Below are 68,939 nucleotides of genomic sequence, written 5' to 3' on the forward strand. Positions count from 1 at the left end.
TTAATATATACACTGTCATTTCAAATGGCCCAGGTGCTTGTCCATTCTCTGTGTATCTACCATAATATTCTCCACCTCTATCTGATCTCACGATCTTAATTTTCTTACCACATTGTGTCACTATTTCGGCATTAAAGATCTTAAAGGCATCTAATGTTTCATACTTGTTAGAAATCATGTAGAGATACATATATCATGAGTAATCATCTATAAAAGAGATAAAGTATTTCTGACCATGTGAGTCCATGTCTGGACTGGACTACATATATCAGTATGTATGATCTCTAATATGGTTGAACTCCTATGGGCACCTTTTTTTGACTTGTTAGTCTGCTTTCCCTTAATGCAGTCTACACAAGTCTCAAAATCAGTAAAATCCAGAGTATTAAGTACCCCTTGTTCCATCACCAGTCTTCCTTCTTCTTGAACACACATGGTCAAAAGTTCATTAATTGACCATTTATCCTTATGTGTGTTGTAGGATATTTTGAAGGGTCCATATTGGTGCAGAAGGGTATTAAGGATGTAGTGCACTAGGAAATATTCTAACATATCAACCTCAAGTTTCTTCAATTGTGCTGCAATATCCCTCATTTGCATGATGTGTTCGCGCATACCTCGTATACTGGTGAGCTGGAGGGATGAGAGTTTCATAATTATGGTACTTGCTAGAGCCTTGTCTGAAGTGACAAATTGTTCATCAATGGCTTTTAGCAAGTCTTTGACTTTTTTCATGTTGGTCGACGGAACCACGAATACCAGCAGAAATTCTCGTCTTAATGAACATCATGCTGAGGCGATTAGATCGCTCCCATCGTTCATAAAACATGATTTCAGTTGCAGTGCTGGTATTAGTTATTGCTGGTGGTTCGTCTTTCCTAATAACATAGTCAATATCCATCCACCCTAAATGAAGAAAATTCTCTCCCTTAAGATCAGGGATTTTACAACGAATATCAAAGAAATTGACAGGTTGTAGAACTGCATAAAATTACAAATGACATGTTTATGTTAAAATTGAGGCTTGAATCATTATCATGCTTTACCAATGTAAATCATGCTTAAAAATGGAATCTATTGACATAAAAACATGCCTGTGGGCTAACTTTTTTAATTCAAACAAATTCATTATTCTTTATGATTAAACTATATGATAAAACTAACAAATTATTTATGAAGTCATAATTCATGTGGATAAATTATGAATAATTTGATATTTTATCCTAACTAATAAACTCAAATATAATAAAAAATCAAGTAGGATAAAATTTATTATATTAAGTCAAATTAGTTACAATTAATGTCTAAAATATACTAGATGTGATCCTAATCATAATATATAATTTTTATAGGCAATTAAAGATGTTGTGGCTACTCTCTAATTAATAAAAAATTATATAGATCACTAGACATTAAATCGCATAATGCGAAATTTTTATGAGAATAATATGAATTGCATAATTTTAACTAACACTAACAAGTGATCATTATGCACAAAAATTCTCATAATATATGCATAATTTGAAAACAATAATATTATGCATAACTTTAATTTCATGCATTTAACTATATGTCAAAAATGCATAAAAACATATTACTGAAAAATACATATCTAAATGTCAAGAATTAAGACATACGCGCCAAATTCAGTGTTTGCACAAGGGTTCGAATCCCGCTCTCTGATCACTTTCTTTGAAGGTTTTGTATGAGTGAACGAGATTGGGGACCAAACCTCTATTTATAAGCCAAACTCCCATCAAGCTTATCGGCTTCTGTAGCTGCCGATGGGAGGACGTGGGTCTTAAACCTCCATGGACGTGGGAACGTGGTCTTCTGAAACGGTACCACGTTTTCTATGAAAGACGTTAACCCATTATTTTCGAAACGGAAAGAACATTGGACCAACCTCTAGTTAACATGGGGTCGATGAAAGTGTATGAAACAAACTGGTTAATGAATCACACAATAGGGTTTACCAAAGTCCACTGCCACAATCATACAGAAAAGAAAGGGATAGAAGGAATAGAGATTTATTGCCCTCATATATAACCAGATAAATTCGATTTTTGAGTATATAACAACCTATACTTATTTTTCTAGAATTGCTTTAATACCTTATCCAGTAAAAAGTTTATTATTTTTAACTTTTTATCCAATTTAATAAACTGTAAAATAATTGACACCTTGACTCAATGTCTGAAAAAGTTTAATAAGAGTAGATTTTTCTGTAGATCTCCGTTCGAGGGAGGGAGGAAAACTGCTCCGTTCTTCCAGGCTGGTCCCATGGAGGAAGCCCCCTCTCTCTCCGAGAACCATGCCGAGAAACCAACCCAAATAAACCACCCCGGAATCGAACCTGCAGCCGGAACCCCACCTTCAGAAACCTCAGAGACTGCGGCAGTGCCTCCGTCCTCCGGCCCCAAACCACCAGGAAGAGAAAGGTCAATAATGGGGATTATCGTAACTTCACCTTCTTCAAGATCCGGAAAATCTTCAAGGACCTCCGACCGTATTTCATCGAGGTAACACTGTTGGCGGAGAAAAACTGGAGGTGGAAGTCCATTTCTTTATCTTCCTCGAGGTGTTTACGAATTCCCTTCTGGGTTCCTCTCTTTCTTGCATATTTTTCAAGTTCACTGTGATTTGTTTTCTGGGTGTTTGTAACTTTCGGTAATGCTCCTGCTTTTGGTCGAAGAAAAGCTCTTCTTTCCATGTGGAAGTTGCAAGTTTCATGTAATTCCTTTATGGGCTATTGTAATTTTAATTAAATCTTTTTCTTATACAAGGAAACCATTCAATTGCTTCGTGAATTTTTCTCCTTTTTTCATGGGCAACTGCGGATACTACCTAGCATTTCTGGTGATTAATGGGTTTTTACTTCTTCCGTTTATTTACCTGGGGTGTCTGATCCCAACTGTTCCATGCTTCTTTGATTTGATTTTTCTATTTATTCTTCATTTTGACACTTGATTGAGTATGCTCCATCAACTATAGAAATTCACTTTACATAGACGTTTATGAGGTGCTTGATGAGGCAGATAGTAGTTTGTGTGGAGATTGGGTGGGCTATATTCTCATCTTTTTTAGCACCATTGGTTGTTTAGGTGGTTAAGTTTCATTTTATTGTAAATCTTGATATTACCTAAACTTCTGTTGGGCAATTTCTACTTTTCCTAGATGAGAATTAGGATTGTCTAAATGTGGATTTAGGGGCATCAACTGACTCTCTGATAGCTTTAGGTGGATACTTTCTTTCAGGAAGCTATCTGGGAATGTTTGCTTTTGTCTCATCAAGGAATTCGTTTGACAGAAAATAACCAGGTTGGAAGAATTTGCTGAAAAGATCATCTATATCCCATTTTGGTGATCTGATGACTAGGTCTAAAAAAATTAACCAGAAGGAAATTTCAGTATGCTTTCTTCCTCAAGAGTCTAAGGTTGTAATTTACTGAAACTTCCTGTGTTCATGGATTTTAGATTCCACAAATTGGAATCATTACGAAGTCGATGTCACTGATGTGCGTTACGCAAATGCTGGTGGTCGTGAGGATGACAATGCTTTTGCACTGAAAGAAAGTTTTGGACCTGATGAAATATTTCCCAGAGTTTATCTTTACCTGTGATCCAGTCTTGCCCTACTTTAGGTATTGTTATCTCTCTGCAGTAATAAATTGTTCACAGCTGGAATGAAAGAAAGTACCTCAGTTGAACACATGAAGACATTAATCATTTAAGAATGAATTTTTGATAATTTATTTGGAGACAACATATTTGTAGAAATGTATAAGATTTGTTAGAAACATAAACAGAAAAAAATTCCTTTGCTTTGGAGTTTGCGTAGCATATTTTGACCATAATCAAACATTGGGAGATGTCATCTTTTCAGATATTGAATTTGCTCGTGTTATGACTAATAGCGAAAACTTTGTTCTCTTGATGGTTATGTGCGCCCCAAATTTTCGAGAGAGCAAAGCTGGTGATGAAATTCGAAAACGTAAGCTTCCTAACAGGGTAACATTTGTTTCTATCACCCATCATGCTCCTGTTCCTGCATCTCTTCCACTCTCTCTTTTTCCGTTCTGGTGATTAAAGTGCCTGAATAAGATAGTTTATCTGTTCATTGTATATGATTTGAATTGCTTGATGTTGAAATCTGACTTGAGCCTGTAAATGGATGGACCTAGTAGTTGGTCCACATGACTCGGACCTAGTTCTTTGCAAATGATTCATATAACGAACTAGACTAGATAACAAGCGACAAATGCTAATCAAGCTGCTACAAGGTTTTCCTTTTGTTGCTGCACATCCCGAGAAACAAAATCTGATGGAAATGACAAAGCAACTGCAGATGGAGTTGAAGGAGATAGAAATTCTCAGAAACCAACCGAGGCTCAGCAGCACCTTCCTGGTGAAAGCAATCCAGAATCCATGGAGAGGACACAAGAAGATAAACAAACACATCCACCATTACATACAGAAAGCAGACAAGGAGTTGATGGATCAGGAAGCAGGACTTCATGGAACTTACGTCATTGGTGGTTCTCGACTTGGATGGAACTTATGTCATTGGTGGTTCTCGACTTGGATGGAACTTCACCATGTTTCCTGGAACTTTTCCTGTCTATTATGGTGAATCAAAAGCGAGGTTTAGATCTTGCCAAGCAGCGAAACATAATCAGCAGGAAGGGAAAGCAGGAAGGAGTTGATAAGTCTGGGAGAGGTTCCTTCTGTGCTCATGCTTTACATATATCCATATTTGCATTTTTTATCTGAGACTGACTGGTGACAAATGCAGTCTTTAGCAGCTGCTGTGTTGAACCAGTAATTGGAGCTCTTTCCCAGCCAAAGCAGACATTGAACATGGATCAGTTTCTATGGCACTCTGGTCAGATTTCTTTTGAAGCGGACGATGGGAAAGCATTATCTTGTTTGAGCGAATTAAGACAAGCAAGTGGAAAGGAGACTGGTAATGATACTACTCAACTGTACTTTCACTCTTGATTAGTAGTTGAATTATCTCATGGTTAGCCAATAGCATGCATATAATGAAATCATGGTTTGGGGACTTGGTGGGTTGCTTCCCAACTTGGGCGAGTTGACCCGGATTTTGCCGGTAGCAGGTCGATTCATGGGGGCGAATCGACCCGAATACCTGACCCACCCTAGGTAACGAAGTTGACCAGGTCGGGAATGGAGTCAAGGCGAGTCATAGTTCATCCAGTAAAAATTTACTAGGCGACTCAGTATGAGGATTGGGTGAGTCGACCCAACTTACCCGATCCGACTTGGGATCAGAAGTCGTCGAGTCGAATCCCTGTAAATGAAATGCATAGGCTAATGATAAAAAAAAAAGTTTTATTTCATGTTTATGTTATTTACTTTGAAGGATGGAACTTGTATTTGTAACATTAATTAATTATTTTAATTAATTTGTTTAATTTGTTTAATTACTTTTCATTTACTTTAATGTGATTAAATTAATATTTATCATTAATAACTTAAACACCCTTGATTTGTTGTTTACATTCCAACAACATATTATGGGTCCAATTGATTCATTATCATTAATTATAGAAATTAAACACTAAGGCATATACATAATTTTGATCATATTATTAGGGCAAATAAGTACTAATTTTACTATAAAGTGTACAAATCATTTTTTTAGAGGTATAAAGTAATTAATTCTTTATTATAATTTAATAAAAATATTTATACAACTTTTGTTTCATTTCTTAGGCTTTGTTGGTGTCTCTGGTTGGAAATTTATATCCCAATAAACATTCAGTAAAGATTTCTTATTATTTTCCATGTCGATGTTATCGTAATAACATTGGTCAAAGAGAATTTTTATAATAAAATATTGGTCAAAGAGAAAATAATTCTTTTTGTCGTTTTTTATCCAAATGGTCTATTTTCTTGAATTATTATAATAAATTGCAACTATTCTCTTCTCTTCACAATTTTAGAGCCACATATTAGATTGAGATAGATACATGGCTTTCATTTCATGGGGTCTACATGAATGGACGACCTTGATTCAATATTATAATAATACGTGACTTAAAATATCAAAAATCTCTTTCTTTGGCTTGTTATGTAAAAACTCAAGAAGAACGACAAAATAGAGATATTTGGATCGATGATCCCCTCATTGTTTAAAAAAATAAAATTTTAAATTAAATAAAATTACCTTTATTAAATTTATATAATTAGACCCCTTTGAACCCATAAATAAATAGTTATGATAGTTTCAATGAACATATGAAATAGGCAATACTTATATACAATATTGAAATAAATGTATTCTCTTCTAAGATTGAGATATGCCTCAATCAAGTTTAATTAAATCTAATTTCTTTTCCAAGTCCTAAATATATAAAAAAATAAAAATCCTAAAAAATAAAAGACCTAGCTAATTTTTCCTGTTCAACCATTAATCGAACTAGATTTGTTTACCTCCTCCATCGTCTTCTTAGTCGGGAGAGTAGGGGTCGAGCGACTCGACTTAAATTTTTTATTTTTTAAAATTTATTATTGGTATTAATTGATTCGACTAAATTGAACTATTGTTACTTAAGTGGATTATTGATCTAAGTTTAACAATATTGACACTTAGTTTGAGCAAAGCATAAAAAGGATTTTAAGCAAATATTGCATGGAAATATTTTAATAAAAATTAAGAAAAAATTAATTGATAAGCCTTTATGACTAACATTCACAAGTTTGTACCATGTACATTGTACATAAGCAAGGGTAAATCCGTATTTTCATAGTCTCCTTCACAAACTTTGACACGTCTCCTGAGAGTCGCTTGTGTCCAGAAAAATGGCCGCGGGACGACCTCAAAAACGCAAACTCGTACGAAAGATCCTTCCGAAGAATCTGGCGTTTGCGTCCTCGGTTGGCTTCTGTGCCTGTTACGTGCTCGACGTATCTTCTCTCTTGGCCGCCCGATCCCTTTCGGCGGGCCGATCTTTCCGGGTTCCTTCCTTCTCTCCGTCCAATAGTTTATGTAGATGTATCTTCTCACGCTTATCTGTTTGCCTGCGTAATCCGACACACAGTTTTTTCACATCTGATCGTGGAAACAGTTTCTGGGTCTGCTGATTTTTTGTGCGGAAGGAATTTGGGGAGGGATTGGAGCAGTATAAGGTAATTTTCGTTGAGCTTTTTCGTGCTTTTTTTGGTTGGGTGCGGTTGCTGAATACTTTGGAAAGGTGTGTGAGAGTTTTCGTCTTGGAATTGGAGATAAGCAGGGGAGCTTTAGAGCTTCTGTTTCTGTTTTGGGAAATTTGAAGACTTGAAGTTGAAATTGTTTTCCTTTTCCTTTGTGTTGTTTTCTACTCGGAGGGATTGTCTAGGAATATGAAACAGGTATTGCTCTCTCTTGAAATCTAGGTTTAAGAGAAGAGTATTTCAAGTTGTGGATTAGGGGGGAGAGTGGAGCCAATCCAACTGCTTGTTTAGATTTGTACGTAACTGGGTCAAACTCAAAAAAATTCTGTTAAGAAGAAAGGGTGTGCAAATTTTGTAATTGACAATTGGATTCTGCAAAATGGTAGATTCAGTTGCCACGTCTCTTCTCAGCTATGGGCCGTCATACCAGTTGTCCTGTTACAGAGACAGGATTCAAAGGCCAAAACTCGGATCTTGTCGGTTCCTGGCAAATGAATTCATGGGCCGTCAAGTTTACTTGGCTCCATCAAGAATCAGGAGTCGATTTCATCAATTTATGCTTTCTGTAACCCGAGCTCTAGCCATGGAGATCACAAAAGAAACCCCTTCTTCTAGTGAAGAAGATAAAATACCCAGGGGCCTAAATTACTTGGTCGATACTGGTTTCAATAGATTCAGTTCTTGGCCGCCGGCAAACAAGGCTGATAATCCCAAGCTGCACAACCCTTTGCTCAGACAAGAACGAATGGGTTGTGGGTGGTTGGGTGCAATTTTTGAATGGGAAGGAGTAATTGTTGAAGATAATCCTGATCTTGAAAAACAAGCTTGGTTGGTCTTATCCCAAGAGGAAGGGAAATCCCCACCCCCCACCTTCATCTTGAGAAGGATCGAAGGAATGAAGAACGAACAAGCAATCTCTGAAGTGCTTTGCTGGTCAAGGGATCCGACACAGCTGCGAAGAATGGCTGACCGAAAAGAGGAGATTTACCAATCTTTGTTAGGGGGATTCTATAGAGTAAGATCTGGTTCACAAGAATTTTTAACCACTTTGATAAACTACAAAATTCCAATGGCTTTGGTCTCCACCAGGCCCAGGAAAAACCTTGAAACAGCCATATCCATGATTGGATTTGAAGGATTCTTTAACATAATTGTGGCAGCAGAAGATGTTTATAGGGGCAAACCTGACCCAGAGATGTTTATTTATGCATCACAACAACTGAATTTTATACCTGAAAGGTGTATTGTGTTCGGGAACTCAAATTCCACGGTAGAGGCAGCTCATGATGCACGAATGAAGTGTATAGCTGTTGCAAGCAAGCATCCGATATACGAGCTAGGGGCAGCAGACTTGGTGGTCCGGATGTTAAATGAGCTTTCAGTGGTTGATTTAAAGAACCTTGCAGACATCGATTCAGCAGAGTTCGAGTCTCCGGAACCTGAGCTGGAGATGGAAGAAGAGGAGGAAAGGGGCTCATTTCCACCTAGCTCAGTAGGATTAGATGATAATTTCTGGTGAACTGCTACCCTACCAATTATATGTAGTATATGTGTACAGTGATACAGTTGATTATTTAGCTCATGCCATGTAGTTAGGGTTCAATGGGTCCTCATTTAATCATTTTAAACTGTGTATATGTTTTCATCCCTACCAAAAAGCCTTTATTTGCTGTAATCTGTGTACAAAAAGACATTGGGTAGTCTGTATTGGATTCCCCATTTCATGATACAATGTATTACTGCTTTGTGTCAATGCATCTTCTTTCAATGTTTGTCTATTCCCCAATCTGTTGAATATATGTGCACCTTAACCAGCTCCATGGAAGAAGATAGCTTTCCAGGGTGCTAGTTCTGGAACAAAATCTGTAGTGTGGGCATGGATTCAGTTGACAGTGGTAGTACATAACTGCAGCTTCTGAAAGGCTTCTGTGCTTTTGAACAATAGCTGCTGAACCTAATGGCCTTCATGAATCGGTTTTGAAACAATTCTAAGCTTGGTATCTGAAACTTAAGCTTTATAGAAGTATTTCATAGGTTTTAAGTTCAGCAGCAGTTGTATTAACCAGCCCCATGGAAGAGATGAGCTTTTCAGGGTTCTAGTTCTGGAACAAAATCTGTAGTGTGGCAATGGATTCAGTTGACAGTGGTAGTACACAACTGCTGCTTCTGAAAGGCTTCTGTGCTTCTGAACAATGGCGGCTGAACCTAATGGCCTTCATGAATCAGTTTTGAAACAATTCTAATCTTGATATCTGAAACTTAATCCTTACGGAAGTACTTCATAGGTTTTAAGTAATATCGTTTTTATTGCTATCCAGGAAAAAAAAGAGTGGAAGAAGTCAAACGCTTGATTGATTTCATGGCGACTAGTTATAGGATTGATCAGTAAGAAAAAAAATTGAATGACTAAATTCGTTAAAATGCTGTTGTTCTCAGTTATTATTCACACGTCAACAAAAAAATTCATTAGTGGAAAGAATTTCGATCGAAAATGAATGAATTGAAGTCACGATCCACCGGTTACACTTCCGTTGAATATCTCGATCGTATCCCCTTGCCGCACCTCATGCCAACGGAAGGTCTGATCCTCCTCCATGACGTTCTGTTTGTAGATGAAGAAGTACCCATCCTGGGGAAGATGAAAGTGAAGATGGTGGTGCAGTCTCTGCAACTCCTTCCTCAGCTCCCTCACCTTATCGTTCGGACTCACCTCCACCGGAATCTTCTTTGTCCCGCATTTCGGCTGCACCATTATCTTCACCTTCTTCGAAACCGCACCGTTCGTTGTCCCCGGCCCCAACGGCCTCCCCGCGACCGTGATCTCTGACTGCTCCGATACTCCACATTCGCCCAAAGAGAGTTTCTGATCCTGCAACTCGACGTTTCCGAGAAAAACAGAAAACCTGTTCGTGGGTATTCCCTCGGCTTCTTGAATTCGATCCTTCAACCGGCCTACGGTGTCCCCGGGCTCCATTATCAGCGTGAACTGCCGCTTCGACGACTGTATCTTCACTTGAACCTGCAGGGTGGGGGATGATTGCTCGGAGCTCTGGAATGGTTTGGAGGACTCGGGTTTGAGGATGAGTTGGATTTCGGAGCCCTGGAGGACTTCATAGAACTCGGTGTCGCGCTTGTCGGACATGACTTGGCCGTTGAAGACGAGAGTCTGGCAGGCGACGGGGAGACCTTTGTACCTCTGGATCTTCTCTTTAATGGCGAGGACTGTATCGAAGTACCCCACTTCGATGGAGAATCGCTCGTCGTTGGAGATGATGAAGAAGACGTCCATGGTTAATTCTCTTCGTTCTTCGTTTCAGGGTGGAAGACGAATCTCGGATTTGCAGGTAAGTGGAAACTATGGTGGGAGAAGAAGACGGTGGAGATGTTATTTTAGTTATAACAGCGACCGAAGAATTTGCACAGTGAAGAAGGGCAGTGAAGAAATTCCCTAAATTTCCGAAAGGACTGCTAAAAATTATAGGGAATTTTGGTAATATTATCCAAAATTTTAAAAATAATAATACAAGTAACAGACTTTTGAATTTAATTGTACAAATAACTAACTCTTGAACTTAATTGTACGGTTAAAAGTGACACTTAAGCGCTTACATGGTGCCATGTCATCACGCAACGTAATCACCCGAAGAGTCCTACACCATAGGAAGTTAAATATTAAAAAAATTAATTAATATATAATTTTTTAAATATTTTTAATATTTTTAATATTTTTAAAATAATTTAAATATTTTTAAAAATTAAATATTTATTTTCTAAAAAACTAAATATTTTAAAGATTTAAATAATTTTTAGTTAAAATTTATTATTATAAAATATTTTTAAATATAAGGTAATAAAAAATTTACTGATAAATTAGATTTTTAAACTCTAAAATAAAATTTTCAATTAAAAATATTTTATATCGACAATAAAATGTGTTAAATAGGTAAGAATAATTTTTTTAATTAATTAATATAAGAATTTTATGTTTTTTATTATTAAAAAGAAGGTAGAATTTTTGTACCAACAAATAAAAATTTTAAGACTAAATTATTTTTACTAAATATCGTATTAAATTGATAATATCTTAAAGTAAAATAATTACATGAAGGTATTAAGTAAAATAAAGTATTATTTACATTAAAAATATTTTTGAAATAAATAATAATAATCAAAATTTATATTTTTTATTATATTAAAGTGAAGGTAATGAAATGAAATGTGTAAGATATTCTAAAACTAAAAATTAATGAAAAATAACCTAAATCAATCATGAAAAGAAAATTGGAGAAAAACATAAAATGATGTGGAGGTCAATGATGTGTCACCCTACATGGAAGATGATGTGGCTTACCAATGATATGGCATGTGACATGGTGTAAGACTCTTCGGATGCTAATGTAGTGTGAAATATGGCACCACGTAAGCTTACATGTGACATTTGATTGACACGTGCAATTGACTGATCAAAGTTGGGTATTTGTATAATTAAGTTTAAAAGTTGATACTTATATTATTATTTTTTAAAAAAATTGTGTAATATAATAAATTCCAAAATTAAAAGCATAGTTTTTTAGTCACTAGTCAATTCATGACTTGGATGAATCGGATAAGATTTTGAACTAGGTGAGTCAAATCGTATGGAAGGATTCGACCTTTCTGTTTTTTGCTAAGGCCATCTAGGGTTTAGGGTTTAGGGACTCGACCCTGCTATTTTAGACCAGGCCATTTTAGACTTGCCTTAAGTCCGACTATCGGACCAATTAATCCCAATCTGATTCGAATTTTCATGTGTCTCGATAAATATACAATTTCAAATATAGTGTAAGATAACCTAAATGACCCTTATCCAACCCTCCCTATATATAACTTAGTTGGGTTGATTTTTTAGGCGTAATTCCATTGTAACCCTAAGAGTTTGTTTGGAACCTTATGAAAAAGAAAATAATAAGAATTTGACCATTATTATTTATAAAAAATAATGTGATAGGTCGAAGCAGGCTATCTCAAGGATACATAGATAGGGCAAAGTTATAGGGATCATGGTTGAGGTTGCAGAGATAGATTTCGAGTTTACAAAAACCTAACCCTTAATGACCCTTATCCAACCCTCCCTATATATAACTTAGTTGGGTTGATTTTTTAGGCCTAATTCCATTGTAACCGTAAGGGTTTGTTTGGAACGTCATGGAAAATAAAATAATGAGAATTTGACCATTATTATTTCAAAAAATAGTTAATGGCAATAGGTCGACCTAACTTAAATCTATTATGCAATCCTACCCATTTATTAAATAGGTGTAACATTTAGAGGTGAACCCAATCCCTTCATGTTTCAATCGGGTTCGAGTTAACCCATATAAAATAATAAAAAATAAATATACAAGAAAATTCTAATAAAATATATGTTATTATAAAAAAATAATAAGGGATAAATTTTTTTAAGTACTAGAAAATAAAGATCAATTAAACTAGACCATTTTAATCCTTTTTTTTCAATCAATTAAACTAAAACTCACCGGATCACTCCATCAAACCGAAACCAAATCGTTTATTAATAAAATTAGGTCAATAAAATGCGCCCGAACTATGTATAACTTGGGTCGGTTTTCAATTCATAAAGACCTAATGAAGTAAAAATTTAAAGGGTATTTTACAATTCTTAAATTGTAGTGAATCTCATATTTAAGTATAATCATCTAAAAACCACAAAGGCTACATTAGTCAAACCCATCCACATAATCCAAGACCTTCTTAATAACTATAACTATCGAAAGGCAATAATCATCACAACGGGCGTTTGGTCTAGTGGTATGATTCTTGCTTTGGGTGCAAGAGGTCGTGAGTTCGATTCTCGCAACGCCCCCGCCCCTCCTCTAGTCTAGCAATCTCAAAACAAACAAAACGCCAAACTACAAGAGGGGCTTTTAAGTAATTAATATTTTTTTATTGTTTATTACAATAAATATTATTACTCAGATGCAGATGCAGACACGCCATCGCTACTGGTTTTTCTCTTCCCCTCTTCTCTTCGATTTTCTCTCTGAATTTATAGAAAACAGAGCAGATAACGAGATTTCCAAACATTGTCCGAGAAATAACGGAGCAGTTCCGAAATGCCGATTGAGAAAAAAAATGGGATACAAATCAACAGCTACCAAATTGCATTTGAGTCTGTTTCGGGAAGAACAGCTGACAGTTTGTAAGGAGATGGGAATCGGAGAAGCTTCCTGTGAAGATGGTCATCGAGTAAGACTCACAGCACAGCTTGTCACCCTCCAAGCCATCAGCAGGCATCGTAGAGAATTGGTAAATGGTTTGAAAATCAAGTTACAAGGTTACAACAAATATGGCAGCTCCGATTCTCTTCTCGTAGTTGATCGGAGACCGGACAGGGGACTCGACAATCTGAAAAACACTGACGGGCAAGAAGGATAAACAACTTGTATATATTAACTCAATCTTAAACGAAACAGGGCGTTTGATCTAGAGGTATGATTCTCGCTTTGAGAGCGAGACGTCGCGAGTTCGATTCTCGCAACGTCCCTACTACGTTTCTCTTCAAAATTGCCGGACCTTCAAAGTAATTGGTACTCGGTGGAAGAGAAACGTAGTATTTTTAAATTTTCTCCATCCACTTTTTTTTCTTCCTATTTTCTGTTTATTTCCTTTGAATTTTGAAATGTTTATAAAATTAAAATATATACTTTAATATAGGGGTGGAGAGAAGATTTACCAAAATCGAACATATTATTTTTTTAAATTATAATTTTATAAAGAAAAACTTCTTCAATTGAATTTTTATTGTTCTTTATTTTTAATATTGACAAATATTTTATATTAATTAATTATCTAATATTTTTATTACTTTGAAGCTAGACTGTGTGATCGGTCGAAGTAGGCTATCTCAAGGATACAGAGATAGGACAGAGTTATAGGGATCGAGTCGAAGTTGAGGTTGTAGGGATAGATTTAGAGTTTTCTAAAACCTGGTTGTAACCGACCCTTATCCAACCCTCCTTATAGATAACCAAGTTGGGTCTATTTGGAACCTCATGGAAAATAAAAATGAGAATTTAATTATTATTATTTAAAAAAATAGTTAAGAAAAAATATAATTTAATCATTATCTCATTTTTATTAACTATTTTTAGAAATAATAACGATTAAAGTTATTTTTATCATTTATGTATTTAGTGTGAGTGCATTTTGTGAATTTAAAATTTTTAATCAATTTTACAAATAAAATTGAATGGTTTCAACCGGGTTCGAGTTAACCCATATAAAATATAAAAAAATAAGTTTACATGAAAATTCTAATAAAATATATGTTATTATAAAAAAAATAACAAGGAATAAGTTTTTTAAGTACTAGAAAATAAAGATCAAAGTGTTAAGCCTTTTTTAATTATATTGAACTAGACCATTTTAATCTTTTTTTTTTGTATTTTCAATCAATTAAACCAAAACTCATCAGATCATTCCGTCAAACCGAAACAAAACCGTTTATTAATAAAATTAGGTCAATAATATGTGCCCGAACTATGTATAACTTGGGTCGGTTTTCGATTCATAAAGAACTAATGAAGTAAAAATTTAATAATTTAAAGAGTATTTTACAATTCTTAAATTTTAATGAATCTCATATTTAAGTGTGTAATCATCTAAAAACCACAAAGGCTACATTAGTGAAACCCATTCACATAATCCAAGACTTGTAATTTCAAAAGAGAGCAAAGTATCGTAACTATAACAAACTGAACTTAAAAAGTATCTTGAGTTTGGTTTGTTATACTTAACGAACCTCATTCTTAATTTGAGTTTGAATCAAGCTCAAATAAAAATTGAATTGAATTGAGTTTTTTTTCAAACCAAGCTCGAATTGTTTGTGAGTCGGTTTGGCTAATTGCCACTCCCAATAAGGGTCAGGGTCTTTAGAGTTTCTAAACAAATAGGTTTAACTTAAATGTAGATTTAAAAAACATATAAATAGGTTAACACAAATCGAACTCTGCACAAAGACGAAGAAGGAGAAGATGAGAAATGAATCAGATACCCTCTACCATAATGGCCAAAGCCTTCCTCCTCATGATGTCTCTCCACCGGTTCTCCCTCATCAGCTATAATTTCTGTGTCAACCCCCCCTTCAATTAAGAGTTTTTTATATAAATAACCTTCATTACTTTGTCGTAAATGCTTAATGTCACAGTTTGTGGAACCTCATCTGGTTTTGTGGAGCCTTTACCCTTTTTGTCATCCCCATCATTCTTTACCATCTCATTCAAATGCGTTCTAGTCTATTAATTTTTCTTGATATTTCTTATGAATTGAGGTTGAGGGATCAAGTCGAGGTTGAGGTTGCATGGATAGATTTTGAATTTTCAAAAACCCGACCCTAACTGACCCTTTTCCAACCCTCCAAAAAAAAAAAAAAATGAGAATTTAACCATTATTATTCCCAAAAATAGTTAATAAAAAAGAGAATTTAATCATTATCTCATTTTTACTATTAACAAGTGAGCAAAGTATTGTAATTATAAGAATTTTTTTTATAGGAAGTAATATTTAACATTAATGGGTTTTTGGAGGTCGTGAGTTCGATTCTCTAGTTTGGACCATCAAATTATAAACGATACTCTAGGCTATAGGAAGGTTTTTTTTAGTAATTTAAAATAAAAATTATTTCCTTTGAAATTTAAATATAAAATTTTTATGACAAAAAAAAAGAAACACTGACAATCCTTGTGGCCTTGGATCTCTTTGAGTCAGCTCGATGTAACATGGAGGTCATATTTGTTTAAATAAGATGTAATAAGAGTAATTAGTCAATTCGATTCGTTATCTCTCGAGCTTGAACTCCGAAATTGGTCCGTTTAAATTAACGAGCCGAGCTTGACCAAAGGCAGGTTCAGTTCATCGGCTCGCGAGCCAGTTCGAGGTGAGTCGGGATCGGGAGCAGGGGAGCGGGAGCGTAAGCGAGATCGAGAGAGGGGGGGGATGGGATTTTCCTCCCCTCGTCGCCGTCGAGCCCCCGTTGGCTGTTGTCGCCGCCTCTATCACCGTCAACAGCTACTTGCCGACCGCCTCTATGGCCGTCTGTTTCATTTCTTCCTCTCCTCGCCGTCGTAGCTATCATCCCCGAAGACAGGTCCTCCCCGGCGCCTATGAACCATATATATAAGAAAAAACAACCGCCTTGCCAAGGTAAGCACAATGAATCAGATAAACAGATACTGTTGCTTATATGGGGTGAAGTACCCTCAGGGGCTAATGTCAAATGTTGCTCTAATACATTTTAAAAAAAAAAAAAAAAAACTCTCAACCGGTGTTCCATTCCCTCATTCAGATTGTCTTGGAATAATCATGAAGACGAAGATAAGTCGGGGTATGCATAAGATAGGATGCATTCAGATAGCTGTCAAAACGAATAATATGTCCAGGAGAATGCCTTCATTACTGGAACAATAAGAGACATGGAGAAGAATACCTGCTCAACACAAATCATCCATTCCTGGGCAACATGCAACCCTTTACACCAACAAATACAGTGCACAACAACTACTGGAACACATGGAGAATGCTCAAGATGGAGAGGTTCAGAATAGCAAGCTTCAACAGCAAAAGTAAATTCAAACACTGAACTCAACATTGCAAAAACTTGCCTCTATTTCTCCCATCACCAGCTATGATTAATCATAGGGAATCTGAATATAGGCAGCGTCGCAGACAAAAGGAATATCTGCATACATACCCCCGAGTGCACATCTGATACACTCTAACACAGTAAACAAGTAAGCAAATGCCACAGCTGTCCAAAAATGCATCCCTATCTTGCCCCAGTAAATAGACAAAGGCATCCAACGGCTCACTGTGCCAATCACCTGGAGTGCAATCTCAAGAAGCATTCCCATCACAACATGAAACCGGAAAAAGTGAGGCCACTCTTTCTTCCTCACCACTCCTAAGTATGCAGCAAAGAAATAAGCCATCAGGAACCAGCTCGGCAGCCTTCCAATGGTTCCTAGAAAAGGATAAGTGAGAAACTCAAAGTCCTCTAAGAAGGGATGAAGATGGTATGCTGTTTCAGCATACATCCATGTCTCGTGAAGGGGCATCAGATAGGGGATGCAGGCTAAGGTTCGCCACCACCATCTTGGTTTTTTAGTCATTGGGGGGTAGCGAAAGCTGAATGGAACATCCTTAGATGCTCGAGGGGTTGTGAAAGACCTTTTTCTCCCTGAGGGTTGCTGAGGTAGAGACGGAATTGTATGCATGAGGCTGCCATGATCTCCACATAGCAAGGGTGTCGATGTGGTTGAGAGCACCAGGTTCTTTTGTTCTGCAATTTGAACAAATACAAATATGTTATACTGACTTGTTGACCACGTGAGATTCTGATAATTGACCTTGCTAGAAAAGTGAGTCTATTAGTGAGAGTCAACAAGTGCAACTGAAAGATTTTTTTTTCCTCATTGAGAAGACAAGATAAATAATGCAAAGAAGGCCTCCATTCATTGCTGTAAGCCGCTCCACCTAGTGATTCTCCTTTGGAACACCAACACCTCCAATTTTCTCAGACAAAACAGCCTTAACCATTAGTTGAGGAGGTCCAAGTGGAGGTGACTAGATGTGGACCTTTTCCTCAATGAGTTATCGAAGTATGCTAGGACTACCTATCAGATATTGATGCATTGAAATTAAGGCGGAGTTTCGACATGTGGATTTTCGAGGTACATGCAAGCTTTCAGGCCAATTGTTGGCTTGCATTCATAAGAGAAAGAATCTAAATAAACATATGCAATATAATAACCTCTACTTATCTTCCTATGTGTCACTCACAATCTTTACATTTGATTTCCTTTCTCATCACCTCAATAAATTAAAGCTACAGAAAACATGGAGGCTACCTGTCAAAGGCCAGTGCCTCACTATTTGATGTGCTCGCCAACAACTCTTGATGACTGGAGATGAAAAAGTAATAGGCACATGAGAAAACCATGTGTGTGGAGATACTTTTGAAGAAGGCTTACACAGGCCAGGTCTCAAGATCATATTTCCAAAGGTCATTGTGCACATCTGCATATGGACATCCAAAACCTGCACAGAAATATGTTTATTGGTGAAACAATTATTCCCAAGGGGAAGGGATACAATGAAAGGCTTAGAGAAGCTCTTATCTCACAATTTTACTAAATTAGAGTTCAGAACTTTTAATCATTTGCAAGAGAGAAATTGTCATCAAATTCCTTGTATCATGAAATGGAGCAAATGTGAGCTCTTTCTCTACACGTTTTACTCAAACAGAAAATTCCTAGTAACTGGAATATGCATGCATAATCATAGAACTTCAAGAAATAAGTTTGCACATTAGTTAATTAAGATTGACGAGAATATAACTGCAGTTTGTGAGACCTATAACATAAAGTTAATAACACGAACCAACCCAGGTAATACACTCAACAAAATAATGAAACTGTCAGTGCATAAAAAAATCAGAAAATGAAATTATTAAATGACAAGACTAATTTCAACAACAATATCCACCAGATAATTTTATAGACAACTTTCCGGTCCCAGTATTACTGATGCCAGTTCCATCTTACCATTTTTCCCAATCCCAAGCTCATATTCAAATCTGACATTTCCGAGTTTGACATAAGTCCAATTTAAAGAATGCCTTGCTATCTGTACCTAGTCTAACTAGTGAGACAGCACAACAGTAATGATCCAGTAACAATAGCACATCACAACACCAAATCATTGGAAAAATAAAATTTCTTGGATCAAAAGAATAATCTGTTTTGAGAAAATTGGACAAAGTACCAAAATTGATAGGGGTGGGTTAAAGGTGGCTTTAGCAGATTAAAATCCCCACAATGTCCCCAACACACCCCCATCTACCTGATGTAGAAGTGTAAGTAAAACAAATTGAAGGAATATGATGAGATTGCTGACAGAACCTCAAAGATATGCCAAGCTCCATCAGGAAGTTTGTCACAACCAACTTCATACAACAGATGAAAACAGAGTTTGTTATGAATGGACATCAGTTCATGAATAATCAAATAGATTCTTCAAATATTTTCTTCATCTTGTGTTTCCGTAAAGAAATCTTAGAGATGAGAGTAAACAGTAGCAGCTTCACAGTGCATTGGTTGGACAGTTTCTGTTCGGTAGTTGATTTGTTAGTTTCTTCGATTTTTTTTCCTTGCCTATGTTATTTTCTCTATTGTTCCTCCAAAAGTCTGAAAATTAGAGAAAGCCTTAAGGTCATATCAGTGGACCAAGCAGCTAGATGAAATGAGCTTCTGTCAATCATAAGAATTCTGTCAAAGACCAGAACTTTGTCAGCCTTGTCTATCACAATGTCCTTCATCACCTTGCAAAAGCTTTCAAAGCATCCTTCTTCCCAGTTTCTTGTTATCTTCCTCCTCATTAACATCATGTTTCAACACTAATTGATAGCTGAGACGAGCTTCTTCCCTATACACCTACTACCTAACAGTATACTCATCAATGGCATCAACCATGAGGAAGATCTCATAGCCCTTCTTGTTCAGCCTTTCCAAGATGGGACATCTCTTGAAAGCCTTCTTGCTTTCACCAGTATCTAGTGTGTCCTGTCCTTCCTTCATCCTTGTGGCATACTCCAAGCTAGTAATCTCCTCTCCACTCTTATTTAAATGGTACTTGATGGGCCTATCTGATGCAAAGGTTGATTGGATAGTCCAGAGGGAAACTGCTGCTTCTACAGCAACATAGAAAGTTGATCTTCAAAAGTAGGGAGTTATGACTGTTAACCCATGAATTCTTGCATAAGTTTGTGTACTCTTGCAACATGTGGACTCCCTGTCGGAGATCATTTACAAGAGATTCAATAGAGTTTGAAGTTGATTTGAGTGGATAGGCTCAATAGAAACACCATTGTTATATGATTAGCAGGGAAGATAGTTAAGAACCAAGATGATTGACACTACAACACAAAACAGAGTAACATATTTTTGTAATAGAGAACTACTAATGGCACTTGAGCAGTATAAAACTGAAAATAAACAAGGAGTTTGATTGTTCATTTCAAGAACAAGACACCATAGAGAACTATTAACAAAGATATTAATAAAAAGAAGAATTGTAAACCTTTTCTTTCCTCTGAGCTTCAATATAAGCTCTATTTATAAAGTTGAAGGTTGTATCCCAAAAACAATTCATGAATGTCATGTTTTTCTATTATAATTCTATCTACAACTGAAATCTTTTGTTTTTTTGTTGAGAACACAATCAGTTGAGAGGATTGATTTAGGTAACTAGGCTTGACTCCCATATCTTTGCGTTGTAACCGTCCTGTCAAATATTTGAACATTTTGCTCCTCCCTTAGTTCACTGAAACATTACCATCTTCCATGGCCACCTTCAAACTGCACCTACATCTTGTGACATAAGGAAATGTGGCATCTCAAAGGGTAAGGACTAATATATTTGAAGATTTAGCAAGAGAATCCAACTTCTCAATTGATTATGTTCCCAACCGATTCCTATTTGAACTGAATTGCATGTCATTCTTTCATTATTCTAGAGCAGCAAAGTAGAGAAGACAGAATTTTTTCTATCATTTTCTTAATTTCTTGTTATTTTTTTTCTCTATGTTGACCATTGAACTTCTTGTCTTTTTCCAACTTTACAAACTGGTCAAGAGCTCAAAGCAGTATTCTATTATAGGAAAATGATACTTTGTTACTCTTCTTAGTTCTCAAATATGTTTCAACTAGGCAGATTACTGGTGCTTCCATTAAGCCTCCCTTCAACTCAAATCAACCATGATCTAAGACATGGCTTCTCTCAATGCTCTTTCAAAAGATAGATGACAGCGCTTCTACAAATTCTCATGAAATCCAACAAAAGATTTTCACCAATTTTCCCAATCACACATCCATGCTACCCGCTAAAGATTGAGAAAAACAATTGGTGAAGAAACACTCTTTAATTCATCAGTCACCCAAATTACATCTGACCAAAGAAGACCATGAGCAGGAGGTGAGTGATGATAAAGAGGAGGAAATGAAAGATGAGGGTGATGTTGAGAACACAGAAAAGGAGAAAGATACCAATTCTAAGAAAAAGTTTCAGGAAATGTCTCATGAATGGTCTCTCATTCACAAGAAGAAACTCATCTAGCTGCACAAAACCAAAGGTGGTCACCAAGGACAAGTAGGCCTCTTGCTATAAAAGCCCGATTAATGACCAGGGGGACCTCTTTGCAGTGAAGCACTTTCCTAGAGTCTAAGCCAATGATATTTGTCCCAAGATAACCTCCATCTTGATCTCTTTAACTGAAGGAAGAAGTTGGATAACATCAATGTCAAAAGTTGGGTCTAAAGCTCATCCAAATATGACTAGCCAAATTAAGAAATATTTTTCTCAACTAATAAACCCAAAATCTTTCTACTCATTTTTCTATATGGGACAATTCTTTCCAACACTCCTCACGTGTTAACCCATTTTTCTGACTCCTACTATTTGAGGTGGAACCCACATGCTTGAGCACCTTCTCGGATACCATGTTAGAAGTTGGGTCCAAGTCACATCCCAAAATGACTAACCAAGTTAGAAACTCTTTTTCCCAACTAATAAATCTATAATCTTTTTACTCGTCTTTCATGTGGGACAATTCTTTCAAAAAATCAAGCTCTATGTGCACAAAGTCATCATAGTAAAAACTGAGGAGCTAATTCCAGAATGTCAACCTTTGTAGCTTTCTTTCCCTTAGTTTAGTTGAACTTCACTGTCATCTATGGCTGCCTCCACCATGGCCATGACAACATGGTGTCTCGAAAGCGAAAGGAATGTTATTGTTGCAGGCACAACCTCAAAGATATTTCAGGCCCCTTTACCACAAGTTTGTTATAGCTACACAGCCTCAAAGATATGTCACCCCATCATCAAGTTTTGTTATGCCAACTCTGTTCCAATGACAATAGACTTTGTTACGAATGGACAAAATTTTGAAAATAAAGAGCTATAAGTAGCAACAGAACCATGAGAGAAGGTAGCTGAAAAACAAGTCTTATTTTTCGGTTTCATTTAACCTTCTTCTACGTCTTGTTATTCAGTAAAGAAATGCAGAAAGGAGAGCGAACAGTAGCAGCTTCAGTGTCCTGCTTCTATTTTGCGATGATCTGATTGTGAGATGTTGGATTTTTTTTCTGCCAAGTAGATGATCTGAGAGCTTTTCTAACTTGTTTCTTTCAAACGTTCTACAATTCCTCTGAGAGTTTGTAAACGAGAGAGCAGCAGCAGCATCTATTTCGTCCTTAAGATCATATCGGAACCAATGAAATCAACAAAGAAAAGACACAAAATTTTAAATTGAAGACACAGTAGTTAAGTTATCCTTACCGAAAGACTACCAGAGCAACACAACACAGACCGACAAATTACAATGTAAACGTTCAAAAACATACTCCAACCAGAAGGGGCGACAAAAGGAAAGATTTACTCAAAGAATTCACCATATATAACTATAATATCAAACATTTATTTCAGACAGCAAGTAGAAAAGGGAGAGAGGATTTATTTGTAGTGGGTACCATTGACGAGCTAAGGAGCCAATCTGGTTACCACTGCGTACTACAGACAAGACGATAAGTCCATCCCAAAGATTTCTCACCACGAACGGCGCATAGGCCCTAGACGAGAACCAGCATTGAGCATTCTTGAACGAGAGCTCAATGTTATGGGCCAATCCTTCACCAGGTAAAATGGGGTGTTCGGATAGGGACTGAAACGAAATCCTCGAGGAAGAAGTCCGACTTAGTTGGAGCGTCGTCACCTCTTTACAAAATTAACCTTTTATATACTGTTAATTACATGTTAGAGTAACGAGAAAAATAAATATTTTTATCTTAGGTTTAAAATTAGACTTGATTTACATATTTCGAACTCGAACAACTGGAATGAAGCCGAGCCTCGAACCTAAAATTATAATCGAATTTGAACCAAGTTAGAACTCCAATATGCATTTAAAACTTTTTATAAAATACATGTTAAATAAATTGTATATAAAATTATGCATAAATTTTACATAAAATTGGACAGGACCTCTATATAAAATTGGGCATAACCTCTGTACATAAATAAATTATTCATAAATACTGCATAATATTATACATAAAATTTATTCAATAATCAAACACAAAAATATTATTGAAATATCGATATCAATTTATAATCATCCAAATAAAAATAATAAATCTAGAATAAATTTATAAATTATAATTTCACTTTACTCGAAAAGTTAGATATATTGGTCCATGTCTCAATTAAGAAATATGAGTCGGCTTACTAGCTTCTGAACCGAACCATGGTTCACTCAAACTCGGCTCATTAACTTAAACGAGCTCAATCTCAATCTCAAATTCGAATCAAGATCGAGATAAATTGAACCGAACTGAGCTAGAACCAACCAAGCTCGAGCTACTCGCAAACCGCCTCAATTCAATGCCACCCTTATACGTAGTCAACCAAATATGATTTGCTAAGTGGTGTGGGTGTATGCTTGAGGTGGTTTGGAATTTAGGGTTTCAGTGTGACCTTGAGATGGTTTGGGTTTTAGAGTTTAGGGTTTGGGACCTTGTTAAGGATATTGAACCACATACCCTTAAAATGAAACCACTTTTGAAATATTATAATGTCGATGCCCAGTCAATTGATTTATGGTTTACCTAGAGTTGTATGTGTGAACTTCGAGTAGTCATTGTGGAATGTAGTATTACAGGTTGTGGGTGTGGGTCACGTTGAATGCCAGTTGAAACTTACAAGAAAAAAAACAATTGAATTTTCTCAAAAAATTACTATTTTCTATGATTATTAAGTATATCACCATCAAGCAAAATTTTTGTAGCCAAGTGAATTTTCGAAATTTGCTCATCTCTTTAGTCTTTTTATTATTAGTCAGAAAGGGAGGACAAGACACAATAAACCCACTATCTTTGCAACAAAGAGGTCAAGGAGGACAACCCCCAATCCTATGGAAAAATCCATTTGAGTCAAGTTTGATAGGATTCATTGATCACTTCACCAACGTAAAAATACCCCGAATAATATTATTTTATTAAATTCGGCCATAAAAGTCATATTTAAGTAATTCTTTCAGTTTTTCTACACTTTTCATATAGGTGAGTTTAAGTTATTGACCTTTTGAAAAAAAATGTTTTTTTTAAATTATAAACTTATTTGAGAAAGAAAACCTTTCCATTTTTTAAAATTCTTGAAAAATAATTGTTGCCTTTTTTTTTTATAGAAAGTGTGAATTTATAAAAGAAAATGAGAGAGAATATACAACCTAAAAAGTGGGGCCTCCCTCCACAATAAGGGTTTGGAGGGAAGATCCTTGTTTAATGTCAGTCTACAAGGTGATTGTTGGATTTGGGTGCATGCACCCAAGTACAATTAAGGGAGGAGGAAATGTTGCATATATCTAGGAAGACTTCCTAGTGTTGTCAGGGGCTTGAATTTGGTGCACCAATCAATGACTACTTTTGAGGCTCCTTCAATGATAAGGGGACCCAAGAATCAGACCCGAAAGATTATAAGGCCTTGAAGTTGTCCAGCAAATTCCGCGGAGGTGGAATCATATATACCCAAAGGACCGGCGAAGGAGAGAAGGAACGATTATTGTCATCATGAATTACTCCACCAAAACCCGCAAGCCCAGGACAACCAAAGGCATTGCCATCGAAGTTTAACTTGAGGTGACCAGGATGAGGTGGAGATTAGAAAATCATGTTTGGAGGACGTGAGTGGCAGATTCTGAAGTGCTTTGGCAGAAGGGGCAAAATGGGTCCCACTCTGGTCAAAGTATCAAAGGCGAGGACTATATTTTTGTAGGTGCACCAAATGAAAAATTTAGCTCCAGGGAGGGGAGGGTGCGGGGAGAGGAGACTAGGGCAGTGCAATTGGGTTGTGAGGCTAAGCAGTGCTAATGCCTAGAATGTGACTATAGGCAGAATCAGTGAAGGAACCTTTGGAGCAAGGGGTCCAAATAAGTATATTATGGTTTCTGACTTTAACATTAACGAGGCTGGAGAGGAGGTTTGAATCCTCCAAGGCTTCATTATCGGTGAGGGTTCAACGAAGTTGAAAATTCCATTCGCCAAGGTTTTGCTAGATTTCAACGATTGGGGCTGAAGGAAGGTTGGAGAGGCTTGAAATAAAATTGAAGGTATTGGTCAATAGTTTATCTCCCAACCACCAATCCGGCCAGATTTTGGTCTGAAGCCTATTTTCAGGGAAGCACTTAACAATATCTGAGAAGTTGGGTAGGAGGAGGAAGATTTTCCTCCAAATTAGCGATAACTTATAGTGATGGCCTCCTTCCAACCTCCAGCCATCCTGCTTGCCGACTTTTGCAGCGACCAAAGATCTCCAAATCAGTGCAAGATGGGTATTGAAGTGCCAAATCCATTTGAGTTAGTATGTTGAATTATTGCTAACTATGCTTTTGATACTAAGACCACCAAGAAACATAGGTTGATAGATATCAAACCATTTCACAAGGTGATATTTCTTTTTTACCATTGGATCCTCCCCAAAGAAAATGGTGCTTGAAGAATTCCAAATGATTGATGACAGTGGCGGGGGAGTGGAATAGGGATAAGAAGTAGCTAGGAATCTCATGGAGGTAAGATTTAATAAGGGCGAGTTTACCTACCTTTGAAAGGAGTTTTCCCCACCAGGTGGCTAATCTACCTTCCATTCGTTCAAGCATGAGAAACCTACAAAGCTTGTTCAGAGTGTCTTGAGTCAGAGGTAGGGCAAGATAAGTGTTGGGAAGGTTGGCGATTTTGCAATCGAGGTAAGCAACCATGGAGTATAGAGTATTTTGATCCACAACCCGAGATAGAGTATTTGGCTCAACTTACTCTTTGACCAAAAGAGAGTTCAAAGAGGTTCAACATGGCCTTTAAATGAATAGTTTGCTCCATAGTGCCTTATCCAAAAAGAATGGTGTTATCAACATATTATAGTTCAACATGGCCTTTAAAAGAATAGTTTGCTCCATAGTGCCTTATCCAAAAAGAATGGTGTTATCAACATATTGTAGAATGTCTTGGTTGATGTCATTTGAAATGGGGGTGAGCCAACCAATATATTTGGCATGTCGGACCATAGTGGGAAGGTACTCGACAATGATGATGAATAAGAAGGGTGATAAGGGGTCGCCTTGCCTGATTCCATGCGTGTCATAGAAGTGGCCATAGGATATCCCATTTATCGGGATGGAGTAAGACGCAAAAGAGATACAACTGCACATCCAAATGCGCCAGTGAGTGCCGAAGCTCATTTGATCAAATAGATGGTATAGTAACTTCCAGTTGACTTGATCAAAGGTTTTCTCAAAATCCACTTTGATGGCAATCATGGGGAGATTTGAGCGCTTGAAGGAGTCAAATAGTTCATAGGCTGCCATTGCAGAGTCGAGGATGTTTTGGTATTTGATGAATGTGTTATGGCAGGGGTGGATAATCTACGGGAGTTCGCATCAAAAGTGGTTGGCTAATACTTGAGCAATGATCTTGTAGGTACTGGTAGTTAGGCTGATTGGCCAAAAGTTTTGAGGGTATTCAGTGCTGATCTTCTTTGCGATCAAGGCGATGAAGGAGGTGCCTAAGGCTTGGTGAGTAATTTTGCACCGGTGGAAGTTTTTCACAAAGGTGTATACATTGCTACGGAGGATCTCCAAGTAGCGACGATAGAATTCCCCATTGAAGCCATCCGGCTTGAGGCACGATCCGTCGACAGCTCGAGATTGGCGTAGTCAATTTCGGTTGAGGTGAAGGGGAGTTTGAGTCTTGTAGCAACCTGGCTGTTGATGCAGCAATGTTAGAGTTAATGCAAAATAGGCTAATTGTACTGTTCCTCAGTGTATAAATATGTGAAAGACTTAACAAGGGCATTAACGATTGAGAATCTATTTGTATTCACCTGACCCTCAATGCTTAATGAGGTGATACAGTTAGTTCTTCTTCTAGCTGAGGCAATGGAGGGGAAGAAATTAGTTTTTCCATCTCGATCTGTCAACCAACGTAACCTGACCTGTTGTTTCTAGTGAATGGTTTCGTTGTACGTAATTTCATGAAACCCATGATTGGGAACATTACTAAGTGAGAACTCAGACAGAAATGGATCTTTGCTCCTCAAGGAGGTCGAACTCACATATCCAACTGAGGACAATTTTTTTGTGGCATGCAGTAGTAGCATGTCGATTGATGGACCAAGATCTAATATTTGATTTAAGAGCCTTCAGTTTAGGGGGAGGGCCTAACCAGGATTTGGGTTAGCTGTGATAGACTGCCACCATCTAACAAGGTTAACATCAAAACTCCAATCATGCAGCCAACTATTCTCGAAGTGCAATGGAGAGTGACCCCAAGAGGAGGGATGAGTGTTGATGACAATTGGTGTTTTTCTGCAATAAACCTTCGGGACTGCTCATTGGGCAATGAGAGGGATAGACGCCCAGGAGCAGGTTCAGACTGGGAGCCATGGGGGAATGGGGTAGACCCACTGGACTCAACAGGCGATGCTTTCTGGAGTCGAGATCTTCCTTGTCGCCGGTAGGCAAGGGGGAATGGGGTAGACCCACTGGATTCAACAGGCGCTGCTTTCTGGAGTCGGCATCTTCCTTGTCGCTGGTAGGTGTATTGGATCAGAGTGGCGCGGGGTGTTGTGTTGTAGAGACTGACGGGGAGGATTCTGCGTCAGAGAGTTCGGCTGGGGGAGGGGGGACGAAGCGATCTTGGGTGGAGTGCCTTGCTCAAGGGGGGACGTCGGAGTCTCTGCTCAGGTATCTTGAGGCCTTCATCCCCTACTTCTTGTTGGCTTTTTTTATATTAGAAACTTCTCAATATGAGTTGCAGGTCAGACAGCCTTAACCATTCTCATACATTGAGCCACCGTAAATAGATTTCAATGGAGTTTTTTTTTCTTTTCTTTTTTGTAAAAACTTGGTTAGAATTAAGGATTAAGAGCACTATAAAATCTCTGATTTTTAACTCATATTTTATTTTTATCTATTAATTCTTTCATTTTTTACAATTTTTTTTAATCTTTCACTTCTTGTCTTATAAAAAAATTCCTATTTTTTAATTTTTCAAATATAATGTTTAGATTTATATAAATATACAATTTCATGATGGAACACTGGCTGAGAATTTTTTTTTTTTTTGGTTCAAATGTATTAGAGGAACATTTGACATTGGCCACTTAGGGTACTTCACCCCATATAAGCAACAATATCTGTTTATCTGATTGATTGTGCTTACCTCGGCAAGGCGGTTGTTTTTTCTTATATATATGGTTCATAGGCGCCGGAGAGGACCTGTCATCGGGGATGACGGCTACGACGGCGAGGAGAGGAAGAAATCGAACAGACGACCATAGAGGCGGCCGACGAGTAGCTGTCGACGGCGTTAGAGGCGGTGACAACAGCCAACGCGAGGAAAATCCTCCCCCCCTCCCCCCCCCCCCCCCACGATCCCGCTTTCCTACTCCCGATCCCAACTTACCTCGAGCTGGCTCGCGAGTTGACGAACCGAACCTGGCTTCGGTCGAGCTCGGCTCGTTAATTTAAATGAACTGATTTCGGAGCTTGAGCTCGAGAGATAACGAATCGAACCAACTAATTGCTCCTAATACATCTTATTTAAACAAATATGACCTCCATGTTACATCGAGCTAGCATGTGACTCAAAGAGATCCAAGGCCACAAGGATTGTCAAAATGTTTTTTCTTTTTTTTTTGTCGTAAAATTTTTATATTTAAATTTCAAAGGAAATCATTTTTAAATTTTGCTTTTAAATTACTAAAAAAACCCTCCTATAGCCTAGAGTACCGTTTATAATTTGATGGTCCAAACTAGAGGAGGAGTGGGGCTTTGTGAGAAACGAACTCACCACCTGTTGCACCCAAAGCAAGATTCAGACCACTAGACCAAAAACCCATTAATGTTAAATATTACTTCCTATAAAAAATTTTCCTATAACTACAATACTTTGCTCACTTGTTAATAGTAAAAATGAGATAATAATCAAATTCTCCTTTTCATTAACTATTTTTGGGAATAATAATGGTCAAATTCTCATTTTTTTTTCTTTTGGAGGGTTGGATAAGGGTCAGTTAGGGTCGGGTTTTTGAAAACTCAAAATCTATCCATGCAACCTCAACCTCGACTTCGACTTGATCCCTCAACCTCAATTCATAAGAACTATCAAGAAAAATTAATAGACTAGAACACCTTTGAATGAGATGGTAAATAATGATGGGGGTGGCAAAATGGGTAAAGACCCCACAAAATCAGATGAGGTTCCACAAACTGTGACATTAAGCATTTACTGACAAAGTAATGAAGGTCATTTATATAAAACTCTTAATTGTAGTTGGAGAGACAACATGGGGAGGAAGGATTTGGCCATTATGGTAGAGGGTATTTGATTCATTTCTCATCTTCTCCTTCTTCGACCTTGTGCAGAGTTCGATTTGTGTTAACCTATTTATACGTTTGTGTTAACCTATTTTTAAATCTACATTTAAGTTAAACCTATTTATTTAGAAACTCTAAAGACCCTGACCCTTATTGGGAGTGGCACTTAGCCAAACCGACTCACAAACAATTCGAGCTTGGTTTGAAAAAAAACTCAGTTCAATTCAATTTTTATTTGAGCTTGATTCAAACTCAAATTTAGAATGAGGTTCGTTAAGTATAACAAACCAAACTCAAGATATTTTTTAAGTTCAGTTTGTTATAGTTACGATACTTTGCTCTCTTTTGAAATTACAAGTCTTGGATTATGTGAATGGATTTCACTAATGTAGCCTTTGTGGTTTTTAGATGATTACACTTAAACATGAGATTCATTAAAATTTAAGAATTGTAAAATACTCTTTAAGTTATTAAATTTTTACTTCATTAGTTCTTTATAAATCGAAAACCGACCCAAGTTATACATAGTTCAGGCACATGTTATTGACCTAATTTTATTAATAAACTGTTTTGTTTCGGTTTGACAGAATGATTTGTTGAGTTTTGGTTTAATTGATTGAAAATACAAAAAAAAAAAAAAGATTAAAATGGTCTAGTTCAATATAATTAAAGAGGCTTAACACTTTGATCTTTATTTTCTAGTACTTAAAAAACTTATTCCTTGTTATTTTTTTTATAATAACATATATTTTATTAGAATTTTCATGTAAACTTATTTTTTTATATTTTATATGGGTTAACTCGAACCCGGTTGAAGCCCTTCGATTTTATTTGTAAAATTGATTAAAAATTTTAAATTCACAAAATGCACTCACACTAAATACATAAATGATAAAAATAACTTTAATCGTTATTATTTCCAAAAATAGTTAGTAAAAATGAGATAATTATTAAATTATATTTTTCATTAACTATTTTTGTAAATAATAATAGTCAAATTCTCATTTTTATTTTCCATGAGGTTCCAAATAGACCCTTAGGGTTAAGATGGAATTAGGCCTAACCCAACTTGGTTATATATAAGGAGGGTTGGATAAGGCTCAGTTACAACCAGGTTTTAGAAAACTCGAACCGATCACACAGTCTAGCTTCAAAGTAATAAAAAATATTTGATAATTAATTAATATAAAATATTTGTCAATATTAAAAATAAAGAACAATAAAAATTCAATTGAAGAAGTTTTTCTTTATAAAATTATAATTTAAAAAAATAATATGTTCGATTTTGGTAAATCTTGTCTCCACCCCTATATTAAAGTATATATTTTAATTTTATAAACATTTCAAAATTCAAAGAAAATAAACAGAAAATAGGAAGAAAAAAAAGTGGATGGAGAAAATTTAAACCCTTAGGGTTAAGATGGAATTAGGCCTAACCCAACTTGGTTATATATAAAGAGGGTTGGATAAGGGTCGGTTACAACCAGGTTTTAGAAAACTCGAAATCTATCCCTGCAACCTCAACTTCGACTCGATCCCTATAACTCTATCCTATCTCTGTATCCTTGAGATAGCCTACTTCGACCGATCACACAGTCTAGCTTCAAAGTAATTAAAATATTTGATAATTAATTAACATAAAATATTTGTCAATATTAAAAATAAAGAACAATAAAAATTCAATTGAAGAAGTTTTTCTTTATAAAATTATAATTTAAAAAAATAATATGTTCGATTTTGGTAAATCTTGTCTCCACCCCTATATTTTAATTTTATAAACATTTCAAAATTCAAAGGAAATAAACAGAAAATAGGAAAAACTTGTCTCCACCCCTATATTTTAATTTTGTAAACATTTCAAAATTCAAAGGAAATAAACAGAAAATAGGAAAAAAAAGAGGATGGAGAAAATTTAAAAATACTACGTTTCTCTTCCACCGAGTACCAATTACTTTGAAGGTCGGCAATTTTGAAGAGAAACGTAGTAAGGGCGTTGCGAGAATCGAACTCGCGACGTCTCGCTCTCAAAGCGAGAATCATACCTCTAGATCAAACGCCCTGCTTGGTTTAAGATTGAGTTAATATATATAAGTTGTTTATCCTTCTTGCCCGTCAGTGTTTTTCAGATTGTGAAGTCCCCTGTCCGGTCTCCGATCAACTACGAGAAGAGAATCGGAGCTGCCATGATTGTTGTAACCTTGTAACTTGATTTTCAAACCATTTACCAATTCTCTACGATGCCTGCTGATGGCTTGGAGGGTGACAAGCTATGCTGTGAGTCTTACTTGATGACCATCTTCACAGGAAGCTTCTCCGATTCCCATCTCCTTACAAACTGTCAGCTGTTCTTCCCGAAACAGACTCAAATGCAATTTCGTAGCTGTTGATTTGTATCCCATTTTTTTTCTCAATCGGCATTTCGGAACTGCTCCGTTATTTCTCGGACAATGTTTGGAAATCTCGTTATCTGCTCTGTTTTCTATAAATTCAGAGAGGATGGGTGGGAAGAGAGAAAATCGAAGAGAAGAGGGGAAGAGAAAAACCAGTAGCGATGGCGTGTCTCTGCATCTGCATCTGAGTATTTATTGTAATAAACAATAAAAAAAAAAATTTATTACTTAAAAGCCCCTCTTGTAGTTTGGCGTTTTTGTTTGTTTGAGATTGCTAGACTAGAGGAGGGGCGGGGGCGTTGCGAGAATCGAACTCACGACCTCTTGCACCCAAAGCAAGAATCATACCACTAGACCAAACGCCCGTTGTGATGATTATTGCCTTTCGGTAGTTATAGTTATTAAGAAGGTCTTGGATTATGTGGATGGGTTTCACTAATGTAGCCTTTGTGGTTTTTAAGATGATTATACTTAAATATGAGATTCACTACAATTTAAGAATTTTAAAATACCCTTAAATTTTTACTTCATTAGGTCTTTATGAATTGAAAACCGACCCAAGTTATACATAGTTCGGGCGCACGTTATTGACCTAATTTTATTAATAAACGGTCTGGTTCCGGTTTAATGAAATGATCCGGTGAGTTTTAGTTTAATTGATTGAAAAAACAAAAAAGAATGATTAAAATGGTCTAGTTCAATATAATTAAAGAGGACTTGACACTTTGATCTTTATTTTCTAGTACTTAAAAAAAAAATTATCCCTTATTATTTTTTTATAATAACATATATTTTATTAGAATTTTTTCTTGTAAATTTATTTTTTATTATTTTATATGGGTTAACTCGAACCCGATTGAAACCTGAAGGGATTGGGTTCACCTCTAAATGTTACACCTATTTAATAAATGGGTTGGATTGCATAATAGATTTAAGTTAGGTCGACCTATTGCCACCCTTATTAACTATTTTTTGAAATAATAATGGTCAAATTCTTATTATTTTATTTTCCATGAGGTTCCAAACAAACCCTTACGGTTACGATGGAATTAGGCCTAAAAAATCAACCCAACTAAGTTATATATAGGGAGGGTTGGATAAGGTTCATTCAGGGTTAGGTTTTTGAAAACTCGAAATCTATCTCTACAACCTCAACCATGACTCGATCCCTATAACTTTGCCCTATCTATGTATCCTTGAGATAGCCTGCTTCGACCTATCACATTATTTTTAGAAATAATAATGGTTAAATTCTCATTATTTTCTTTTCCAAGAGGTTCCAAACAAACCCTTAGGGTTACGATGGAATTAGGCCTAAAAAATCAACCCAACTAAGTTATATTAAGGGAGAGTTGGATAAGGGTCATTTAGGGTTAGGTTTTTGAAAACTCAAAATCTATCTCTGCAACCTCAACCACAACTTGATCCCTATAACTTTGCCCTATCTATGTATTCTTGAGATAGCCTACCTCGACCTATCACATTATTTTTAGAAATAATAATGGTTAAATTCTTATTATTTTTTTTTCCATGAGGTTCCAAACAAACTCTTAGGGTTACAATGGAATTAGGCCTGAAAAACCAACCCACCTAAGTTATATATAGCGAGGGTTGGATAAGAGTCATTTAGGGTTAGGTTTTGAAAACTCGAAATCTATCTGTGCAACCTCAACCTCGACTTGATCCCTATAACTTTGCCCTATCTCTGTATCCTTGAGATAGCCTGTTTCGATCCATCACATTTTCAAGCTTCAATGTTATAAAAATATTTGGTAATTAATTAATATAAAGTATTTGTATATTATATAAATAAAGAACAATAAAAATTTAATTAAAAAAATTTTTATTTATAAAGTAATAATTTTAAAAAATAATATATTTTAAAATATACAATTTTAGACAAATAAAACAAGGAGAATAGAACTCGCAACCTCTCCCACCCAAAGCGAGAATCATACCACTAGATCAAACGCCCGGCTCCGTTGCTAGGTTATAAAACAGGAATTAAACTTCAATTTAGAATGGAGGATATAAAACAGGGTTTGATCTTCCACCTCTTGACACAGCCTTCTTCCGCCGCGCCCATCACCATCTCCCTGCTGTGATCGCCTCGTCACCCCCATCGCCTTTTCCTAGTCTTGCTCTGCCTTCTGAGCCCCATCTCCCCTGTCGGCGACCTCTATCCAGAACGAAGGCAAAGTAATCAGGGGAGAAAGTAAGTTTCCATCTGCTTTCCGTTCTTTAATTAGATTTTCTGTTTTTGTTTTCAATCTATTGCAAAAAAAATATTGTTATGATAAAAGAAAATTTTATATATTCCACGTTTTACCTTTTATTTATAGTTCTTATTATTATTTTTGTTCCACTTTGATTGGAAATATGATTTTTACTTTGATTGAGAAGGATCCAATTTGTGATTGGTGCTTTTGGGTAGATAAGATAGAACCTTCAAAAAAAAAAAAATTTGTTCGAGTTAATCCTTTAATTTTATAATTTTGAACCTTAAATTTACTAACTTTTCAGGATTGAAAATTTTCTACTCAGGTTACTTTAGTTTCTGTATTTTTCTATTGTGCTCGGAGCATTACTTTAGACCTGTTTTCTGGTTGAAATATGCTAAATATATACTCTTTATAGCAAGGGACATTGGAACAGCAAAAGTTGGATTAATTTCTGCATTGTCCAGTTTCAAAGTGAATTATTCTGTTTACGAAAGCTTTGTTTTAATGGGAGTTAGTCTACAAAACAAATGGAAATTCGTGAGCTAGATAGTTTACTCTTTCTCCTATGATATTTACATAGAGTACTGATACTGATGCCTTCCTGATCATGTATTTTCTTTAAAAAGTATTGCCGTTACTGTTCTTCACTATTAAAGTTTTAAACTGTTGTTTCCATACATAGGAGACACCTGCAGGGCAGAACATCTATTTTTCCCTTCCAAACTTTTTGCTACTGCTAGAAAGTATTAATCATAAATAGAGATTACAAAGGGGTGGATTCAACAGGGAACTTGTCCTAATCCAAATCGCTAAAAATGGGGATGGATTTCTCATTTTACTCTTAAAAATTTTCCCTTAAAAAACCCATGCAGTGTCAACGCAGAGACATGATTAATACTATAAAGTTCGACCTGTCCCAGGGTATATATAAAAATACATATTATTTTTATGGATATGATAGTTTAAGAGGCTAAAAAAATGGGGAGGACAAAACGGATCAGTTGCCTTCATAAGAATATATATTACTTTTTGTGCAGACAGGTTTGCAGGTCTGGTTTGGATTTATCATAATGGAATCATGCTAGAATTTCTCCTTTCTTCTATTTGCTTCCTAAAAATGATGTTTGATTGGCTTATCCAATTGTCTACAGGTTATCAACTGGCATAACCGCAATCTGGTTTAGTTTTAGACCTGTAAAACTTCATTATATTATATCACATGTAAATGGCCAAGAAAAGGGGAAACAGGAAAGCTGGAGGCACTGCATCAGGATTTCATTGCACAACACTTCGAGAGGAAAGTAGTGGGAGAAAAGAGATCAAAGGGTTCAAAAATGTAAATTCTATGTTGAGATTGCAACATTTGCAAAAACTGGCAACATGGTCTAGTGGAGAAGCCTCTATACCTCCTTTGGGTGCTCTGTTTGGGCACAATTTGGCTTCTGGTGCAGAGGCATTGGGGATTCCACTTGATCCATCAATTCTTCAATGTCAGAGGTACTTGTGTTTCCATTCTTTCTTTTATGTGTCTTGATTACATGATCTGCGTTTGATTGATTATAATTTCTTTTGTTGGAATTTTATTGAAGGAGGAGTCATCAAAAGATTATGAAGTATAATATAGTGATTTTTTTTCTGACAATTTCATATATTATGATTATAATCAATGCCTCATTCACTTTGAACCAAAATCTGCTGCATAGGTGTGAGACCATTCTCCAACCTGGCCATAACTGCACAGTCCGGATTGAGAAGGTCACAGCTAAGATAAAGCATCACAAAACATCACGCAAACTGCCTCAGAATAACGTTGTTTACACATGTCATTTCTGTTTGCACCGAAACCTGAAAAGGGGCACACCAAGAGGCCACATGAAAGAAATATGGGTTGCAAGTGGAAACTCCCTCTCAGAATCAAATAGCGAGAAGTGTGGAGTGCAGATTGTCTCTTCAAAGCCTGAAGCTCTTTCAGGGTTAAATTCAAAGACCATTAAAGATACGCATGCTGAAAACAGTCCGGTCACCCCATTGCAGAAAACAGGCATCCGGCCATCAAGTGTGAAAATGAAGAGTGAACCGCAATCAACAAAGTCAAAAAGGGGTAGAGAGGTTGGTCTAGCTGCCTCAGCCGAACTTGTGAAAGAAAGCTGTGGGTCTAGTAAACGAAGGAGGAGAGGCTGGTCTAGCTTGAAGGAGATTGCTGAGAGTAGTGAGCAACAAAACAGGCGGAATCTTGACAAGTTAACAATCCCCTTTTTTATTTGAGTGGTGATCCACAACAAACTGGAACAGAGAACCTGCAGGATTGGAGAGCTCTAACCTTAGCACAAATTTCTGGTTTTTCAGAGAAAATTAGGATGAACTCATGTACCTTGCACAAATTTCTGGTTTTTCAGAGAAAATTAGGATGAACTCATCTACTGAAAGTTGTCTCCCTTCCGTCACTATATGATGTCATGTCTCAGTGGTCACCAGAAAACAGAAGTTTATCCTTCATTGTTCTATATTGATGAAAGCAGCTTCTTGTACTATTTTGAGATTTCTTTATTCCAATTAGATGTTGTTTGACATTCCAATCAAGTATCTAAAAATATCTTAACAGTGCCATACCCCTTATGTAATGTAATGACATGTGCCCAGTTCTACTTCATTCTGATTACAAAAAGCTGCATAAGTTCTGCATTGTGCCACTTCTGCTTGTATCATCATATAAGCCCAGTTAGATATTAATCATCTGCAAGGTATCATGGATCATTTTCTGCTTCTTGCTGTCATTCGGCCATTACAGACCTATACTGTTAGATTTTAAAATAATATCAATAAAATAATAAATCTCACAGAATTGGTCCTCACTCAGATCCACAATTCACACTAAAAGGCTGCAGTTGCCAGTTACAGGTAATTGATTACCATTCTCTTTATTTAGCTGTGCTTGTCAAGTTATTTGTAAACATTTTCAAACATATTCTCAGAATCCAAATCTTCCTGTTGATATCTGAACTGAAGAATCATGTCAAACAAATCCGGTTTTATCCATCTTCGTTTGAAAAGAAAATCTGCTCCGTTGTTTCTCAGACAATGTTATCTGTTAGTTTGATTTCGAAATCTGGTTATCTACTCTGTTTTCTATAAATTTCAGAAAGAATGGATGGGAAGAGAGAAAATCGAAGAGAAGAGAGGAAGAGAAAAACCAGTAGCCATGGCGCGTCTGTCGAATGTTTTAGTGGGTTTTCTCAACATCTTGACACTGATAGCGTCGGTGGCTATCATGGCTTCCTCTTTCTTCCTTCGATCAACCGAGTGCCAGAACTTTTTCCAATTCCCAGTTTTGATATTGGGCGCCTGCCTCTGCGTCGTCTCCTTACTGGGTCTTTTCGGATCGCTTTGCCGATTGACCTTGTTCTCGTTTATATACCAGTTCATATTATTCGTTTCCATTCTGGGGCTCATTGTGTTCACCCTCTTCACCCTCATCGTCATCAACAAAACCGCCGGCGACAGGGTTTCAGGCCTGGGCTACAACCAGCACCGGCTTGGCGATTTCTCACATTGGTTGCAGAAGAGGGTGACTGATTCTGCAAACTGGGAGAAGATCAAGAGCTGCATCAGTGATGCCAAGGTTTGCCAGGGCACTCCTACCAGTTCATACATGAAACACCTCGCGTCAATCCAGGTAATTTGCAAACACATTTCTCTTTCTCAAACCAGAACCTCCATTTTCTTCATTCATTCCTTTGAAACTGAATTCATATATTCTTATTTCTTCAGTCTGGTTGCTGCAACCCTCCTTCTACCTGCGACTCAACTTCTTCTGAGCCCGACTGCGATATATGGAGCAACGATCAACATCTTCTCTGCTACGACTGCACTTCCTGCAAGGTCAGTTTTCTCGACAACCTGAGAAGCCAGTGGAGAACGATAGCATTCACCAATGTCGGGGCACTCGCTTTGCTCATCATCATCTACTCTTTCGGCTGCTGTGCTTATAAAAACAACAGAAAAAACGGCAACGAAGGTGACAAAGTTCAAAGTGACGATCCAATGAAAGATAATCGTGCAGTGCATAATCCAATCGAGGAACAAGATGAAGCGAGTGCTGAGAATCCAATGAAAGACTCAAGAATTAGTCCTCCAGCATAGAGATCTTCTGAAGAATGTAGATTCTTTGCTGATCTGAAACTGGTAAACGATGTTTAGTTCCACTGAAGCTCAATTTCTTTATTAGAAAAATCACATCAGAAGCTTCAATAGTACTGGTTTTTGTCTCACTGAAGCTCAGTATTTGGTGAATCATTTAAAATAAATAAGAAAATATAAAATCACAATAATAACCGATTAATTAACTAATTTGAAGTAAGAGGATGGGTGTGTCTATCTCACAGGTTTGAAAGAAGGAGGGTTATAAAAGAAATTGTAGAGTCAATAACTGGAAATCAATGTGAAGTCATATAGCCTGAAGATCACCTCAAGAACTTGATAGAGGGGAAACGATTTTTGATTGTGATAGAAGATGTATGGGACAATGCTCTCAAATACTGGGATGATTTTTGCATACCATTTACATACGGAGACAAGGGAAGCAAAATAATAGTTACAACCAGGAGTAAAAAAGTTTCTTTAGTTATGGGCACATCTGTTTCCTTTCATTTGAAAGACTTATCCGATGAAGATTGTCTCAAATTATTCTTGAGGAGAGATACCCAAAATCGGTTGACATTGGAAAAAGGATAGTGGAGAATTGTGGAGGGGTCCCTTTGGCTATAAATACATTAGGTGGCCTTCTCTCATATACAAGAAGTGAAGTGAGTGGAATAGTGTTCTCGAGAGCTCCTTTAGAATAGTATTTTACCTGCCCTTAAATTGAGCTACCATCACTTGCCACCAAAGGTGAAGCCATGTTTTGCATTTTGTTCTTTTTTTCCAAAAGATTGGATATTTGATAAGAATCAGTTAATTAGAATCTGGATGGCACTAGGGTACATACAATGTAGGGGATGAATACTTCAATGATTTACTGATGAGGTCTTTCTTTTCTCACTATCTTTATTTCGAAAATAAATACACCATGCATGATCTAGTCCATGACTTGGTGGAATCATTGGCAAAAAAAGAGAATATCAGATTGCATGATGGCAAGTTGGATCTAATTCCTGAAATGAACAATATCCCTCAAAGAGTTCATAATGCATCTTTGATTTTGAGTCGGAATGCAGAACAACTAAGCTTTGATGATATAAAAAGTTTGAGGCGCCTGCGTACCTTTGTAGCCCTAACTAATATATATGGTGTTGATGATAATTTTGTTGGGTTTAACTGGATTAATATTATAGCAGAACTCAATTTTTTGCACGTAATGTGGTTGAGAAAAGGTATGATAGATAAACTGCCAAATGTTGTTGGTTGTTTGCCACTATTACAGTACCTTATCTTTCAAGCAGTGGAATTGAAGAATTGTCATATTCAATTTGCAGTCTTTCATATCTCCAAACATTAAACCTAGAACATTGGTCCATGTTGAAGAAGTTGCCTAATAACACAGCCACCCTCACTAACTTAAGGCACCTCAATAGAACCCGTTGCTATAGCTTGACTTTTATGCCTACTCAGATTGGAAAACTTACAAATTTAAAAGAATTAACTTGGTTCATTGTGGTAAAGAAAGTTGGGAAGAAAATAGTAGAATTCAAAGAATTAAATAGTTTGAAAGGTTTACTTGCCATTAAAGGGTTTCAAAATGTCGTTGACGGGGAAGAGGTGCCATTGGACGCGGGAGGGGGCACGAGATTGATCCATAGATGAAGACTTGCTTGAAAACCTCCAACCTCACATCAACTTGGAAACATTAAGTTTGTGGAATTATCGGGGCACTTATCTACCAAGTTGGTTGTCGAATCTACCCTCTCTCAAGTAGTTGCGTTTGAATTTTTGTCGAGAACTAGCATCCTTACCAGAGGATTTGGGGAAACTCGGGTCTCTTGATTGGTTGTGTTTGCGCATATGTCCTACAATATCATCCCTACCAGGATGTGGGTTGCCCAAGTCTTTGAAGTCACTTACAATCATAAAATGCCCCGTGTTGAAAGAAAGTTGCAAAAGTATAAATGGAAGGGATTAGGCCAACATAGCATGTATCCCATGTTAAATGCCTAGCCAATACTACCGAAAAAAATAATATGTTAGGTAGCAGAAAGTCAAGTACTTAACTCAGACCACAAACTCTAACACCCACCGTTCCTAGGTTCTGTACCGCTGCCCTCTGGGATTCGAACGCAAAACGTGATGCCTGGCTCTGATACCATGTCAATGCCTAGCCAATACTACCCAAAAGACCGATCTGTTAGGTAGCGAAAAACCAAGTACTTAACCCATACCACAAACTCTAATACCCACCGTTCTTGGGTTCTGCACCACTACCCTCTGGCATTCGAACGCGGAACGTGGTGTTAGAGTTTGGCTTTCCGCTACCTAACAGATCAGTCTTTTGGTAGTATTGGCTAGGCGATTGACATGGTATCAGAGCCAAGCACCACGTTCCGTGTTCGAAACCCGGAGGGCAGCGGTACAAAACCCAGGAACGGTGGGTGTTATAGTTTGTGATTTGGGTTAAGTACTTGACTTTCCGCTACCTAACAGATCGGTCTTTTAGGTAGTATTGACTAGGCATTTGACATGGTATCAGAGCCAAGTCCTACATTCCGCGTTCGAATCTCAGAGGGCAACAGTAGGAACCGGGAACGGTGGGTGTTAGAATTTGGTTTTCGCTACCTAACATATCAGTCTTTTGGGTAGTATTGGCTAGACGTTTGACATCCCAAAAATTTATATTCCCTAGCATTTCAAACTTTCAATGAAAAATATTTAAGAGGTAATTTTTTTATAGTCTTTTCTCTATATTGATTTCTAGAGTTACTTTCACCTATATATACTACTAAGGAGCCAAATAATACTAAACCATTTCAAAATTTTCAGTTTAATGAATCCTGACATGGCTGAAGGAAACTCCTAACAAAGGTATCAGTATAAAGGTATGAAATTGCAAGCTCTCTTCCCTCGAAAATTTAGCTTATTTTTTACATGCTATCAGGGCAAGGTGAGAACTCCTATTTCTTTCTTTCTCTTTTTTTTTTTTTTTTGTTTTGTTTTCATTTTTTTCTATCTCGTTCATAATGAGTAGACCTTTGTAATAAATTCTTTTAGAAAATTGTTAAAATTGATTAAATAAAATTTGTAGCTTTTATATTATTTGATGTCGTTGTAAATGTAACATTTTTCTTTCTTTTTATTTTTATTTTTCAGGGTACATTATAATGAAAGGTGCATTTGGATCAATTTCTCGTCTACTCAACCACATATATAACAGATGACCAAATACTCATGATTGGTTAAGCCTTCTCTAATGTGAAACTCATGTATCTTGTTCTTGTTGTGTATGTATCATATTTCAAAGATTTTTTAGTTTGTATTTGTGTTTTGGTTAATTGTGTTCATATGTGATGTTATTTCTATGTCATGACATTTATTCGCTCTAGTAAAATGTTACCAAATAATTTATGTAAAAGGTGCAAAATATGAAGTGTTTATGTAACAAAGGTTTTGGTTGTGTTGAAATTTTGATCGTCTTTATGAAATATTTACATGGCAGAAATCTTATGTACAGAAAAGAAAAAGGAAAAAAAAAAGGTGGTTTGGTGATGGGATTCCATTCATACAAATAAATAATAATAAAATATTTTTGAAAATGTAAATAAAAAATTATAAAATAGAACATAAAATTCAAATAATAAAAACTTATGAAGAAAAAATAGAACATAAGAAAATGTTCTCATACCCGTACAAAACAAATCCTGGACAAGCATGAAATATGATTTAAGATCAAAACTTTAAGAGAGATATTGGAAAAGATTGATAAAGATAGGCATGACTTTAATCTCAATTGGGAGGAGTAAATTCTGCTTAAATCAGAGGAAGACCAAAAAACTAGCTCCTTGATAGATGAATGATGTCTTGGGGAGAAATGATGATATAGTTTTCGATCAATCGGTGAAGAAAGCTAGTTGGTCATTCAAGCAAACCTGGTGACTAGGTGATTTTTATTTTCATTTTAAATTTTAAAATAAAAGAATTATTTTTTATAATAAAAATATTTGTTTCAATTTTTTATTCATGCCAAATTAGAAAATATTAATTTTAAAAAATATTTCAATATTAAAATTAGTATGTAAGGTGATAATAATAATAAATATTATATATTGTTATTCTTAATTTTTTATTTTCATTAATATATATTAAATAATAAAAATATTTAATTCATTTTGTGACAAAATACAAATTTTTACTTCATAAAATAAAACCTTTAATAATAAAACCCATGTGAAAGGTTTATAGAATTAAAATTTTCAATGTCAATTATAATAGTAAATATTAAATATCACTTTAATATAAAAATTTTAATTTTATATTTATTTTTTTTCTTGTTATTTCTTTGTCAACTATTGTGAAATAAATAATGAACATATTTTTTAAAAAATCATAAAATTTTACTTTATCTTTAACTAAATTTGTCAACTTTTTTAACTTAACTTAATTTTTCATTTATACAGGTAATAAATAACAATATTATTTTTATAATTTAAAATAATATACCATGATTATTACTAGATCATGTTCTTAAAGAGGAAATGGGTCATAATGAAATATTTTTATGTTTAAATTTTATATTTTTAAAAATAATAAGAACATATTTATATATTTATTTATATTTATATTTATATTTATATTTTTTAATATGACAAAGACTGGATAAATGGGAAAATCCTTACACAAATAAAAATTTAAATCCATTTATAAAATGAAAAGTAAACCAATATAACTTATAATCAGCAAACCCCAAGTCGAGATACAAAAGGGCTATACAAACAAAAAACTTTGATCTTACTGTACATGATAACACATGTATATCTAGGATCAGTTTTCCGATGGTTCTTCTGCTTTTACTCTATTAAAAGACTTTTGGGTTTCCAACAAGGGTGGCTTCTGGGCTCCTGCAGATTTCTGGAAATTGTCAGTTGATGGTTCTTCTGCTTTTGCTCTGTTAAAAGACTTCTGGGCTTCCAACACATGTTGCTTCTGGACTGCTGTAGATTTCTCAACATTGTCAGTTGTTGATTCTTCTGCTTTTACTCTGTTAAAAGACTTTTGGGTTTCCAACATGGGTTGCTTCTGGATTGCTTTAGATTTCTGAACATTGTCAGTTGTTGGTTCTTCTGCTTTTGCTCTCTGGGTTTCCAACATGAGTTGCTTTTGGACTGCTGTAGATTTCTGAACATTGTCAGTTGTTGGTTCTTCTGCTTTTGATCTGTTAAAAGACTTCTGGGTTTCCAACATGGGTTGCTTCTGGATTGCTGTAGATTTCTGAACATTGTCAGTTGTTGGTTCTTCTGCTGCTTTTACTCTGTTAAAAGACTTCTGGGTTTCCAACATGGTTTGCTTCTGAACTGCTATAGATTTCTGAACATTGTCAGTTGTTGGTTCTTCTGCTGCTTTTACTCTGTTAAAAGACTTCTGGGTTTCCAACATGGGTTGCTTCTGGACTGCTATAGATTTCTGAACATTGTCAGTTGTTGGTTCTTCTGCTGCTTTTACTCTGTTAAAAGACTTCTGGGTTTCCAACATGGGTTGCTTCTGGACTGCTATAGATTTCTGAACATTGTCAGTTGTTGGTTCTTCTGCTTTTGCTCTGTTGAAAGACTTCTGGGTTTCCAACATGGGTTGCTTCTGGACTGCTGTAGATTTCTGGAAATTGTCAGTTGATGGTTTTTCAGAATCTCGGGGACTCAGCATCCTCTTCTCAACATTTTCGAACTTGTCAGTTGCCCACGGTGCAGTCCCAACATTGCTAACAGCATTTGGAGTGTCAACAGTCAACGATGAGATAACGTCTCGAGAAGCATACCATGAATTGCCGCATGCAATGCACTCCAACTGTTTCATGGTGAGTTAAGAATAGCAACAGTAAGGAACAGTTTTGTCCCAAAGATGTACAGTAGAAAGCTGTTAATCGAACAGAAATTTACGAAGGAAAAAAAAATGAACTGATCAAGTAATTAGAACCGAAAATTAAGTATTAAACAAAAGAAAAATGGAACAGAAAGTTAAGTTTTAAACAAAATAAAACAAAACATACCAGAAAGTATTAAACAAAACAGAAAGTTAAGAAAAAAAATGAACTGATAAAGTAATTAGAACCGAAAAATAAGTATTAAACAAAAGAAAAATGGAACAGAAAGTTGAGTATTAAACAAAATAAAACAAAACATACCAGATAACGATCAGCAGATCCTCCAGCCTGAATGATATCTGCAACACCCACTTTTCTCTCGGTGCATCTTGTGCAGACAACATCAGTCATCTGTTTCATGCACCAACAACAACAGAAATAAGCTAGGAGCCCCACTAAAGGAACAATACTTGCAACAAGATACATTTTTATAATTGAAAATAAAAATCAAGACATTTAACCTGCATGCTTTCTGCCTCCTCAGGTTCCTTTGCCGATTTCTCCTCAGCAGTTAGGCCATCCTTAAACACCACAGAAATAAATTTTAATAAGACATGCACATAATTTTGTAAAGACACGAAATTGAGTATTTTCCTAGGACATGCTACACTTTGTGTCATAGGATGCACCAATATTAAGATACCTACCGAAGGTTGATCCAGAACAGAAATTTCCCACCCTTTCAGCCTATTCTCTTTCTTTCAAAACAAACCCTTTCAAGGAAGGGCAACTGGCTTCCTACTAACAAGACAGATCCACAAATAGCCTTCTGATATGCAAGTTACCAATCAGAACAGATGGTTGGTTTTTTCCAGAAGGACATATTCATGGATACTCCATAAATAGTAATCTTTTTGTATTTGGAGTGAATTCATTAAGCAAACAAAGAACACAGAGACTTTTAGAAATGGAGGCAAGGGGAAAACAATAAGAGGGAAAAAGAAGAAAAACAGACTACAAAAATAATCAAATGCAACTGAAAATGAAAAGAGTTCTCAACAAGGCATTGATTGGAAATTGCTTCTCTACCAAGCAAGTCTGCAACCAAGTTTGCAGGTCTCAAGTGATGAAACCAAAAGAGATGCCACACAAGCTAAAAAGACCACGAATTTTAGATATAAAAGGCCACATACCAATAGAGGCAGAGCTTCCTCTTTCAATAGATCAGCAGCACAGTTAAAGGTGACTTGTTGATGTTAAGTCTTTTCTTCTCCACTTAAAAAATCGTTGGTTCATTATAGTTAAAAGTGGAAAAGGACTCGGAACCCTGACTCCTTACATTTCCAATCCATAATGCTTCCAAGTTTACCAAGTAAAGCCCAAAGCTCCATCCCCATCAGACCAACCAAATAATATCAAGAGTAAAAATTCAAAAATTAATAAGAGTACAGAAGAAGACAAACTCAACACCACAAAATTGCAAATTTTCAATGGCTCTCACAGTTATGAATGGCTAATTGAGATAAGCAACCAGAGAGAGAGAGAGAGAGAGAGCACCTTTAGCTCGATTGGCGACATGTTCAGAACCACTGATGGTTCCAACTCTTTCTTCAGTAGACGCCGAGCTAATAACTCATTTTTCTGCAGTAATAATAGAAGAAAAGTATTAGCTGATAGTGATGTACTAGGTGTGGAAAACTTACTCAAAAGTTCCCAAGAACAACAAGACCACATGTTGAATAACTATTTATATCAAATGCTGGTACATAATTTTTTCAATTCAGACAAATAAACTATTTGCAGAAAGCTAAACTCTAAACCATCTGCCTTACTAAAAGTAGATTGAACAAAATCCTAAGAGTGACAGTGCAAAAATGAGCAATTCAGAAGGATTATTCATTAACTAAATTCTTATAGATTGAATAATTAAATTCTTACAGTTATGCTTTCTCACAGTTATAGCATGCAGTAAGCTAACCACCATTAGGAATTTGACTTTTCCAGAGGAAAACATTTAAATGATTTAGCGTAACCATGCTACAAACTTTTCTCAGACTGTATACTTCATCTAAGCCATTCTCTGTACATAACCACCTTCTATCACAAAGTCTTGTCACCACAAGCCTTGAAAGAATATGATTGCCTTATAACCAAGAATGCTAGTAAGCTACATAAAGAAATATGTCACGGCATCAGCATTGGCCAGGCTGCACGTCAGGGCTGCTGAGAGATGCAAAGAGGACACTTTCAAAAATACAAATAAAAATATGTAATAGCATACTACAACTGCTGAAAAACTCTTTCTAGAGAAAGGAAAAAATGGAGAAAAACACTTTGTCTTTTCTACAGAAATTAATGAACAATATTATGACAATGGTGAAAATAATATCACAAGAAAACTCAAACTTGCAACCTTAACACTCAGACGTCATCCCACAGACTCATTTCCTAATTAAGTAACAACAAGCCAACAGTTCAAAATTGGGTAACAAGCATAAGCCCATATCAGGAATAACCAAGAATAAACAGAAGGCCAAAACAAGGCAGTTTTAAACAGCCTTGAAAAGAAAAGCACAATTTAAAAGTTTACCTCAGTCAGGGGCTTTAGCCCCTCCAAGGTAATTACTGTAACTATTTTAAGAAAATTTCATCAGTAGGCTTTCTTTTAAAAAAAATCAGTTCTGAAATAAATAAATAAGCTGAGAAGAATACTGCCACTCAAAATAAACTAAGAATGTGGTGATACTTTGTAGTTGCCGATCCGTGCTTTCAATTTATCCATAAAAAGTATCAGCAAATACATGTACAAAATAAACACTGGTCGCCAATCTTGCTGATTCCTTTTACTAGAAATGGGATCTTCCACCAACATCCAGTGGAACCCCCTCTTAGAATAGATGGTTCTCTTTTCAAAGTAAACCACCCCCCCCCCCCCCCCCCCCCCTCGCTCTCTCTTACTCCTTTAGGAGCCACACTCAATTTTTCTATTGTATAAAAGGATTAATACTTCATAACCTGTAAAACCAACGGCAAGATGCAAACGTTAATGAGCGGTGCAGATTCCTATTAAAAAAAGGACTGAAAATCTAAAACAGTCAAAGGCATATGGCCAAAATGCCTTTCTAGGTTATGTCAATTTGTTTTAAAGCCAACCAATGAAATTTAAATTACTTAAAAAAAAACAACCTTGAGGTTAAAGCACATTTGCCTCATCTTCTGGTTGTATTTATGAAAATCAGAACCAAGTGCATCATGGGAAGCCTTCTCAAGTGCAGTAACTGCTGGCACAACACTATCAGGCCAAAGATTGCCACCACCACCCTAGTAAACAATGACACAATATCAAAAGGTGAGGGTGAAGAGATAGAGAAGTAGAAACCAGTTGCATCTAACAATAAAATGCTACCACAATATACATAGGACTAGAATTAGTAACTAATCTTAGAAATAAAAATCAAACTAACATAATGCCAAACAGAGCAACAAACTAAAATTGAATTAAAGGTCCATAAAATTCAGATAGAAGGAAAACTATGAACCACTAATGAAGCAGTCATGTTTATCTATAAATAAAAAGAAACAACTCTTCAGTTAGTTTTGGCTAAAAAATACAACATCTGGGTTAGCAAAAGACTATTCAGACGGTTGAGTTCAGTAATATTCATGCCTGCCTAGATCATTATTTTTACCACCATGAGGCCGCGTTCAGGTCAGACCAACCCATTAGGAACAGACTGAAAATATGACATCAAAATTGACTTTGCATTCCTCTAGCAAAAGAAGAAAGGAACGAGTTATTTTCACTCAAAACTTGATGTACAAAATATTTTCATTACTTGAAATTTGAACTATAATGGAACTTGATTAGTTTTGGTATAACCAGAAAGGACCAGCCAGTTCAACAGGGTTAGACTAGAAACTCGGGCTAGTCCCTTTTTTTTTTTTCTTTTTTTTTTTTTTTGAGAAAGGCAAGATTCTACTGCAAAGGGCCAAATGCAAGGAATACAAAAGTAGCAAAGAGGAGTCTCCGTTATAACAAGAGATTGGAAGGAGACTCTACGCTTAGCAAGTGAGTCAGCTGGATGATTAGCTGATCTCAGAACATGACTCCAAACACAACTACAAGAGCTAACAATATCTTCTCAAAAAAAGCAAACAATATCCATGATCTATTGGAAGGTCTGCCAGTTTCTTACAAGCTAAGGATATTTTTATTTAATAACCAGTTGTCATGGCTGGTTTTGACCAATATTCACAATTGACCACTGAACACGACAACAAAGCACGGCCCAACAACTACTCTCACTTCAATCATAGCAATCATCTTTTTCTTTGTTCATCAATTTCAGCTCCTGCAACAAATTCTGCTCCTCAACTAAAAAAAATAAAAACAGTAATAATAAGAATATTGCATTATCTACTGTCTTTTATCTCATCAACCTTCAAATCATTGTAAGACGGGGCTGATACATGAAGAGTGATTTCAATTTATGGTTCTGCTAAGTAAGTTTCTGCTAGATGGTTCTACAACCATTGGTTTAGGCTTTGTGGTTATTTACATGGCAGGATATATATTGTTCATCCAGATATTTTTGGGGTGTAAGTTAGATTAAATTAGACAATCAGAAGACTAGTTATTTCCTTAGGAGGAGATGGAGCATCTGGGCTTGGTCCAAATTAACTTAAGAGGCCCTTTGTCTTCTAGCAAGAAAGTTCACAGAAGAAGAATTAAGGCTTAGGGGGCCGATTTTATCCAATTAACACATCAATTTCTAAAGTAAAAAGGAACAAAAATTCTTAACTGTATAATGATTTGGGTAATTTTGCCTGTTTACCTATTCACTGTGTATTAAATGGAGTGGATATGGGTAATTGTCATTGTCATTGTCATTCTGTACCCAATTAGAACAATGACGAAGCGCGTTTATGAAAACTTATTTATCAGTATATTAATGTCAGAAAAGCCAAAGATCTAAATTTCTTCTCTATCACGTAACAGCACTTGGTTCTCCACTTATCTTCTCCCCCTGAACTTGTTCAGTGGTTCTCTAACTTCTTCTCCTTCAAGTAACAACACACCATAGTGGAGAAAAGAGTTTTCTTTTAATATCATAATGTTTAATGGCTGAGGGTAAATAATTCTATGAAATTCTTTCTTTTTTAAGGAACTTGTATTTATGTACAGTAAATAAATGATGATACATTTTTTGGTTTTATATTATGTTGTTACAGGTTTTTTATATCTTTTATTTTTTGTTGAATGGCAGTAATGTTATGTTATTTATGCAGTTACATTTTTTTGTTTCAAGTTTTTTCTGTGTTATATCTATATTGTTAAAAATAAATAAATGTTATTAAATCCTTAAATATTCTTTATCTTATTTTTTACCTTTTAAAATGAAATACTTTTTATTGTTTACCTGTTTGTTTACCATTTCCCAACAGGTAAAAGGGTAGATAAAAGGAAAAGGAACACTGTAATTGAATGGAATGGAAACAGAGTAGACAATCGGCAATTGAAACAGTAAACTGAACACCCTTCTTCCATTCTGGCCGTACCACTTCTACCGCTAGTAAGGCTTCTCAAGCCCCTTTACAGAAAGTTGTCATAGATGATAATCAAGTTTGTAACATCTAAGAAAAAAGACTTATATTTAGAAAGCATAAAAAGCATTCAAAAAGAAAGAAATAAAAACATTTTGCATCTCAATGCTTTAAAGAGGATCCATAATTCAAGAGAAAGAACATACCTCTCTGGTCTTCAGGCTTCTTTGAGATTCCTCGGCTATTTCTGAGTTGGTCCTGGCAGACGGATTCTGATCAAGACGAACTGGTTCATTCTTTTCTCCATCATCAGCCTTCAAATCACATGCAACCTGAATTGCATCCAGAAGCTTCTCCAACCATTTATCCCTATGCAAATCCCCAGTTAATGCTTTAAAAGTGGCCAGAATTTGGTAAAATTCACTTGAACAGCTTCCAGGAGTTTCAGCCCTTAATTGCTGCTCAGATCTATTAGTCCCATCTTCATGCCTTGGAACATCTATTGGTGGCACTGTTTTCTTTCTTAGGTCTCTTTTGCTCTTTAATTGCTCCTCCTGCTCGACAATACCATCTTCAGGCTCAACATCAGGAAGTTCTCCCAATCTTTGCCGAGTTTTTTGAACAAGTACATCAATTTCCTGTTGCTTGCTGTCCTCATAATCTTTATCAGTTAGTTTCCAAAGTTTCCTCTCAACAGTATCATAAACCTTCTGCACAATGAAACCCGGGTGTTCTGAACGAAGTGGAAGCTTTTTGTTTAGGGGAACAAAATGGACAACACATCTGTGCATTACAGATTCGGCTGGGACATCATCACGGTGAAAACTGTAAAAAAGCTGTCTGGTGTCATGGGCTTCCCAGCTACCCCCTCCTTTCTTTTCTGCTTCCTCAGGACGGTAGAACCACTGACCAGTGACCATCATACTGCCATCTCTGGATTGTGTAATATCCTGGACAAAGGAAAACACATTTACAAATAGTCAATGATAAAAACAATTAACCAACACTGAGCAATGTAAGCAAATAGCAACTAAATTAAAAATGATTATAACAGGTTCTATTACTCTTGAAAATTTTACATATTGTAATGATGGGTATATCTCATGGAAAAAAAAGAAAGTAAAGAAATTGGGGAATAAATCGTCAAATAGGAAAATTCAGTAAAGAGGTCACCTTGATAATTGCTACATATGGTTTCTGTGCTTTCTCTTCTGGAGTTAGCAGCACAGAGTCCTCCTGTGGCAACAATTAAACACCAAAATGAGAGAAGCTTGGGCTAGGAATTAAATCTTCAAAACATATTATTAAGATTTAAGTAAAGATTATAATAAATACGATAATAACACATATAGACGATAAAAATGATAAATAAGGAAAAAGCCGAAAGTGTAAACTGCAAGCACTCGCAGTAACATAAATTAAACCAATTCTCAGGTATATGGGTGAAATTAAACCGAAGAAGAAAACAGAAACCCAACGTCAATTAACCAAAGAGATTAGTGTCAAAACTTGAAAGAAGTTCATACAGTCTCGACACCGTAACTAAACCATCCAAAAGAGAGCTATCTTCAAAGACGTAGAATCACGTTGAAATCCAACAAGTAGATACAAACCAAAGATTCAGTGACATTGGTAACGATGAGAAACCAAAGAAGACCAAATTTTCAGGGAGTCTGCATGTAAGCCATCGGCAAGGAAACCACGTTCAAAGATACTGTGTCACATTTAGGTCCAACGAGAAGATACGTACAAAAGACGAAATTTTTGCTTCATGTAACTACAAGGAAACCAGCTAAGACCAAATCTTGACAAAATCAGCATGTAATCCATTAGAAACGGAACGATGTTCAAAAACATTATGTCACATTTAAGGTGAAATTTGTGAGACCGGTAACAGGAAGAAAAAACCAAAAGAAGCCAACTTAGAGAGAAGGAGCAGAAATGAACAATTATCCAATAGAAACAACAGCTCCTCGGACAGACATCACTAAAAAATAAGAAAAAAACCCTAAGGCATCTCAAGATGGACAAAGGAACAAAAAGAACTTCAGAAGGAAACGAGTAAATAATGAGTAACAGCATACGGAAGTCTGAACACCAAGCGACGACCAAAATAAGAAGATCAGCATTAAGGAACTAAATCAGTAACAGGCAACAGAAAAAATGCAAAAAAGTCATAACCTCAAACGAAGTCCAACGACAACGAAGCGAAGCAGTAATTCCTAATTCATAATTCCCAACCATCAACAGCAAAGCGAAGTAAAAAAGAGAAATAGAACAGAATTAACACGAAAAAAAAAAACAAATAAAGTATCCAAAGAAAAGGAGAGCAAGAGAAAAAGCTCACGAGATCAAACCGGTTCCCGTCGTACTCAAACGAGGCAAAGTGACTCTTCTTCCATTTCCCTTTACCAGTCGTCCTCACAACCTCCCCAATTGGCTTCGCATCCTCCAGCGGCGTCTCTTCTTCCTCGGCTTCTTCACCTCCGCCAGCTCCATTTACCTCCCTCTCCTCTTCCCGTTTTGACCTTTTAGGGCTCTCGGCCTCCTCTCGCCTTGACCTCTTCCTCTTCGATCTCCGCTCGTCGGAATTGGACGACGGCCGCGGCGGAGGAGGTGGCGGCAGAGGCGGCGCTTCCTCCTCATCGTCTTCACTCGTAGAAATGAAGCGCCTCTTTCGCATGGTTGGTCGCGGCGCGTGGCAGATTCATGAACCTTCGTCCCCGCCAAGTCGAGTGCTTTATAGGGGAAAAAACGCCGGAGTAAAATGGGCTCTTTTTTATCGTATATTACGATTATGCCACTTTACATTACCTACCAATGTAGGGTGCCATTGAAATGAGTTAAGTTAAAACCTCTATGTTCTAGTTTGGCTTTATCTAAATATTTCAAACTAAGTTTGATTTCGAACTTAGCTTCGAACCTAAAATTAAAATCAAGCGTCCAAAACTTTTAATCGAGTTTAAGTTCGAACTTGAGTTGGGTTCGAGCTTTCACCTATATACCATTGAACTGTAAAATATCGCAGAGAATTTCAAGAATTTGTAATGGAGCATAATAATATATAATAATCAATTTAAAAAACCTAAGAACTAAACTGATTCGAGTATTTTTCAAACTGAACTCGAATGATTTGCCGGCTGGTTTGGCTTATGCCACCCTAGATGTAGCTAGTATGTATATTTATTTGAGGATTGTAGTCGTTTTGTGGAATGAATCAGGGAGAGGAAAACCTCCATGAGTTTATTATTCATAATCTATTTAAGAAACCTAAAGAATTAGATAAGATATCTCCCTTGGTTTGCAGAATGTCAATGGAGGGTTTGGATTTCCACTCCTTCCCTCTTTTCTCCCACTACTAGAGAGAGAGCTGCCTCCCTTGCCTCGTTGTATGAAACTTCTGCATAGTCAGGGGAAGGATGGAATGAATCTGAACCCAACTTTACACTAAGTTGGTCACAACCAAGCTCCTACTGAAGAGTCCAAACAAGTGAACAGGATTGTGGCAAGGAAAGGAGGCTTCTCATTCATGAAAATATGATGCTATTCTTACATGTCAACTCTCCAGTTCTAATTACAGTATAAACAGAGCTCACCGTTAATGGTGATTTCGATGACCATGCTACCTTATAATGGAGCAGCATTCATGTTTCATTCCTTTCAAGAACTAGACGGCCGACCATTCGTTGAGCACTTCTTAGAATGGCTTTTCTTCTTCGATAGAAGCTGTACTTTGACAACACTCTCCATGGCAATGGCTTCCTGAATGCTGTCATGAACTAGGTTGCATAGCTCATCAAGAGCAAGCATTGGAAATGGCTCCTCTATCAGAACACCAACCTGCAGAAATAAATCAGAAATTTAGAACTGGTTGAGAAGAGAGAGAGAGAGAGAGAGAGAAGTGGGGGAGGAGGGGGGTGCACTCTGAGAAGGGTGGAGGCACCCATCTCTAGGAAGTTTGAGACACTAATAAGTTGGGCATCCCAGAGTAGTCATCTGAACATAAATTTGAAGAAAAACAGTAAAGAATAGAAATTTAGTACCGGTAAAATAATTCTTTTAAATGTCAGTACCAGTGAAATATAGAAAAAGATCAAGTAACAAAGTCTTAATTTTCTTTTGAATGTCAGTTGGGATAGATTCTTAATTTTCTTGGAATGTCAGTTGGGACAGATTCTTAATTTTCTTGGAATAAGCTCCCCATCAGGTACTTTTGGCTTAGCAGGTAAATGATTTCAGAATCTTGGGATACAGATATTTCCAGTTTGGAACATGTTGACTTATTAAAATGCAGAACCATCACATTTTTTCATAACCATACTCAATTAAAATTCAAATAAACAAGTTGATAAAAGATCATAAACTAGGAGTACTGTAGCTTGACATATTAAAGAAGAAGAAAAACACAAACTTACTTCTTCAATGCAGAACAAAGAGGCAGCACTGATGAAAGTAGCAGGAACAACAATCCAATTGCAGTCATCCCACAGTATAATGGGAAGTGTAAGATGCCACAATACCAAAAATCTTGATGTCAAACGAGTATATGAAAGAGGGATTGGAATACCCATAAGCTGTTCACAAGCACCAATGCCTTCATGGAAACAAGAGATTTTTGACTCCTGAAAAGCTGACGGAGAAATGAGAAGAAATGCAACTATGAACCAAAAACCATTAAATAAACATTAAAAAGAAACATGGTATGACAAGAAAATTCAAGCAAACATCCACTAGATGCTCATCTAGACAACATAACAAACTTGTTATGTCATCTGCTAATGGCTCACAGAAAGCGGTCATATCAGTAAGCACAGCACAATGTTTAGTGAGTGAAAACAATGAAATGCATCAAACTTCATTTTTTTCCCCTCTAGGACAAAACGTATCGCAAACATTGAAGCCACTCCCAGTTTGCCATGAAGAAATGAATGTGATGACCGAATAGATAAATTACAAAAGAAAACATCACTAAGCCATCTCTGTCTTCTCAAAATCTTAATATGTTTTAGAGATCCTAGGAGACAAGGAATTACCAAGATATGCCTTTTTGCTTCATCTAAGTGCAGCAACTGCAGGCTCTGAGAAATGAACTCGATGATGCACCGAGGCCGATGTTTCGATCCGAGAATTACACCAATATCATCTTCTTCAAGCAAATTTCTCAAATCTTGTTTGATATCTGACCCATAAATAACATGACACTGCAAAGAAGAGTAGTATCTTTGTAAACCTTTCCAGCAACCAACATAACATAAGTTCTATACAAAACAACCCTCAGCATCATTAGTCTTTCTAGTATGATTCACAGCTGTTAGAAATCATCCATAATCAAGCACTAAAATCATCATAGTTAAGAGAATCCAAAAACAAGAAAAGTAGAGGAACCTCTGCTGTGCAACTAACTTAGTACAAGGGCGGTTATAAGACAAAAAAGATGGAGAGGCCAAATTGCAAGTGGATACAACCTAGAAGAATACGAGTTCCTTACTTTTTCCTCTCCTCACTGTATTTCAGAAATCCTGACAACCCAGAATTTTTTTCTTGGTTCAGCCATTTCTGCGTACAAGTGACATGGATGTTGTCCGTATTCTGCAAAAGTTTTATTTCCTTTATGTTTCAACTACTGTTTATGGGGAAATTTTGAAAACAAAATAACTTTTTTCAATTTGAATAATGAACTTGAAAGCCAATTCTCAGCAGAGCTCGCCTCTACTTACCTTGAGCGCCACGGGAAAAGCCATAATGTAATTCAACAGCGCCTTCCTCAAGTCCAAATCCACCTCCGCCTCCACTCCACCCATCACCTCCCGAGCAAAATCCGCCGTCCCCACCATCACCCGCGCCCAGACCTTCCGCCCCTCCTCGAACCTCGAATATGATGCCTCCGTCCTGAAAACCAGAAGCAGCGCCAGCGCCGGCGCCGTCAGTTGGTACGGCAGCGACGAGGCCCTCAGCACCGGGAACGGCCCGGGCAACAATTGCGCCGCCGCGGCGGTGTTGTATGCAGCCAGCGCCGCAGCGAAGGCAGTGAAGACGAGCACCGGGGGTACAAGGGAGAGAATAACTCGAGAGGTGAGGCTAGAGAGGAGGTGGCGGACGTGACGAAGGGAGCTACGGTGCGCCTGCCAACTGCCATGGTTGTATAGCAAGCGGCGCTGCCGCATGCCCCGCTCTTTAATCTCGTCAGACCAGTCGGTGATCGACCTGAAAAGGGAAATTGGGTCGAAGTTCCGCTCGGAACCAGAGTCAGGAGGAGACCCAAGTGACTGAGAACAAAACACTCTACAAACGGCTGGCTTGGAAGGGATACGGAAAGACGGAAGAAGAAGTTTGGGAAGTTGCGGAGCGAGACAGGAGTGAGAAGAGAGATTTGGAGGAGTATTGAGGGGAGAAGCCAGACTTCTCATTGGAGTGACAGAGAAGTAAAAGTGGCTTTCTGGGGTTTCAGAATACAAGACGCGGGCATGGTTTTGTTTCGTTTTCCGTGAGGAAGACAGTAAAGGAGGGAGTTACAGGGAAAGAGGGATGATGAAAGCGGTTGTTTGTGACCCAGATCTTTACACATGTATGCAGGGAATTGGATATATAAGAGGAAGAAGAAGTCGATGGGAGTTACTCGATTTCAATTTTCTAACAACCGCACTGGGTAGTGGGTAGGCTGTTTCATCCACGGTGTTCCGACCACCGCGACCCGCTGTGGCCGTTCGAAGCCTGGTTCCATTCACCTCGAGTTAGGTGATTGATAATGAACAAAAAAAACCAATATGAATTCAGTTCAAGTACCAATTGCTCACTCCCCTCTAAAGATAGCTCAATCAATCAATTCTAACAAGAGGATTTAGCCTGTGATTAAATCAACAAAGCAAAAACTAGAGCCACCAAGGGTTAATATGGATAATCCTATATGGGTTAATATTAAAATAATCACATATTTATTAATTGGAAAAAAAAAATCTTAACTAGAACTGAAAATTTAGGATGGACTTGAATCCAACTTTACATCAAGTTGGTCAGACCAGATATATCATGCGACTACTCAAGAGTTCCGACAAGAGATAGGATCGTGGCAAGGTAAATAGGCTTCTCGTTGAAGAAAACAAGTTGCTATTTTAAAATTCTACGAATGAAGCGGAATTAGAGCTAGAAATATAATTTATATTTTTAAATAATATAAATTATATAAATTTAAATTTTTATAAAAAAAGTCAAATATCGAATAGAGGCGGAATGAATTTGCAATGAGCACATGAATGAATAATAGAAGATCTATGGTTCAATTTGATATTTTATACCACTGAACTATTCTTTGTTTATAGTTGAACAACATTTATTGATGAATTTATGTTCAAATTTAATATATAAGAACTGAGTTAGATTAAAGATTGAAAAGGGTTCTTATCCCTGCATGGTACTCTTTGGAGGCCTTTGGATTTATTTGATTTGATTTGAATAATATTTTAAGCACCCCCTTATATTTAATAGATGTGTCAGCCATATTGAAATCTTCCTCATATGGGACACTCTCATTCTATCTTTATTGTCACAAATATGCTTGTGATCTTTCAAGGTGTGGCATCTCTACAGTTATTTGTCTACAAAAAAAAATATATATATTTTAAGATTAATAACTCCAAATAATATTATAATAGAAGATAATTAAGATTGTGATATAATTTTATTATAATAACTCCAAATAATATTTTAAAATTAATAAAGTATAAAATTATAGTTATAAGACCATAGCCAATCTTATAGTACTTACATCTGTTGTCTTGTATTAGATTTTTTTAGGCACTTGATATTTTATAATATGGTATTTGAAGTTTTACATAGCATAATTAATGTTAATAGTATAGTACAAAGTACAATTAGGGTTGCCCATATTATCGATACATCTCGTACTTAGGATAAAATTGTATAGAATTTTGAAAGGGACGATACAAGACCGTAATTGAGAGAACCCGTATATCACGCCCTAATTATTTATTTAATTTACATAATAGGTAATTTTTATTAAATTTTAAGGGTCATAATATGAGACAAACCAAAGACCTAATATTTGGATGTGTACCCCTGAATACAATACATCTTACATTTTGTATAGGGCACTTCAATATGAATGCTTATCCTTGACAAATTAATGTATTTTTGATTTAAAAACTTTTCCCTCACATTATATGAATTTTTTATGTAATATAATAATCTAAGTCTAGTGAAAGTCTATAAATATATAATAAATAAAATAGAAGAGTTTTTGTTTTATATATTTTTATAATGAAATAAGACATATTATCATAGCCCTTTTTTTATTTACTCAATTATCAAAAAAACTTTATTTAATCAGAGTTTAGTTACCTTAATTAATCCCAGTGCTAAGCACAAGAAAAATCCCTATAAGTGAAAAAAAAGCTCTTAAACCATTAATATAAAATAATTAAAATAAAATACCCATTGGATGATCAATAAACTAAATAGGTACAAGGTACCCTAATCAAATTTTTATCAATCATAAAAATACTAACACAAAAAACCTTTAAATTATCATAATATTTTGAATAAAATTAATGATTTATTAATACAAAAAAATCCATGTGGTAAAGATTATATTAACACCCATTATTAATTATACTCTTTTCATTCAAAATGACCAAAAACATGTTTTTTACCTATTCCTCTACCCAATTACTTGTGGGTTAAAAGGGTAAATGGAGAAATTCAAATTTTATGAAATAACTTAAATTTTTTCCAAAATGATTATAAAAATTGTAAAAAAAAACATAAACATATAAAAACTAACACAAAAAATATTGAATCCATATTTATCTAAATATTTTCTAAATATAGAGTTATAAAGCTTTAAAAAAATCATAAAAATACTAACACAAAAAACCTTTAAATTATCATAATATTTTGAATAAAATTAATGATTTATTAATACAAAAAATTCCATGTGGTAAAGATTATATTAACACCCATTATTAATTATACTCTTCTCATTCAAAATGACCAAAACCATGTTTTTTACCTATTCCTCTACCCAATTACTTGTGGGTTAAAAGGGGTAAATGGAGAAATTCAAATTTTATGAAATAACTTAAAATTCTTCCAAAATGATTATTAAAATTTTAAAAAAATAATAAACATATAAAAACTAACACAAAAATATTGAATCCATATCTATCTAAATATTTTCTAAATATAGAGTTATAAAGCTTTAAAAATAGTATAAAAATGATCTAGCCACTGATCTCCGATCTGACACATGTATAATATCGATAGGGTGAGACCCCTCCTCTGCCTACACATAATCGACAAGGTCCATTACCTACATAGTGCCTTCTAATATTGGTCTTATAAAAGAGGAGGAAGGTTAGTCGTAAACCAGCAAATCCTATTCGATTAATTAAAAAAATATATTAATAAAAATAACACTTAAATAAGTAATGGATAAATATTATGTAAAATATATATTTAATTCATATTTATTTATTCACATTAAAATATAATCTCATCGTAAATTTTATTTATTATTTTTCAAAGCAATAAATATTAATAACTATATATTTTTGTTTCTTTATCCAACACATAAAAATAGTGTAATATATGGCAACGAGATGGAATCCTTTGATAGCGTTCAAAATACCGCGAGAAGAAGAAAAGTTGACCGAGAAAATGAGATAGATTTTGGCGTACGTAATCCGTTTTCGGGCGGTGCCCGCCAAAACCTCTCACTCAGAGAGAGCCACGAGACACGTGCTCCCACCCCCTCGAGACACGTGCTTTCCCACCTGGCCCCACGTGACCCCAACCCCTCTCTGCTCTCGCCCCATTTCTTTAATTAAACCCTATTAAGTCCGTCAGTACGGTCCGTGGGCATTACTCGCGAACCCCGACCCGCGCTCTTTGCGAAGTTACCGAAATACCCCCATCAATGTTATCAATGCGTCTAATGAGTTAATTAATGAGTTTTAAATCAAGCCGGCACAGTGTCCGAGTGACTTTTGAAGTTACCAAAATACCCCTTGCTCGATACTGAATTATCTGGTCCTGCGGTCAGAATGACATAAAAGAGAATTCATACCACTAAAGATTAATGAGCTTGGAATCTGGAATTTAATGTGTATGTAATGGGACCAATCCCTGAATGACACGTGTCAGTTTGTTTAAATGACGAAATTGACCTCCATGGTGAGATTGTACATATTACTAAATTTGATCAGACGGGAATGAATTTGAAAGTAATTGCTTCACCAAACCTGAATTTTAATTTTTTTTTTTTATAAAAATTGGAATTTGGTATATATTATGTGTTAATCCTAAATAATGGGATAAATGAAGGGTTTATACCTATATTTATTATAAATAATTATATAAAATTTATTTTACATGGTCTTATATAAAAAAATATTTTATAATTAAGAAAAAATAAAATAATCATGTTCTAAATAATCTTGTCATATCTCCGACGATTTTTTTTCTGAAATGGGTATGTGCCTGAGACGACAATTAGGGTCATTCATTCATGTGTGTCCCACTTAAATGGATGTCCTTAGTCTTTGTTTGGTCGAGAATAATTTCAAGGGTGAATAATATTAACCCAACAATAAATATTTATTAGGTTATATGCCTATTTTGTGTGGCCTATGAACCTCTCTAATATGTGTGTGACAAAAGGAAATTTGTAAAGGTATGGTATATTTTTATAATAAAAAAATGATATTACAATTTTTAATAATAAAAATTTAAAAATTAAGGCTTGAAGCTGAAGAACTGGTAGAACTTGAAATTTTGATTAAAATTTAGAATTAAATAGTTTTTTATTTTTAATTCTCTATTTTTTAATCTCATTATTTCAAAGTAATTAGTAGGTGTCCAAATAAAAAAGGTAAATTAAAATTAATCTTAGTAAATTGAGGAAAGGCAGGCAAAATAAAAAAAAAATGTTGTTAATGTCACCATAAATATGCAAGACAATTTTCATGGTTCTTGCTGTCCCACATAAAAAAATGTTTTGTGCCGACTAGGGCAATGAAATATTAATTTTTGCACTTAACTGATCAACAAAGCCATATAATATTTACCAAAATGGTGCAAACATGAGAAACAAAATAAGATAGAAAAATACAACATTTCCTCATTTACACAAGAGTATTTATTACATGTAAAACACTCTATATATATATATATTATGAAAAAAAATTATTTTCTTAAATTCTCAAATAATTAATCAATTTTATTAAAAAAAAATTTCAATTACCATTTACGACAAAAAGAAGTTAGTTTAGCCTATGTTCGGATATTTTTCGGTTTTATTAGGTTTGGACCAATTAGAGCTTAACCATTTTAAACTAAAAAAAATGGTGACATTGGTATTAAAATACTTAATTTAATGGGGTCTATTTTGTATGTATTCATCTCCAAATTATGTCACTAAAATAAAAAAAAATCAAAATTAAACACATAAATAATTAATTAAGTGAAAAAAGGGGAACAAAAGTTGTATCTCTAATGAAATTTTTTTTGTCCAGTGAAGTGGGTCCCATATAATGTGGAACATAAGTGGACCCCATTAGCTAATGTTGGGGAAACATTTAGAGGGTTAGAATAAATGATGGTCTATGACACTCCCCTCCACCTTTACCATGGCATGCGTGGTTCATTCCATCTCCCACTACCTAACCTTTTTTTTTTGTTTTTTAAACATATAATTGAAACACCCACATTTACCAAAATACCCTTTTTCAAATATTTATTTCCCTCTAGAATTATAAATTTCTAAAAATAAAATAATGGGATATTTTATATTTTTAGCATATCTACATTACAGCCTACTCTTTACCCTTCCAAAATTTTCTTATTAAATATTTAAATATAATTTTAAGAATTATAAAAATAGGTGAGGGTATTTTAGTACTTTTGTTATGAAACAGATTCCTCTCCATACTTTAATTGGGAGTAAACTACAAGGAAAAATTAGAGTTCAGATTGGCGATTCCCGAAGGCAGAGGTGGGGAGAGATCAGGCATCATCACTTCCTACGCTTTTGAGCGGACAAAACCAGACGACGTCAGCTTCTTGTCTCTCTTTCCCTCTTCTGCTCTCGTTTTCCTTCCTGGGGTATCTCTCTTTCCTCGTTTTCACTTCGCAAGGCTCCGTTCCCAGCTGGCGCATTTCGTGGGCGGGTTCTGGAAGAGTTGGTTTGAGTAAGTGTGTTGTTTCTCGTTTTTGTTGCTTTCGTGTGCGGAGTTGCAGATCGGTGGTTTTGTGTCGTGGGTCCTCTGTAATGTATTGTTACGAATTCTGGGATTGGAGCTTGAATGATTGAGGAAAAAAACCATTCTTCGTTTTGCGGTCATTCTTGTGCTTTAGATCTGGTGGTGTGGCTTCTTCGCTGGAGCTTGTATTGTTTTGATTGAAATGCATGGAAGCGCGGTAGTGTCTTCTGTGGTTGTTTTTGTTTGTGTGGTTTCTTTAAGTTGGGATAGGACTTTCGGGGAAGTGGAAGGGGTGGAGGAATTGTTTCTTAGTTGTTGTTTTGGTTCTGGGGTATGGTGGTTGGCAAATATTTTGCTGGACTTTTGATCTGAGCTTTGGAACAGTGTGGATTTTGCCATTTGGCTACCTTTCTTCTCTCTTTACTTTTCATCGGTTATTTCGATACTAAGGTCGGAACTCTGATGTGTGGCTAAGTTGTCACTAGTGAAAGCAAGGAAAACATCTTGTTCTGAGGGCGTGTGCAAACTTCTTTCGTTGATGATTTTGTGTGTGAATGGGTTATAGGCGTTTCGTTGATATTTTCAATGTTCTTGTTTCTGTTGATTTTTGTCTGCTTATTTCAATGTTCTTTCTTACTTTGACAGTGTTCTTGCCTTATTTTTCTTTTCTCTTGATTTTCTTCAAGGATAAAAATGGTTTTGAAGTATTTTGGTGAACGAAAAATAAGCATTACCACCCCCCCCCCCCCCCCCCCCCCAAATGTTATCCGTATATTTTTCTCCTTTATAGCGTCGTCCTTGTGTGCATGGATTGTGAAGTTTTATTGTCGTTTATGTTAATGAATTGTGAAGTTTTATTGTCGTTTATGTGAATGGATTGTGAAGTTCAATTGTCGTTTTGTAATATGAAGTCATTCAGTAAGTAACGGTATTAAGTTCACCGTAGAAATTTTCTGATGGTTTAGTTTCATCTCCTGTTAAAATTATCATAATGGAGAGTTCCTCCATTTAATGGGTTTTCTCAGTTCTGCTGGTGTTTGGTGCAATATGTGTTAAGAACTCCCTTTTTTACACACTTTTTTTATAAAAAAAAAACTCCCTTTTTTGTCTTCTTCTTCTCCATCTTCTTCTTCTTCTTCTTCTTCTTCTTCTTCTTCTTCTACTTCTTCTTCTTCTTCTTCTTCTTCTTCTTCTTCTTCTTCTGCTTCTTCTTCTTCTTCTTCTTCTCTCTCTCTCTCTCTCTCTCTCTCTCTCTCTCTCTCGTCATGCTCTAGTTTGTAGCTTCTGCTAATTAAGCCTTGCATCTCAGTTGTACTGTCTAGATTTCAAATCGTGGCTTTTTGTGCATTACTTTTATTTGATTTTTGAAATTTGGTACAGTGTTTTCCTTCTGCTAATTGGTAGTGTGACTTACTAATTTATATTTTGCTAACAAGTTTAATATCTTCAGATTATTGGGCTTGGATATCTGTTTCCTTAACATTGCTTGTGACGTAAGCTTGACCTATTGGACTTTGAGTTAGATTAAGCTATGTTTAGTATGGACCTATTGGACTTTGAGTTGTGGGAATAAATTTATCTATAACAGAGTCTTCAAGAGTATTTAGAACAATTTTGGGCTTCAAACCCTATTTTGAGTTTTAATTGAATATTATTCAATCCAGCTGCTTTTGTTGTTTCTTCTTCTTTTTTTACCAACAACCTGACCAATTTATTTCCATTTCTTGCAGGCCATCTGTCGATGGGGTTAGATTCAGCAGTAGAATTTAAAAGCCTTCAAACAGGTGGACAAAGCCCTAAAATTTCTCGTTCCAAGATTAAAGAGAGTGAAAGAAAAGAAAAGCTAATATGCAGGAGCTACCATTTAAAAGATGCCAGTAGTGACTTCATGGAATTAGATTTCACCAACACTCCAAGTCTCACTTGTAAAAGTCTATCCTTAAAACATGATAGAGTTACTGATGCTTTGGACATGAAGAGGGGTTCCATATATCAAAGCTCAGAAACTGTAAGGAAGATGCAAAAGATGGGACTCCTAGATGAAAAGAAGAAAGTAAAATCTTCTTGTAATGGTGATATTTCTATATCCTTCTCCGTTATTGATTCTTCAGCACGACCTAGCAAAAGTGAAGTGAATCCTCATCAGCGGCGCTTGCCACTTACATCTTTGAATGCTGACTGGAATTTGGTATCCACAAGCCCCATTGTGCTACCAGGTTCTCCCAAATTCTTAGATCTCTCTTTCTGTCACTCCCGAGAACAGTGTAGGATGAACGATTTTGTGGTTAGAGATGATTCTTCAGAAGGGTACTTGGAGATAATTTTGGACTCAAAGGGGGATCCACAAGGGCGCTTTGCTAAAACATTTGCCGAGCCAGGTGAAAGAGATATGGTGGAAGAACCAAGATTAAAATGTGATCTAACATTTGCTCCTGAAAATGATGGTAACAGCCTTTTAGAAAGGGATGCATTTTTCACTTTACCAAAGTCCTTATCTGAGACATTAAGAGTGCCTGATTCTCCCTGTCAATTGGATATTGATCAGTCTAAACCATACACAAAGGGTCGGTTCAGTCCATTTAAAAAGACGCTTGATCCGATCAAGAAATCAAAATCTCAGCGAAGTTCAGCAGTCTCTTCTACCAAACTTGGTGGTGGGTCCAGTAATCATGGATCCTCCAAAATCAGGAGATCACGAACTCTTTGCAAGTCCTTATTGCATGACTTCTCTAAGACAGCTCCAATGACAGAGGGTGATGGATATTCAGTCAACAAAAACCCAAGTTCGGTGACACATGCTTCTCCAGTTCATCTTCATGGTGTGCTTAAGGTGGATCATAACCATGGAGTTCCAGTTTTTGAATTTTCAGTGAAAAATCCAGAAGATGTTTTTTCTGCAAAAACATGGAGAACTGATAAAGCCTGTAACTGGGTCTACACCTTCCACTCTTATAATAGAAAAAACTGTGATAATAATGGATGGCGAGCAAAAGATAAACACAGACAGTGTTCCATGGTTGGACAGATGCAGGTATCCTGTTATTTATGCTCAGAAATAAGGAACGGGGAGTCACTGGATAACTCTACAGTAACAGAGTTTGTGTTATATGATGTTGGGCAAGCTAGAAAAAGCATTTCATGTCAAGAGGGCCAGAATGGTTATAACTGTGGACCTAATGGTTCCACCCTTCACCCATGGGTTCCCACAGATCTGCATCCTCATCTTGAGGTTGCAGCTATTGTGACACAGACCCCATTTGTGTCAAGGCACATCTCAAAACGCAAGATAGGTGACGAAGGTGATGCAGGGGTGAATGCAGAGAAACCTGCTGATTTTCCTACTACTGCCCAAAGGAGTCCCAGTAAAGTGAAGGTTGTGACTCCAGTTGGGACTCATGGATTAGGAAGCACAGATGAGTGTGGACCCTCACCATTACTTGACCGATGGAGATCCGGTGGTGGCTGTGATTGTGGGGGATGGGATATGGGTTGCCCACTTGTGGTTTTTGACAATCCTTTTGTTGAAAATGTGATGGACTGCCCGATTTTGGAGAGTCAACAACCATTGGAACTTTTTCTTCAGGTAAGCTTCATAAAATTTAATAATTTTTACATTTTGGAATCTGATCATAATGATTTCATCAGAGTGGATTCTGTTGAGTGTTGCAATTATTATTTCTTATGGTAGTCAATCATGCGCTTTTTCTCTTTATATAGAACGTTGATAGAAAGGGTGTTTCTTCTATGAACATGAACTGCTTGATGTTCATACATTGGAGGCTGCCTGTCTGAAAGATTACTCACATCTCTCACTAATCTTACTGATTTGGCTTTTTTAGGCATATGATTGACAGAAAGTTTTTTTCCTCTAAACACTTGACGTTCTATTAACGAGTCAACTGGTTAAGAATCAATGGCAAGATCCAGTTTGCCAGTACATTTGTCACCGGTTGGATTGTTTTCTTTGAATGTGAATATTGCATGTTTTTGGAACTCAGGACCTCAGGATGGAAAACCATCCATATAGCTATTAAGCCAGAGGCCCAAAACTTTCATGGCAATGGACTTATTTGTACACTTTATTAAATTAGACCCCTTTCTTGGTGTATAAAATTGTTGTGTTCTACTAATTGTATACAATCTTAGTCAATCTTATGCTATGTTTCTTTTCTTTTTAATAGGGGGCAAAAGAGAAGATACCAGCGTTAGTCATAACAGTAATTGCTGAAGGACATTATTCTGTCGATTTTCATGCCCAGCTATCTTCATTGCAAGCCTTCTCAATCTGTGTGGCGCTTTTGCACAGCCAGGAAGTTTCAACTGCTATTCGACAAGAAAAAAACAGGCAGAGGTTGCAGTGCAATTCATTTAAGGTTCTTCTTGAAGAGGAAGTCAGACTCTTTATTGAAACATTGGTAGAAGAAGAAAAGAGAAAATCTATGAAGGGGGCAGAAGAAATCCGACCTTCTTTTACACTAGGTCCTCCATTCTCACCCATAGGACGGGTTTAGGTTACATCAAAATCACTTGTACAAGTAGAATAAACTCTTTCATAGAAAAACGCACATCGGGCTACAACTACCCTGGCAGAAGGTCAACTTCTATTTAGGTAATCTAGAAGATGGAAACCCTCTAAACAAACACCATTTTGATTAGCTTCTTTAGCATTAGTTGAAATCGATCAAGCTGAGCTGTTTCTGTCACCTCATTCTTTATATTCTGTTTGGATATACATAGTGAAAACAATCTTGTCCATTTTTTTTTATTATTCAGGGAAAAGTAATATGATGAAGAGTACTTGGAGTCTTTTTTAAAAGTTATTTTCATATACATTTTTTACAATATTTTTTTTTTTATTATTATTAAGAGTACTTAGAATGCAACAGATACAGCTCTGCAATTTATTGATGATACATCAGTTTATTCCTATCATAGAGGAGGCAGACAGTGAGATGCATTTCGAATTGAGGGTGTAGATGTTTTCCGAGGTAAGCAGCTGCAGCAAGACACAGGTGACTGTCACCCCTAAGCGGTCTATCAGTGGGGATGTCAGCATGGGAGGTGCAAGCAGGTAAAACGATAGAACTCTAATTCCATGAGGCCACAGAGATAAGGTTAGTGTTCTGTGTACCAGACTGTATTGACATGTCAAATGGCTTTTACAGGGATGAAAAGCCGGCGATGCTCCTTCCCTTGCCAAAGTAGCACAAGATCTGACCGAGTCCGACTCCTAAGCAACCAATGCCAACCCCAGGGACTGGCAGCAGGGATCAAACACCAGAAATTATGATGTATAGCTTCCAGAAGCCCAGCCACATTCCCTTGCTTTGTGGCTTGCTGACAAATCCGCCGGGTCTGTAATTCTGTGTCAAAGGTGAGAGTTTTGGCAAACTCTGCTGACTGCACTGTTTGAACATGGATGAAATTCGAGAAAGGAGCTTGGCAGTTTATGAACATTGCCTGTGCAAAAGACTAAACAAGAAAACCTGGCAGGCTATGACTTTCTGACTTTTGGTTCGGGAGAAAACAGTAGATGTATTGAAGCCAACTGCTGCTCATTTCGTGCAAACCTGACATGAACCTCAATAGCTTCACCATTTTTCACCATTCATTTCAATCAAACTGCACCTTGAGCTCTTCTCCAGTTTCTTCTCTTCCATCGGTCTTCTGATCATAGTGCTTCATTCTTGGTTTGTATCCCATATTAGCTAACCATATAACTGAAAAGTTCCTGCCCTTTACTATCCTGCATGAAAGACAAGGTTAGAAGGAAACAGACCTCATGTGGTTGCACTCCTCTCTTCAGCATTTGGAAGAAACCCACCCATGAGAGCAGCTTCTCCTTCCCCATGCATTCCAAGACAGTGTGTGACAGAGCTCCATAAGGTAACATTTCCAATAAAAATTCCACTCAAAAGCCAAGAAGATGAATCAGTTTTTTCGCATTTGCAATACATATCTAACAACAGAACGTTCACAGACAAATCTAAATCAACGCCAAGTTTTATAATGTATCCATGAATCACTTCTTCTCCAGAACTCAGAATTGATACCATGGAGTAGTTTCAGCACCATCTGCAGATCTCGATTTCGTGAAAACTCACAAAGCATCGCATTCCAAGTACTCCAAACAAATTACAGATATTAAAGAATCGCATCCAGAATACACGTCAATGAGGCAATTTGAAACAACAAAATTGAACTCAAATCCAAGTTCATAAATTTGCGCATGAATAATTTCATCTTCTTGAATGGCAGACATTCTCGCACAGGCCTTCAGGACATGAGGAAAAGTAGTCGGATTTCCGGTTCGTAAGATGAAGAAAATGGTAAAGATCAATAACTTGATCGTCAAACCCATAGTCTGACAGCTCTTTGATTCGGTAATTAAGCAACTGGGTTTTATTTCTGAAGAAGAATTTGAACAAGAAGAGGGCAATGGAGACCTGCCCATTGGAAAAGTAAGGAAGATGAAGATAAGTTGCAGTGGAGAAGTCGGTCTGGAGTCCTTTTTGTTTGATTATATTTAAATAAATAATATTTTTTTAAAAAAATATATAAAAATTAAAAATAATCCAAAAAAGGGCCCAACCGGGTTCGAACCGGTGACCTCTTGATCTGCAGTCAAATGCTCTACCACTGAGCTATGGACTCCGGACTTTTATTTGTTTAAATTTAATTATATAAAAATAATAACAATCGACAATATCTCAAATCCTCTTTCTTCTTGGTTTACATACACACCGAAACACCCAACTCTTCCACTACATCTCCGCCTCCTCCACGTAATCTCCCCCTTCCTCCTCTGCCGCCGCGTCCTGGTACTGCTGGTACTCCGACACCAGATCATTCATATTACTCTCCGCCTCCGTGAACTCCATCTCGTCCATCCCCTCCCCGGTATACCAATGCAAGAAT

General features: G+C 36.2%; 10 protein-coding genes and 5 non-coding genes across 16 annotated transcripts in view; 7 read left to right on the forward strand and 8 right to left on the reverse strand.

Annotated features, from left to right (window-relative positions):
- Window positions 1-2,253: 2,253 nt before the first annotated feature.
- On the forward strand, window positions 2,254-5,384 carry LOC137939200 (uncharacterized). Of its 2 annotated transcripts, XM_068784424.1 has the most exons (6): window positions 2,254-2,581; window positions 3,259-3,321; window positions 3,478-3,644; window positions 3,887-3,994; window positions 4,349-4,720; window positions 4,796-5,384. In XM_068784424.1, exons 4-6 carry the CDS (start codon window positions 3,907-3,909, stop codon window positions 4,999-5,001), a joined length of 666 nt encoding a protein of 221 aa, XP_068640525.1. In that variant the 5' UTR covers window positions 2,254-2,581; window positions 3,259-3,321; window positions 3,478-3,644; window positions 3,887-3,906; the 3' UTR covers window positions 5,002-5,384. The 2 variants fall into 2 exon arrangements, 1 of the variants encoding a protein (XP_068640525.1); XR_011109928.1 differs by lacking the exon at window positions 3,887-3,994 and having other exon boundaries at window positions 4,349-5,384.
- A 1,388-nt stretch (window positions 5,385-6,772) lies between these two features.
- Window positions 6,773-8,854, forward strand: LOC137939261 (5-amino-6-(5-phospho-D-ribitylamino)uracil phosphatase, chloroplastic-like). Its single transcript, XM_068784494.1, has one exon. The coding sequence runs from the start codon at window positions 7,559-7,561 to the stop codon at window positions 8,696-8,698; it is 1,140 nt and encodes a 379-aa protein (XP_068640595.1). The 5' UTR covers window positions 6,773-7,558; the 3' UTR covers window positions 8,699-8,854.
- Window positions 8,855-9,685: 831 nt separating this feature from the next.
- LOC137938121 (ubiquitin domain-containing protein 7SL RNA1-like) lies at window positions 9,686-10,468 on the reverse strand. The gene has a single exon (XM_068783103.1). It carries the CDS (start codon window positions 10,466-10,468, stop codon window positions 9,686-9,688), a length of 783 nt encoding a protein of 260 aa, XP_068639204.1.
- Window positions 10,469-12,970: 2,502 nt separating this feature from the next.
- TRNAP-UGG (transfer RNA proline (anticodon UGG)) lies at window positions 12,971-13,042 on the forward strand. Its single transcript has one exon. It is a non-coding gene; the product is annotated as a tRNA-Pro (tRNA).
- Window positions 13,043-13,651: 609 nt separating this feature from the next.
- On the forward strand, window positions 13,652-13,723 carry TRNAS-UGA (transfer RNA serine (anticodon UGA)). The gene has a single exon. It is a non-coding gene; the product is annotated as a tRNA-Ser (tRNA).
- Window positions 13,724-16,390: 2,667 nt separating this feature from the next.
- LOC137939056 (protein TIC 20-I, chloroplastic-like) lies at window positions 16,391-22,977 on the reverse strand. Its single transcript, XM_068784228.1, has 3 exons — window positions 22,761-22,977; window positions 18,084-18,273; window positions 16,391-17,515 (listed from the first exon to the last, which is right to left on the reverse strand). The coding sequence occupies exons 1-3, from the start codon at window positions 22,761-22,763 to the stop codon at window positions 16,866-16,868; spliced, it is 843 nt and encodes a 280-aa protein (XP_068640329.1). The 5' UTR covers window positions 22,764-22,977; the 3' UTR covers window positions 16,391-16,865.
- Window positions 22,978-31,640: 8,663 nt separating this feature from the next.
- TRNAS-UGA (transfer RNA serine (anticodon UGA)) lies at window positions 31,641-31,712 on the reverse strand. The gene has a single exon. It is a non-coding gene; the product is annotated as a tRNA-Ser (tRNA).
- A 624-nt stretch (window positions 31,713-32,336) lies between these two features.
- On the reverse strand, window positions 32,337-32,408 carry TRNAP-UGG (transfer RNA proline (anticodon UGG)). Its single transcript has one exon. It is a non-coding gene; the product is annotated as a tRNA-Pro (tRNA).
- Window positions 32,409-34,058: 1,650 nt separating this feature from the next.
- On the forward strand, window positions 34,059-36,871 carry LOC137939291 (uncharacterized). The gene is made up of 3 exons (XM_068784559.1): window positions 34,059-34,258; window positions 35,417-35,762; window positions 35,969-36,871. The coding sequence occupies exons 2-3, from the start codon at window positions 35,491-35,493 to the stop codon at window positions 36,528-36,530; spliced, it is 834 nt and encodes a 277-aa protein (XP_068640660.1). The 5' UTR covers window positions 34,059-34,258; window positions 35,417-35,490; the 3' UTR covers window positions 36,531-36,871.
- Window positions 36,872-37,464: 593 nt separating this feature from the next.
- LOC137938526 (tetraspanin-8-like) lies at window positions 37,465-38,405 on the forward strand. Its single transcript, XM_068783478.1, has 2 exons — window positions 37,465-37,938; window positions 38,034-38,405. Exons 1-2 carry the CDS (start codon window positions 37,465-37,467, stop codon window positions 38,403-38,405), a joined length of 846 nt encoding a protein of 281 aa, XP_068639579.1.
- Window positions 38,406-43,091: 4,686 nt separating this feature from the next.
- LOC137939256 (ASI1-immunoprecipitated protein 3-like) lies at window positions 43,092-52,492 on the reverse strand. Its single transcript, XM_068784491.1, has 8 exons — window positions 52,154-52,492; window positions 50,980-51,042; window positions 50,013-50,756; window positions 47,449-47,583; window positions 45,820-45,903; window positions 44,784-44,843; window positions 44,584-44,673; window positions 43,092-44,246 (listed from the first exon to the last, which is right to left on the reverse strand). The coding sequence occupies exons 1-8, from the start codon at window positions 52,487-52,489 to the stop codon at window positions 43,230-43,232; spliced, it is 2,529 nt and encodes an 842-aa protein (XP_068640592.1). The 5' UTR covers window positions 52,490-52,492; the 3' UTR covers window positions 43,092-43,229.
- An 825-nt stretch (window positions 52,493-53,317) lies between these two features.
- LOC137939495 (voltage-dependent chloride channel 1, chloroplastic-like) lies at window positions 53,318-56,326 on the reverse strand. Its single transcript, XM_068784778.1, has 4 exons — window positions 55,524-56,326; window positions 54,840-55,007; window positions 54,222-54,428; window positions 53,318-53,646 (listed from the first exon to the last, which is right to left on the reverse strand). The coding sequence occupies exons 1-4, from the start codon at window positions 56,211-56,213 to the stop codon at window positions 53,467-53,469; spliced, it is 1,245 nt and encodes a 414-aa protein (XP_068640879.1). The 5' UTR covers window positions 56,214-56,326; the 3' UTR covers window positions 53,318-53,466.
- A 5,503-nt stretch (window positions 56,327-61,829) lies between these two features.
- On the forward strand, window positions 61,830-66,819 carry LOC137939493 (uncharacterized). The gene is made up of 3 exons (XM_068784775.1): window positions 61,830-62,009; window positions 63,752-65,604; window positions 66,203-66,819. Exons 2-3 carry the CDS (start codon window positions 63,763-63,765, stop codon window positions 66,530-66,532), a joined length of 2,172 nt encoding a protein of 723 aa, XP_068640876.1. The 5' UTR covers window positions 61,830-62,009; window positions 63,752-63,762; the 3' UTR covers window positions 66,533-66,819.
- A 1,784-nt stretch (window positions 66,820-68,603) lies between these two features.
- On the reverse strand, window positions 68,604-68,676 carry TRNAC-GCA (transfer RNA cysteine (anticodon GCA)). Its single transcript has one exon. It is a non-coding gene; the product is annotated as a tRNA-Cys (tRNA).
- Window positions 68,650-68,939, reverse strand: part of LOC137939494 (tubulin beta-7 chain) — a 2,710-nt gene continuing 2,420 nt past the window's right edge. The window contains exon 4 of the mRNA XM_068784776.1: window positions 68,650-68,939. This exon is cut by the window's right edge and continues 514 nt beyond it. Coding sequence (XP_068640877.1) covers window positions 68,786-68,939 — 154 coding nt within the window. The 3' untranslated portion in view covers window positions 68,650-68,785.

The sequence above is a fragment of the Aristolochia californica genome, unplaced genomic scaffold (assembly GCF_029961685.1).
Source record: "Aristolochia californica isolate CCGP_79_NKW_82.1479 unplaced genomic scaffold, dmAriCali1.0.hap1 SCAF_8, whole genome shotgun sequence".
Classification (NCBI taxonomy): domain Eukaryota; kingdom Viridiplantae; phylum Streptophyta; class Magnoliopsida; order Piperales; family Aristolochiaceae; genus Aristolochia; species Aristolochia californica.

Coding starts and splice junctions, on each gene's coding strand:
- LOC137939200 (XM_068784424.1), top strand. CDS start 3,907: ATGACTAATAGCGAAAACTTTGTTCTCTTGATGGTTATGTGCGCCCCA. Junction 3,995..4,348: donor TGGTGATGAAATTCGAAAAC/GTAAGCTTCCTA, acceptor AAGCAACTGCAG/ATGGAGTTGAAGGAGATAGA. Junction 4,721..4,795: donor AGTTGATAAGTCTGGGAGAG/GTTCCTTCTGTG, acceptor TGACAAATGCAG/TCTTTAGCAGCTGCTGTGTT.
- LOC137939261 (XM_068784494.1), top strand. CDS start 7,559: ATGGTAGATTCAGTTGCCACGTCTCTTCTCAGCTATGGGCCGTCATAC.
- LOC137938121 (XM_068783103.1), bottom strand. CDS start 10,468: ATGGACGTCTTCTTCATCATCTCCAACGACGAGCGATTCTCCATCGAA.
- LOC137939056 (XM_068784228.1), bottom strand. Junction 17,516..18,083: donor GAGGCACTGGCCTTTGACAG/GTAGCCTCCATG, acceptor TTCAAATTGCAG/AACAAAAGAACCTGGTGCTC.
- LOC137939291 (XM_068784559.1), top strand. CDS start 35,491: ATGGCCAAGAAAAGGGGAAACAGGAAAGCTGGAGGCACTGCATCAGGA. Junction 35,763..35,968: donor TCAATTCTTCAATGTCAGAG/GTACTTGTGTTT, acceptor TCTGCTGCATAG/GTGTGAGACCATTCTCCAAC.
- LOC137938526 (XM_068783478.1), top strand. CDS start 37,465: ATGGCGCGTCTGTCGAATGTTTTAGTGGGTTTTCTCAACATCTTGACA. Junction 37,939..38,033: donor AACACCTCGCGTCAATCCAG/GTAATTTGCAAA, acceptor TTATTTCTTCAG/TCTGGTTGCTGCAACCCTCC.
- LOC137939256 (XM_068784491.1), bottom strand. CDS start 52,489: ATGCGAAAGAGGCGCTTCATTTCTACGAGTGAAGACGATGAGGAGGAA. Junction 51,043..52,153: donor ACGGGAACCGGTTTGATCTC/GTGAGCTTTTTC, acceptor TTGTTGCCACAG/GAGGACTCTGTGCTGCTAAC. Junction 47,584..50,012: donor GAAGCCTGAAGACCAGAGAG/GTATGTTCTTTC, acceptor ATTGTTTACTAG/GGTGGTGGTGGCAATCTTTG.
- LOC137939495 (XM_068784778.1), bottom strand. CDS start 56,213: ATGAGAAGTCTGGCTTCTCCCCTCAATACTCCTCCAAATCTCTCTTCT. Junction 55,008..55,523: donor CTTTTCCCGTGGCGCTCAAG/GTAAGTAGAGGC, acceptor TCTTCTTTGCAG/TGTCATGTTATTTATGGGTC. Junction 53,647..54,221: donor CTTTGTTCTGCATTGAAGAA/GTAAGTTTGTGT, acceptor TTATTTCTGCAG/GTTGGTGTTCTGATAGAGGA.
- LOC137939493 (XM_068784775.1), top strand. CDS start 63,763: ATGGGGTTAGATTCAGCAGTAGAATTTAAAAGCCTTCAAACAGGTGGA. Junction 65,605..66,202: donor CATTGGAACTTTTTCTTCAG/GTAAGCTTCATA, acceptor TCTTTTTAATAG/GGGGCAAAAGAGAAGATACC.